Source organism: Lactuca sativa, chromosome 3 (genome assembly GCF_002870075.4).
Source record: "Lactuca sativa cultivar Salinas chromosome 3, Lsat_Salinas_v11, whole genome shotgun sequence".
Lineage (NCBI taxonomy): Eukaryota > Viridiplantae > Streptophyta > Magnoliopsida > Asterales > Asteraceae > Lactuca > Lactuca sativa.
In genome coordinates, this window is record NC_056625.2 from 323,612,278 (window position 1) to 323,684,366 (window position 72,089).

At 37.3% G+C, this 72,089-nt stretch overlaps 2 protein-coding genes and 1 pseudogene across 8 annotated transcripts; all 3 read left to right on the forward strand.

Annotated features, from left to right (window-relative positions):
* Positions 1-26,442: 26,442 nt before the first annotated feature.
* On the forward strand, positions 26,443-35,462 carry LOC111902037 (uncharacterized). Of its 2 annotated transcripts, XM_023897915.2 has the most exons (19): positions 26,446-28,062; positions 28,137-28,448; positions 28,522-28,671; positions 28,765-28,879; positions 28,961-29,118; positions 29,195-29,798; positions 30,194-30,258; positions 30,377-30,478; positions 30,668-30,810; positions 30,893-30,948; positions 31,035-31,600; positions 31,701-31,891; positions 32,272-32,557; positions 32,818-33,069; positions 33,152-33,261; positions 33,554-33,830; positions 34,346-34,759; positions 34,839-35,088; positions 35,190-35,462. In XM_023897915.2, exons 1-19 carry the CDS (start codon positions 26,602-26,604, stop codon positions 35,213-35,215), a joined length of 5,538 nt encoding a protein of 1,845 aa, XP_023753683.1. In that variant the 5' UTR covers positions 26,446-26,601; the 3' UTR covers positions 35,216-35,462. The 2 variants fall into 2 exon arrangements, with proteins under 2 accessions (XP_052625577.1, XP_023753683.1); XM_052769617.1 differs by lacking the exons at positions 34,839-35,088; positions 35,190-35,462 and having other exon boundaries at positions 26,443-28,062; positions 33,554-33,615; positions 34,346-34,515.
* Positions 35,463-35,522: 60 nt separating this feature from the next.
* On the forward strand, positions 35,523-37,232 carry LOC111902038 (probable protein phosphatase 2C 23; annotated as a pseudogene).
* A 27,612-nt stretch (positions 37,233-64,844) lies between these two features.
* Positions 64,845-69,429, forward strand: LOC111902035 (protein LHY). Of its 6 annotated transcripts, none has more exons than XM_052769619.1 (8): positions 64,845-65,143; positions 65,271-65,296; positions 65,517-65,782; positions 65,870-65,981; positions 66,224-66,285; positions 67,088-67,339; positions 67,424-68,716; positions 68,804-69,429. In XM_052769619.1, the coding sequence occupies exons 3-8, from the start codon at positions 65,741-65,743 to the stop codon at positions 69,155-69,157; spliced, it is 2,115 nt and encodes a 704-aa protein (XP_052625579.1). In that variant the 5' UTR covers positions 64,845-65,143; positions 65,271-65,296; positions 65,517-65,740; the 3' UTR covers positions 69,158-69,429. The 6 variants fall into 6 exon arrangements, with proteins under 6 accessions (XP_052625579.1, XP_052625578.1, XP_052625582.1 ...); XM_052769618.1 differs by having other exon boundaries at positions 65,609-65,782; XM_052769622.1 differs by having other exon boundaries at positions 65,271-65,782; positions 65,853-65,981.
* The last annotated feature ends 2,660 nt before the right edge of the window (positions 69,430-72,089 follow it).

The following is a 72,089-nucleotide window of genomic DNA, read 5'->3' on the forward strand; positions in this document are numbered from 1 at the left end:
ATGAAATGAATTAAAAGCTTTGATCCATGATTAACATAAACTAGCCCAACAAAGTGTGAAAATCATATTATATTTTCTTTTAGATTAAAACTCACCCAACTTAACTTACATATGGGCTTGTGGGCATTAAAGCCCAATACCTTTCTTCTTCCTTCCACATTTTCGGCCCAAAACAAGCCCAAGAGGAAGGGGTTGACCTTGTGAGTGACACCTCACTATTAACCAAAGGACTTCCATGCAAGAGACTCATACTTCCATGCACCATCCTTTCATGCATCTCTCTTCTTCTTCCTCTCTCTTGCTCTCGGCCATTTTCAAACTCACACACACAAATCACTCATTCTTCTCTCAAAGAAACTCTTTCATTTCTCCTCCACAATTTCGAGATCTAAGGAGCTTTCAAGAAGATATCTCCACAAAATCATCATCTAAGGTAAGTTGATGACTAATCCATGATCTAGCTACTTCATTCCATCAAAAATCTCTTCTAAATCTATTCCAACTTGTGATCATGCACCTTAGAAGTCACCAAACTCGAGATCTACCAAGGAAAGGTGCTAGGGCCGAAAACCACTTCATTTTTCTTCCATCTTCTCTCCAAAACCGAAACCACACCCAAGGTGAGCTTCATACCCCCTATTTTCTGTTTTTATGAGTTTTGTGGGGGGAATACAAGTGAAAGTGTAGATCTATATGTGTTTTGTATGCCTTGTATGATTCTATGCTTATATGTGTGTTTTTGTGTGTTATAATGTTGGATCTAGCCATAAAACCCCTCAAAACCGAGATATACCTTATGTTAAACGATACTAGCATCAAGTATATTTCTACATACAAAGTGTTCCAAGAAAAATAGCTAAATGGATTAGTAACATTTTCCTTGGGCTAAAAACTCAATTTTTGGACATAAAATGCTAAAAATATAAAGTTAAAGGGCCCAAAGTGAAATATTTCGAAATCTGATGGGGGAGATGAGTCAAAACAGTTTCCATAATGTATTTTCTGAAAATATACTTGTTGGAGGATTAAAAACATAAATTTCAAGCTTATTGGGCTAAAAATGACATTTTCGGCCCAATAAGGCCCATTATGCGAAATTTTCTGTTTTGGAGGGCCAAAACTATGTTTTTCTGTAAAACAGTGGACTATTAGTGTTCCAAGTCCTTTTCAAAGGTTTAAAATGCTTTTTAAATTTAAAAAGGACCAAAGTTGCAAAAATTTTCCAATTTGGGCCAAAATTGTCAAAATTGCGAAAAAGAGGGGTTATAACCGAGAAAACTGTATTTTCAGGGACTTAAACTGTTTTCAATGAAAAATATGCTGAAAAATATTAATTTCAATAATTTTTGGTGTTAAAATGTCAAGAAAAATGATTTAAGGACCAAACCGGAAAGTTATTTAATTAAAGGGTTGAAAAAGTAAATTTTACAAACAATGAGGGGCTGAAAACAGAAAACTTTCAAGGCTAATTCAATACACGCAATTTGATCGAATAATGGCACCGCGACTATCGACGAAATACAATACACAACAATACCAAAAGTCGTTGTTAAACGAATTGGTTCGGTCTCGAACCAATAAAAACCCGAAACTACTAACGCAACGATACCTCGATTCATACAAGTAACATTTGGGAATTCAATATACACGCGAGTGTGCACAGACGTCTACGCACCATCTTTGGGCCCCAAAAGTGTAAAATCTTGTTTGTTGGGCCTAGCTAGCCCAATGACCTGATCTTAAGGCCCGAAGACTTCTACCTTACGAGGTGTTGGGTCTTACCGATCTAACACAACGTAAAAGGACTTTCAATGGCTTGTATACTATCGGTCCCCAAGGGTCCTTTGGTATTGCTAGTAAAGTCGACATTTCATGCGAGGCGGGTCAGGGACCCCTCGTACCTTTTTTTTATCCCCAACCGGTCAATGGAGTCATCGGGGTCTTCGTGTCCTCTTTCTCTTCGGATGTGGGGAAGTCAGGGCGGTTGGATAACGTGATTAGTACGAACGACGCCTACGGGATCGTTAGTATAGCTATAAACTGGTCGTTTGTGTAACGCGTGTTTGTAGCAATTAATCATGCTCAAAAATAATCCAACGTCGCCTGGGATTGATAACTACACGCGTTGCAATGGTTTCAATGTAACTTCATGGAATTCAAAGAATTAGGAAAACATCGGGTTTTCCTAGGGTTTTTCAATACATACGGATTCGAAATGTATACAAGTTTAATGAACAATTTTTTTACAAGTATAGAAACAAACAAGCATACCTATGGATCTTCACAAACGTTTTTAGAAGCTTTTCTTTTCAGAAAATATCGGATTTTCTGGTGATTTTCAAACGATACAAAACATTGTTTTTCAAATACCGCTTATGAACTCACCAACATTTCGCATGTTGATGTTTTTCAAAATACTTGTATTCTCAGGGAACCAGTGAATCAAAGGAAAATGTACTCAGTGATGGCTTGCAGTTTACTTATTAACGAATCGAACAATTTATTTTTGGGAATGTAATGTCTAAACAATGTATTTCATGTAAACTTTATTGGTTGTACTATATTAATGCATGGTGACGAATGTTGTTACGTTTCACATATATTCAATGTTATGGTATTCGATTGAGTCACGACAGCTCCCGAACGTTTCCGCCGTCTGGTTCGGGGGTGTGACAACAATTGTTTTCAAAAGTAAAGTTGTACAGTTGTGTTACATAATATATATATATATATATATATATATATATATATATATATATATAAACAAAATGAAACGGGTCTTCTGAGTACTCTGACTTCGAGCAAAAAGGATCTTCAGTACCTGTTCTAACGTTGACCTGAGAACACAAGCGGTTTGAAAATCAGCATAACGCTGGTGAGTTCATAAGTAGTTTTTGTTTTGGAAAATGTTCATGCTTCCTTTCTGTTTCTGAAAATGTAACACACGCCAAGAAAATCCCACATTTTCTTAAAAGTAGATTGTTGTTTCACAATTACAAAGTATAGTAGGTTTGTACACTGAAAACACATTTACTCATGTGAAAAATGTATGGTTTGATTATTCGGTTTGTTAAATTGTTCTGTTTGAGTTCTAATGTATCCCCAGGAAAGTCCCATACTTTCCTGATTGTGAGTTATCAATTGTAAAAGATGTAATGTTATCTGTTTTGTTACACTTTTCTAGTTATGTATATGTTCCCCAGGAAGGCCTCATGCTTTCCTGAATGTTGGTTTTTATTGTAAAGATGTATTCTGTTAGACCTGGTTATGTACAAGGTTTCCCAGGAAAGTCCCATACTTTCCTGAATGTTGGTTATCAATGTAAAAGATGTATTCCAAAACCTGGTTATCTTGTGAAGTGTATAAAGTTGTTCATTATTACTATAAGTAAATCTCTGTTATCCTAATTATATGGAACATTACACTCCAACGAGGTTAAACACCTCAAAACGAGCGTTTGGAGTGACCCGGGTGACATCTTCGGACGGGTAATGACACTAGGGACTTGGGATTTGAGTTTACTTCCCAAGAGTAAACATATTAGGGAGTTTACAGCCACAAAACACACACATACATGAGTTTACGGCCGTAAACTCATGTTGGTGTGATTTTGAGGGTTTAATGGCTTGTTTGGACTTGGGGATTGTTGGAATGACTTACTAAAATGCCTTAGAATAATTTGAATGAATTAATACCACTTAAAAGGGAGTTTACGGCTGTAAACTTGGAGTTTACGGCCGTAAACTCTCCTAGAGTCAAGAAAATTTGATTTGAGGCACAAGGAGCAATCACATGTGATTCTAATTAATTTTCCAAGGCTTTGTATCACTTTTGGACATCAAATAACATCAAATTAGGAGTTTACGGCCCAGACATATGTTCTATGGCCGTAAACTCTCCTATGTTCATGAATAATTAATTTTTGACACTTAAAACAATCACATGTGATTTCTAGAAATTTTTCCAAGCCTTTGGGTGAATTAGGGACATCATTTGGCATGGTTTCATGAGTTTACGGCCAAAGGGTATGTGCCTAGGCCGTAAACTCCTATATGTGGTATTTGATGTGTTATAAACCCCCAAACTATTTTTAGATGGATCTAGGATTTACCACAAGGCTATTGGTTGAGTTACAAGGCATTTAGACATGATTTAAGGTGTTTAATCCCCATTTTTGAGGAGTTTACGGCCCAAGAACAAGCCTTGGCCATAAACTCTCCTATGTTCTTCAAAACTCATGTTTTAAGTGTTTCAAGTCCCAATTTGTAAGCCTCAAATTCGTATCTAAGTCCCAACAATGATTTGGAAGGGTTAATTGGCTTAAAAACCCCATTTTTAAGTGTTTACGGTCCAAGCTTGATCCTTGGCCGTAAACACATGTTCTAGGTCCTAAAACTCAATTTAAACATCAATTTGAAGGCTAAAGAGGTTAGACAATAAGTTAGGGATGTTACCTCTTTGATTTGGAGCCTTAAATATTTGTTTTTGGAACTTTGATTATGGATGAGGAGAGAGGTTGGAAGTGTTTATGGAAGAATGGCCAAAAGCTTCAAATGAAAGCTTTGAATCACTTATATAGTGCTCGGGAATTGGACACGGCGGAATTCTACCCGATACCGGCGTTAGGCGGGGCTTTTGGTCGCACCCGACCAAGTTGCCGTAACCCGATATGGTCGATTCTAGAATTATTCTGATGACTATTATGGGGTGTTAGAATGATTTCAAATGGCATTAAGACACCCATTAAGTCATTTTAGGTTAATACAAGTTAATGACTTAATTAATTGACGAAATCGGAAATGGATTTGGAAACGGTGTTTGGTTGATCGAATTGGATTACAATTTGAGTTACAAGAAGTGATATCAAATTTCGGTTTGTTACACCAACCCTTGAGAGTTTACGGCCGTAAGCTCTATGGCTTGGCCGTGAACTATCATACACCCACCAATCTTTGAGTTTAAGCCCTTAAATCCTTCCTAGCATTTTATAGAAATAGTCTAAGGTCATTTGGGGGGCAAAAACCACACTTTGGGCATGATTTGGGGCGTTTACGGCCTTGGTATAAACCTGGGCCGTAAACTCATTTTTCCCCTTCATTTTGATGTGTTTAATTGATCCAAACCCCAAATACTAAGTCCCTAAATTATGTATGAAGTCTAAGGGTGTTTTAGGAGTGTGTTTGGGGCTTTTTGACATGGTTTAGAGGTGTTTACGGCCTAAGCAAGTGCTTGGGCCGTAAACTCTCTTTTATGCCCCAAAATGATTGTTTAAAATGTGCAAACACTCCTAGGCTAATTCCTCTATTTATTTCCAAGCCATTAGGGACAAGTTTGGGTCATTTTGGCCTCATTTTAGGTGTTTACGGCCTAAGGAAGAGCTTAGGCCGTAAACTCCTTTTCCATTGCTTCTAAGTCCGATTTTTGGGCTATAAAGATGAATCAATATGTTTAGAATAAGCTAGGGTAAGCGGACTTACAATCTGGAAGCGTTTGGTTGCGGATTCGGGGCGAAAACGAGTCTAGAGAGAGAGTATAGAGAGAGAGTGTTTATGGAGTGTAAAAAGTCTCCAATGGACTCCGCTCACCTTTATATAGGGTTCCGAGTCGGGGCTCAGTGGAATCTTACCCGATACTGCCGTTAAACGGGGCTTTTGGTCGCACCCGATTTAGTGGTCGTAATAATAAAAACTAACTTTTTCCAATTAAATGGAAATGTGTGTTATGTGTTTTTATTTCCTTTTATCACGACTTAACGGCATATTAATGTAAACCAATGGAATGTTTATTAAATTGATGCCCTCTAATTAACGGAACTTTTATACAGTGGAATATTCCGTTAACGGTAACGGAGAAATGTAACGGAACAACTTGGGTTGTCACATCATCCCCCCGTTAGAGGGAATTTCGTCCCGAAATTCAGGTCTAGGCAAGGAAGTAGGTATGAATGGCCAAGTAGAGGTAAGAGACTACTTCCTACACGGTTGTCCTTGCATTCCCGAGTGAACTCTAGTCTGTGTTTGTCATTCCGACAGACCTTCACGTACGGAATGCGGATTCCGTCTCGTGTAGCTAGTGGGTTTCCAACTGGTGTATCTACAAGGTTAGGGTTCTCCATGGGTTCTATCAAGATGAGTGAGGCACGAAGAGTGAAGTCGGAAATCACAAATCAAGTCTAAGAAGTGGATCGATCAGGTGTGAATCTTGCGGTATATCCGAAGGCAGTAGCGGTCTTACGAAGGTTGGACCAAATCTCCTTGAGAATTCTCAGATGGTCCTAAGCTCTCGGAATGGTAGAGCTTTTCGGTACTTAGAACATAGTGTACTTCTATGGCAAGATCATCACTGGCGTGATCGCCATTCCGAAGTTCCTAACGTTCTCTCCCGTACTGGATATGTGTCCTTCAGGTTGGTTCATAGGAATCTCGAGTGGTCTTTGGTTTCGCGTTTCCTGTCAACTGGCTGATAGAGACTTTCTAGATCGTCGAGTGGGTTGCGTGACTATGGTTATCAGTTTTCTATAGAGTGTCTATCTCAAGCTTGTGCAAACTGGACCTGCACTAACGAATCTTGAGATGCGGAAACCCTGGAGGTAGGGAATATAAGGTTTCACCAGCCAAGTGTTGGACTATCTCGGGAGGTGGTTCTGCTATCTCTGCGTGAGATAGTATTCGTGGAACACCTCATAGTCCAATGAATCTCTAAGACTGTGGTTTATTCTAGTGTGGAAAGTGTATGCTCCTGCATAACCCTTCGACTAACACTAGGACTGGTGTCAAGTCTATAACCTCTTCGGGATTTGGGTCATGAGGCTTAACACAACTACTTTCGCTCTTTGATCAAGTATTCTTGGCTGCGAAGGTTATTTTGTGGTTCTCGGTATCCTAGTGTTCACTTCGGAGAATGAAGTCTATCGTCTACAGGGTGACGGCGATTTCCTCCATACGAGAGGGTGGAGGATGATAGGCACTGCTCGTCTATAACTGGGCGGACGAAGTGCCTGAGTAGTGCGAGCATATTCTGCAACTACTCTTCCGAAGGTTCTGAATTTCCTCGGTCTAGGTCAATTCTAGTGAGTATAGGGTCTCATCACTCGGAACTTTACTAGTTTAACCCGCAGTGATTCTCTTGACTCCGGCTCCTATGTTATGGAATAGGGTGAAGGGCTTTTCTAAGAAGTTCGTGGTAAAGCTCATGTCTAGTCTAACCTCAATACTGGGTGTATGCAGGCAGTATACAATTGAGGTCAGCAGGATGTTCAGCTGTGCGACTCCACCCCAAACCCACAACCCAACGAGGAACAGGGAATAGGGAGGAAACACACACCTTAAATCTTTTTGATCTCAATTATATGCCACCTTTATGCATATACCTGGTTATAGTGGTCAGTCTCATGAGTTCTGTTCTCTGGGTTCACGAACCTGATGTGCGAGGTGCGAAGGGTCTTTCTAGGGATTCTTCTGTGTATGCTCCGGATGGTTGTCGTCTTCTGGAGTATCTGCAGTGTCGTTCACTTCGATGCTCATCTGACTACGAGGGGTCGGTCAACGGCGCGTGGTACCCTCTCTTGGTTACTTCGGAAGGTTTGAGATAAGAGGGACGATTGACGGATCGCATTAGGTTAGATTATTTGTGTTAGGTTTTAGGTTCGGGAGAACCTTTATTTGTCGACATGGCTATGGAGAAAGTTCTTTTTACACAGCACTAAGGATGAACACATGGTTGCACGAAGTCAAACCATGATCAATAGAGTCGTCGAAGTTGGCACACTCCGACATGATATAAAGTGAAGATCGATAGAGTCATGTGCCGAACAGGCACACCAGTTCTAGGCGTCTCGGGTTTCGTCCTATGTATCAATACCGCATATACTTGGACCGATAGAGTCGACGAGGAACTATAGAGAGTTCTAAGTGTTTCCGAATAGAGTACCTTTTCATGAATGGATTCTCACAAGGCATTTCTATAGTCTCCTCAAATATACTAGTCATGTATATTTAAGGTGGGGAGGACTGTTGACTGAGCGACCCCGCCCTAAATCCACAACCAAACGAGGAACAGGAAATGAGGCGGCATTCACTCACTCTAGCTCTGTCCATCTTAAATATACATGGTCGTAACGTATATGTTTAGCCATTATCGCCTTACCTAATGAATTTTAAATTTTATAACAGTGTTGCGACTTTCGCCTTACTGGGAAGAATCTTACATTTGAATTAGTCTTTTATTGTTCTTAGTTTAGTTATCCGAGATCGAGAGACGTACCAAAATCTAACGAGTTCCTTGCCGCTTCTCCCTAAGCAGTAGTGTCAGGCTCCTTCTGTGTCTTTGTCTTTCCCTTCAGTTAGGCAGTCCTTCTTGAAGTGTCCCATTTTACCACATAGGTGGCAAACTGTACGGGTCGCCACATTGGTGGTTGACGTAATGAACTCAACCGGGGTTCTGCAGACGCGAGCAGTATGCCCCAACATGTGGCACCTAGCACAATAGAGCTCTCGGCAAACACCATGATGATGGTAGTTGCACTTGCTGCAGTGGGGAAGGTCTCCTAGGTATGGTCTTCTTGGAGTCGGGAGGGAAGGATTGACAGGGGTATTGATTGTCTCAGCTCGTTGCCCTTCGGGAGGTCCTTGAGCCGAGGTACTTCCCTCCTCTATCTTGAGTTTTCTCTTTAGTGGGTTCAGTGGAGGTTCTTGGGTGGCTGAGTATGGAAGTGTTGGTTACTGCTGTCCATCGCCAGGATTGGAAATCCCGACAGGCCCCTTGCTAACTTTGGCGGTGTTAGCATTCAGGTGAGCCATGACAGCTGCTACGGCTGCTGAGACTGCAGCTTGGAACGTAGCTTCATCGAATAAGAGAGTAGGTTTCTTGCTTGTGGATTGGTTACGCTTCTTCGGTGGCATGGTTTTCCTACACGGAAAAGGAAATACAAGGTAATGAGAGACGATGGTTAACCCTGGACATTTCTGTCCTGAACGTATTAGGCATAAATTTTCCCGTGCCTCGAGTACTGGTCGTCTGAGTGTCGACTTACATCCCTATGATGTAGTCCTGGTAATCAAGGTAGGAGTATGAGTATCGGAAAAGTCCATAAGATGCGAGTCGTTCCTACTAAGTTACCTTTTATACTGGGAAAGGTTTCACTCTCCGGCCTGGAGAGATTTGAGAATGGTTCGGAACGAACCTGCGGAAAGAGAGGCTCATGAAAGCTCATGGCTAAGCACTCTCAATAAAGGTGCGGGGATCCGCCCCAATCGTGTATCTGGCAACGGGAATCGACGATTTACCTAACACATAGCGTGAGTAGTGTAACCACTAACTCACTAAATTGTATTATTTTAAGGGTTTATTAGTGTGACGAACACGAGGAAAAGACAATTCCCGGGTTCCATGTACTGGCTCCCTCGGTCTGCCTCGTATCTTTAACTGGAATCGGCGTTGGTTTCCTTCGGGTAGTTTCCTAGGGTTCTTTTCTTGTGAAGACATATTGAATTTCTACCCCGCCTTCCTTCTGATTCCAACTCTGGGTGTCACCGCTTCATGATGGATGACTGGAATCTCGGAAGTTTTAGGCGAATCTCTCACCACTGTCCCTAAAAGAATATAGGCACCTGGTGAATTCAATAGTCTCGACCCAGTTCATTTATTTCCGAATAGGAACTCTTCTCAATGAACCTTCTCTGGGTCTGAATCAACTCATCTGCCGAGCACTGAAGTGGATAGGGTTGTCTACAGGGTTCGCGCGAGAATGGAAATGTCTAAAGAATCCTAAGAGATTATTAACATTTCACTGGATGATCCATATCGAGTCCTGCTACGATTACACAGGGTATACAAATCATATATAGCTTAGATCCGATAGGCCTTCGAATGTGTGATACTACTTGGGATCCACATCCAAACAAGGAAAAGGAAGTAGAGCGAAACCACATATTCTTAGCCTATGGGATCCTTATTATATATAACCTTGGGAGTACACCCTCTATAGTTGTAGGTATATCAATAAGGATCTTTTTAGTTATTCACACAAGGTTGTTAATGGATTCTAAAATACCCCTATGGTATTTTAATTCTTGTTTGATTCTTATCTTCTGAGTTTCATTCTGGGATTAGTGTGGATCTTTTAGTGTTCTAAAATACTCCTATAGTATTTTAACTTTATGTTTGGCTCTAGCAATCCTAGTTGGTAAGTTTCAGACCTGTTGTACACCACTATCACTCTCAAGCACACGTTCATCGCATCTCGGATAAATGTAGTTGATCAGGTTACATTTATTCCAGCTTAAGACTACATAACTGCCCAGGTTTGACTGTAGTGCTCAACATCCGAAGACTTTTATTATTTTTCTTCTTGTGATACTTTTGTTCAAGTGTTTAGATTCTGGATGTTATTATACTTTGGTAGAATATGGTTATATTTTAAAGTATAATTCTTGGTCAGAGTGTTTTATCCCTTTGTGTTTATAGGTTGTATATCTTTTATGAATTGATATACTTAGCTCACTATAAACAATGCTCTGATACCAATCTGTCACACCCCAAAACCGGAACGGCGGAAACGTTCTGGGGTGGATGACATCATGTCAAGTATCACAACACATGCATTATAGTAATCAAAGTACAACAAAACATTGCATTAATAGTAATAGTTTTACATGGTTACATTAATACATCAAAGTAATACAAGTAATAGAATAAATACAGCGCGGTACTAAGCTATCTTCATCAACAGCTCCGGGGATGTACCTGTCTAATGCTAACCTAAGAATACAAGTTATTTGAAAAGCGAGTATCAGCATTTTTTTACAAATGTTAGTGAGTTCATAAGTATTTAGTGACATTTCATTCAAATAACTTTATAAAGTAATAGTTTAAGTGTTTACAGTTTATTAGAGTTCTTTCCAGAAAATCCTATATTTTCTTTAATCAAAGCAGCCTTCTACCAAGACTGGTCAGTGTTATGTGGTAAAAAGTGGTTTTCCCTTAATTACTATCAGTATCAAAATACTGAATTTGATCATTAAAGAAAGCAAGAGACAACAGGGAAATAACATATGCCTCAGCAGTGAGGACTGCTGACTAAGGCAAAGGAATCATAGACTCCAGGAGAGTATCGAACGAACGACACGCCTGGTTCAGTCTAAAAAATAAAGACACAGACCTCAGAAGGTACCAAATGAAAGGTACAGTTGGTAAGGTCCAAAACAGTGAATAGAGAATGCAGGCAATATCAAAAGAAAGATACGTCTAGCCAGGTCTAAAATAGTGAACACAGTGAATACAGTGGATACAGTGGATACTGTGAATATAATGGATACAGACCCCAGACAGCATCAAAAGAGAGATACGTCTTGTAAGGTCAAAACAGAGGAGACAGACCCCAGACATTATCAAATGAAAGATACGTCTTGTAAGGTCAAAACAGTGTGACTCTGAAATTGAATTACCAGCATACAGTGTAAATTGCAGGCGAAATACCGTTACCTTAAAGCCAATGAATTATAAGGTAACCCGGGATACTTGTAACCATGCTGACTAGAGTACCAGACGCCCTACAAGCGTCTATAAGATGTGACATTTGTCACCCGTTGGCTTGGTAGGCCGGGACTGTAGCTAGCAGTCTGGGTGCGGGGTTGTCAATCCCGTATAGATCTATACACACGATGTCCGCTCTCCCTACAGGAGACTCTGGTTACCAACTAGACTACGGAGAAGGCCGTGTCCTGAAGATGCATCCCAAATAGTGGGTAGAGACTTCCAACTAGTGGGTTTCTAATGTAAGTGTTGAACTAGAGGTAGAGACTCTTAACTGAATTGACTAAAGTAAACCTATATGTCTATGCTTGTGTACATAATATATAAGTAATGAATCAAACGACCTTCGGATGGACATCCGATCCCACCAGACCACATCTCAACGAAGAAAAGGAAATAGGGCGGACATGCCTTCCTGAGTCCTTCAATCATTATTTATATGCATCTATACAAGCACATACATACATCTAACTACGCTTGAGTGTGTATCAAGTGGAATCATATCGTGAAGTATAAGTGTACAGTGTGGAATAACCGACCGGTGAAGTATAAGCGTACAGTGAAATATCCGAGTCGTGAAGTATCAGCGTACAGTGGAACATACGAGTCGTGAAGTATAAGCGTACAGTGGAACATCCGAGTCGTGAAGTATAAGCGTACAGAGTGGGATAATCGAATCGTGAAGTATAAGTGTACCGAGTATAAGTGTATCACGAAGTGGAAACGACGATAAGTGAAGTAAGAGCGTCTAACAAGTATAAGCGACTACAAGTATAAGCGAAATAGAGACAATACCAAGTATAAACGCATCACAACGTGAAAGCGTTATCGAGTAGGAGTTTACAAATAAGTATAAGTGAAGCAGCAGTAACTAACAAGTAAAAGTTTACATGAAAACCTTGGAAAAACCTTTTTACTCAGGAAAAATCGCATTTGTATTCTTTGGTAAAATAAGTGTGAAAACCTTTAGAAATCTTTGGGAATCTTTCATAAATCAGTTCGAAAATGGAACTTTGATAAAGCAATAAAAGTAAGAACTTGAACAAGTGAAAACCCTTTTTGAAAGCCATTTATAGTGTCCTACTCGGTAAAACAATGTACAGTGGTAAAATCTTATGCATGCGGGTTATCAATCACATGTGATTGATATGATAACTGGCATGTTTAACTTGTATTCCCCCCTATAAAACATGTTAAAACATTTAAAAGGTTCATTCAGGGGTATGAACTCACCTGGTGTAAGTAGGTCCGACGAAGGTGCCGTTTGGGCGTTCGGTGTCACGCAAGGACTTGAACACACACAATGATCTATTTAACATATGATAACATATGTTCACATACAATTAGTGTATTTAATACTAATTAAACAAATATACGCGCTCGCAGGAGCGGAAAACACTTTGGTTAAGTGTTTGGGTGTCCCGGGTAGCGTTTAAGGGTGTGTATGACCTAGGAATGGAGTTTACTCTTCGAGAGTAAACCCTTAATACTTAGTTTACGGCCCAGGGACTACTCACCATGAGTTTACGGCTGTAAACTCATGGTGAGGGTATCTAGTGTGTTTTAAGGCTTCTAGCTTGTTCATGGGGTTTTTCTAAGTACTTTTCCAAAAAGGCATGAGCGGGTTTAAGGCTCCTAAGGGCATTATATTGGAGTTTACGGCCTATGGACAACTCCTAAGGGAGTTTACGGCCGTAAACTCTCATCCCTTGAGTTTGGTGAAGTTTCAAGCCCTTATATCACTTCTAGTAATTTATTCAAGGCTATAGGGGTGTTTGGGGTTCCAAAAGGGGTCTCCTTTAGAGTTTATGGTCCAAATGACCAACCCTTGAGAGTTTACGGCCGTAAGCTCTATGGCTTGGCCGTGAACTCTCATACACCCACCAATCTTTGAGTTTAAGCCCATAAATCCTTCCTAGCATTTTATAGAAATAGTCTAAGGTCATTTGGGGGGAAAAAACCACACTTTGGGCATGATTTGGGGCGTTTACGGCCTTAGTATAAACCTGGGCCGTAAACTCCTTTTTCCCCTTCATTTTGAGGTGTTTAATTGATCCAAACCCCAAATACTAAGTCCCTAAATTATGTATGAAGTCTAAGGGTGTTTTAGGAGTGTGTTTGGGGCTTTTTGACATGGTTTAGAGGTGTTTACGGCCTAAGCAAGTGCTTGGGCCGTAAACTCTCTTTTATGCCCCAAAATGATTGTTTAAAATGTGCAAACACTCCTAGGCTAATTCCTCTATTTATTTCCAAGCCATTAGGGACAAGTTTGGGTCATTTTGGCCTCACTTTAGGTGTTTACGGCCTAAGGAAGAGCTTAGACCGTAAACTCCTTTTCCATTGCTTCTAAGTCCGATTTTTGGGCTATAAACATGAATCAATATGTTTAGAATAAGCTAGGGTAAGCGGACTTACAATCTGGAAGCGTTTGGTTGTGGATTCGGGGCGAAAATGAGTCTAGAGAGAGAGTATAGAGAGAGAGTGTTTAGGGAGTGTAAAAAGTCTCCAATGGACTCCGCTCACCTTTATATAGGGTTCCGAGTCGGGGCTCAGTGGAATCTTACCCGATACTGCCGTTAAACGGGGCTTTTGGTCGCACCCGATTTAGTGGTCGTAATAATAAAAACTAACTTTTTCCAATTAAATGGAAATGTGTGTTATGTGTTTTTATTTCCTTTTATCACGACTTAATGGCATATTAATGTAAACCAATGGAATGTTTATTAAATTGACGCCCTCTAATTAACGGAACTTTTATACAGTGGAATATTCCGTTAACGGTAACGGAGAAATGTAACGGAACAACTTGGGTTGTCACAATAGGGTTGAATTTTAAACTTGTAAAATTCTAGGGTTTGAAATTTAAATTGTCTAAATTAAACTTTTAATCACAAAACATAAATTTCAAAACTTGAGGACAAGTTTTAAACCTTTCAAAACATAAGGGATCAAATAACAAATAATCCAAATTAACATTTAATCATATAATTATCCATATTTGATTTATTTAATTATTTATTGCAAAACAATTTACCAATTTAATTAAAATAATCAATCAATTATCACATAAGGAAATTATTATTCAATTTATTGGTAAATATCTTTAATTAGGTCAAGGATATACTCAAATATATGTTAAATCGGATTTATATTGACCCATAAAGATAAAGGCAAGTTTCCATAAGATAAACAACAAGAAATCCCGAACTTAGCTCCTTCTGACGCTCGAATTCGCCGAGTGCCATAATGGACTCGCCGAGTTGAGGCCTACTCGCCGAGTACCACAATGGGACTCGCCGAGTTCATCAGGCAGAAGACAAAAATCGAACTTTGCAATCAACAATCAAGCAACCAATGCATCAATTCAATAGAAACCAATCAATGCTCTGATACCACTGATGGGTTTTAGGCATATGAACATTCCTATGTGCACATACAAACCCTAATGCTTGGATCTAGGTTTCTCTAATTGAACATGCAATGTATCCAAGACTTTGATGATAGATCTAGTATAATAACACAAGGAAAAACAGATCTAAAAGATTACCTTAAGTTTCTTGCTTGAATCTTCTTGTCCTTGGAGCTTAGAGTCACAAATGTCACTCCTCTAATGGCTTACAAACACCAACTTAGCAAGAGGATGATTAGAGAGAGAGGGGAGAGGGCAAGAAGTTGGCCAGGGTTTCTTCAAAGGCAAGAGTGCCGATTTCCTTGACCCCATGGGTCTATTTATACTTGTGAGGCTCCTAGGGTTTCACCCTTAAACCCTAATTGGATAAATTAGGCCCTAAGCAATCCAATCTCCTTATGATAAGCCTTGGACGATTTCTAGGCCTATCCAAACCTCAAAACCGTCCACCCCTTATCCATGAGGGATTATAGCCCAAAGTACAACTATCATACAATTGACAGTTTATGCCCTTTTATTTAATTAATCTCTTTAAGTCACCAAATTAATTCATAATTAATTTATGACTTATATTAATCAAATAACAATATTATTATCCCTTATATTATTCTCATAATATATTAATAATATTTCTTCTCTCATTATAAATCATCATGTCAAGTTGCTATGGTGAAGGCAACCCAAACGGACCATGCACAACCGGGTCAAATACTTGCCAAATATAGTTGTAGCCTTAGACACCATTCCAACAGTTACAAGATTCATGACACCTTTCACGTTTCACAGCTGAGGAAGTGTATTGCCGACGAGTCGGCAGTGGTACCATTAGAGGATATTCAGGTGGATGCGAGCATGAACTATGTTGAGAGACCGGTGGCGATTATGGATCAGAAGATCAAGGTTCTGAGGAACAAGGAAGTGCCCCTGGTGCAGGTCCAGTGGCAGCATCAAAAAGGGTCTGAGCTGACTTGGGAGCCGGAGCAAGAGATGCGTGAGCAGTATCCATAGCTATTTTCAGAGTAAGACTTCGAGGATGAAGTCTGATTCTAGTGGGGGGAAATTGTAACATCCGGATTCCCAGGTACATTTTTTATTCTTTATTTTGGAGATTTTGGAGGGACTCGGCGAGTTGATGCTTAGACTCGCTGAGTAGAGTCGCGAATTCCATCTGGGTTAATGACCGGACTCGGCAAGTTGAGTACTGGACTCGGCGAGTCCGCGTTGTTTAATGAAGCCCTAATTCCCGGGGATTGAGACCTATTTAAAGGGTCTTATAGCCACCAATTGTGGCTACCAGACCCCTAAGTAAAACCCTAAGTGATCTAGAGTGTTTATGAGGAAGAAGAGACCATTTTTGGACCTTGTGTGGGTATTTTTGCAAGAAGAAGGTGACCAAGGCAAGAGGGAGCTGAAGAGGGTGCTATTCTGTGGATTTCAGAGCCTAAGGACTTCATATTGAGGTATATTTTTTATCCTTCTTCAGTTTTGGGTGTTAATCCTTGAGAGTTAGGGTTTCTAGCCCATTTAGAGTGTGAATGATGGTGCAATTGGTCCCTTCTTGTGTTGAGGCTTCGGATCTGGATCCAAAGAGGTCCGGAGACCTTAACTCCTTGATCTTTATGGGGTGACATTGGGTAATATGAGCTTAGGGTTACATATTGAGGCCATTTCTTCAAATAGAGCCATTGGGTGTTTGCATGGGCATCAAGATCCAGACTTTACATGTTTATATTGCTTAAGGAGGCTAGATCTATGGGTTAAAGGAACGGATCTGACCTCAGGAGGTCATTTGAGCTTGAGCATGGCATGAATTCGCCGAGTCCCAAGAGCAGACTCGACGAGTAGGGCTAGGATTTCCCATAGTTCACTCAGTGAGTAACTTGCCGAGTTGGTGGAATGACTCAGTGATTCAGAGGGAAATAGAGGACTGGAGTTCAAGGCGGTACTCGCCGAGTTCATAATGGGACTCGGCGAGTTGAGTCGGGGTGGCCCCGCGATTCATGTCGGGTGTAACCTGTCGAGCAGGGGAAAGACTCGATGTGTCATGCGAGACTAGAGGGATAGTGGACACGTGTAGACTCGCCGAGTCGCCCAAATGTACTCAGCGAGTCGGGTCAAAGTTTGACCGTTGACTTATGTTGACTTTGAGGGTTTGGTCAACATTGGGGTCTTTGTGTCAAGAGAGGGGTAAAATGGTCTTTTACCCTTCTGAGGGTGCCAAGAGAGGGTTGAGTCTAGTCTCGAGAGTTATATTTATGAGAGTATTTACTTTATGTGATTAGGCGGAGGCTAGGCCATATTCCTACCGAGTCAGAGATTTACTGAGACATCCGAGGTGAGTCTTCTCACTATACTTGCCTAGAGTGGTAACAGAGTTATGTGCGAGTGTACTGTTGAGTTATGTGCCAGTGTAATTATATGCTATTTATGTGTTATTGTGATATGTGATATGCATGATTCAGAGTTTTCCGAGATAGGACCAGTGGGTCCATAGAGTTAGGGCTAGAGGGCCCACAAAGAGTTGGGACTAGAGGGTCCTACTGAGACACACTGAACAGAGGGTCAGCAGAGTTATAGCCTTGAGTGGCTAATATGTGTTAGAGTGGTATTTTGGGGAACTCACTAAGCTTTTATGCTTACAGTGTTATGTGTGATGTGTTTCAGGTACCAGTGATGATCGCGGGAAGGCGTCGTCATGATCTGTACACACACCCGCGGAGTTTATTATGATTTGATCTTGGGATTTATAATGAGATAATGTTGATACATTGTTTTCTTGAAAGTAATTATGAATGAATTTATATGGTTTTAAAAAGTGAAAATTTGTTTTAAATTATACGGTGATACATTTGGTGTGTTAAAACCCATTTAAATCGGTTGTATAGTGTTGGTCAAGGATGAACTCGTCGAGTTGTTCTTGGGACTCGGCGAGTCGCGGCGTACTGACCACCAAATCCTTTCTGTGGATGGACTAGTTGTTAGGGAGGAAATTCCCGTAATCATTTGGGCACAAAAAGGGACCTGGGAATCATGGGAATCATAGGACTCGATGAGTCATAGACCGGACACATTCTTATGACGGAGATGAACTCGCCGAGTTGAAGGAAGAACTCAGCGAGTCGGATGAAGATGGTCCCAATGGTTTGAATGAAGGAGAACCCGTCGAGTTCTTGCTAGACTTGACGAGTGGAGTCGGGGTTGGATCAGGTTAGTGGAGTATGGACTCGACAAGTTGGTAGACCAACTCGGCGAGTCAGGCCAACTGGGTGTTGACTTTGACCAAGTTGACTTTGCCTAATTTTGGTATTGACCTTGGTTAGGGTTGTATGTTCTGTTTGATGACTTGAGGGTTGTCGTGTAGGGATTGAGGAGTCGAGGAGAGCCAACCTTCATGCTGAGGACAGTCCAGACACTACACGACATCGAGGTGAGTTACCTTCCAGTAGAAGTGGGTCTAAGGCACCAAGGCCGACCCACTAGTAATTGTTAGATGGGATGATTATTTTTGTGATAACTGTCTGGTCTGTTATTGTTGGATATGTGAGTATGCTAGATTGCTAGATATGTGAGTATGCTAGTTTGCTAGTTGCCATGTTGTATGAGGTAGTATCAGTAGAAGGGGACTAGTCCCCGATTCGGTCGTTAGGAACAATGGGTAGGTCGGACACCCCATATATGTCTGACAGCATGATTATGATATGATCTTATGTGTTAGTAGTAGGGTTGAAATAGTCCCTGTGTTCGGTTGAGATAGACCGGAGGGTAGGTCAGCACCCCAGAATGGCTTGACATAGGTAGGTCAACACCACCCCAAAATGGCTTGACATGGGTAGGTCAGCACCCCATAATGGCTTGACATGGGTAGGTTAGCACCCCATAATGGCATGACATGGGTAGGACGGGCGCCCCATAATTGCCCGACAGTATGTATGCTATGTGAGTGTATGGTATGTGGTATGATGGGGGAACTCACTAAGCTTCGTGCTTACAGTTTTAGTTTTTGGTTTCATGTACCTTTTTGTCTAAGGGGAAGGAGTCGGCGGTGTAGCAGCGCATCACACACACACATGATTTCCGTTTAGAGTTTTTTGGGATTATACTCTTATATTTTGTTACTTCAAGATGATTTGGTTTTGAGACATGATATTGCAGTTTTAAGTATTGAGATGATCTTGGCAATGTTTTGGTAAAATGTTTCATAAAATATTAACTTGGAAATGAAATTTTTGGCCTCAAATTTTGGGATGTTACAGACCTAGTCAATATTACTTGCAAGATAATTCAACAATTAATTTAAATAATCAAGTACTATCAAATAAGGAATTTATTATTCAAACCATTGGTAATTATCTTTTGTTTTGATGAGGATATTGACAAAAAGTTAATAAAATTCGGATTTTATTAAAGTAAAATGATTTAGGTAAGTATCCTTAAGCAAAACAACAAGAAATCCCAAAATTCCCTCTATCTGACGCTCCAACTCGCCAAGTCCCCTTATGGACTCATCGAGTCCACAATGGGACTCGCCGAGTTCATCAGGCAGAGAGCAAAAAAAAACGATTTTTTCAAGCAAGAATCAAAACACAAAGCATCAAATTCAAGAGAAGCCAATCAAGGCTCTGATACCACTGATGGGTTTGAGCCATAAGAACATTCCTATGTGCACATGCAAACCTTAATGCTTGGATCTAGGTTTCTTTATTGAACATGCTTTTCATCCAAGACTTGCAAACCCTAGATCTAGAGTAAACAATTCGAAATGACATAATAAAATAGATCTAGATGATTACCTCTTCTTGAAAACTTGAATCTTGTTATCCTTGGAGGTTAGGGTCACAAATGTCACTCCTCTAATGGCTTACAAACACCAAGAAGCAAGAGGATGATTTGGATAGAGGTTGTGGGCACAAAATCGGCTCTAGGAACTCCTTAGGGTTTTTGGTAGCCGATTTCTGTAGCCCTAGGTGTCTTTAAATACTTGAGCTGCTAGGGTTATAGCCTGAAACCCTAATCGGATAACTTAGGCCTCAAGCAGTCCAAGGACCCTTCTAGAATAAGGCTTGGACGGATTCAAGGAGTCCATAAACCTTCATTTCGTCCACCCTATGATCCATAAGGATCCACAGCCCAAAACCAATTATCACACAATTGACAGTTCCGGTCCCCTTTATTTAATTAATCTCTTTTAGCCACATAATTAATTCTTGTCTATTATTAATTAAACTATATGATTTCTCCTTTAATATATTAATCATATAATATATTAATAAATCATAATAACCTCTTTATTTATAAATCATCTTATCATGTTGCTTTGATGAAGGCAACCCAAAAGGACAATGCACAACCGGGTCAAGTACTTACCAAACATAGTTACGGGCTTAGACACTAATCCAACACACTCTGCCTCCTTGGGATTTGAGTTGGGTTTAGCAGAACCAACTTTGGTTCCACTAGAAGAGGTACCATCTTGGGACTTTCCCTTGTGGTGACTCTTTGAGGGAGCCTTCCTCTTCTTACCATTCCCTTGCCCAATAGCCAAAACAGGGGCAGCAGTCGGAGCGAGAATTTATGCAACAGACTTATCTTTGAGATTTCTCTCAACAATCCTTAGCAAGCCTTGAAGCTTGCTCAAAGTGACCTCTTCCTTATTCATGTGGTAGGTCATGCGGAACTAGTTGTAGCAGGGAGGCAAGGAGTGAAGGATGATGTCGATCGCCAACTCTTCATCAAAGTTAACATTCAACTTTAGCAGGCGATCAACATATCTCTGCATCTTTTGCAGATGGGCGGTAAGGGACTGTCCATTACCCATTCGGGTAGTGATCATCGAAGTGATGATCTCGTACCTTTTTTGCCTCGCATTTTGGTAGTACCGGTCCAGCAAGTCTTGATGCATCTCATAGGGATAAATGTCCTCATAGGACTTTTGGAGTTCGAAAGTCATTGTCGCTAGAATGATGCAATGGAATTTCGTGGCATCACGCTCGTGGGCCTCAAAGGCAACGATCTCTTCAGGAGTGGCAGTGTTCATGTCGATTTCCTTCAGCTCCTTGTCAAGGATATACTCTTTCTTCTTGTAACGGGTGACCATTCTTATATTACAGATCCAATCATTGAAATTGTTTCCGTCAAATATCACCCTCCCACACAAGTTCATGAGTGAGAATGAGCCAGAGGAACTCGAACCGGAAGCGTTGATGTTGTTCATGTTCGACATCTGAAAAGGAAAAGAACAAAGTTGATTAGAAATGAATCCCTAATTAAACACCCAAATGAGAAATTAGGGCTATGATCCAACAACATTATTTACATATTAGAAGAGGGGTGCCTTAATACAATATGCAAATAATTTGAAGGTAAGTGAATGACGATTCACTAATTCTCCACCATGAAAAACGAAAAAGAGATTAAGTTTTAAATGTATTGAAAATTCCTAGATCTTTTGAGATTCATTGAACTTTTCAATGACATGTTTAAATCTCGATATGCCCTTCTAGTTTGTGACTGGGATGTTGAGGATCACAAAGCGAGTGTGAATAACCATGCAAATGTACATGGTGCCCTCATTGTTACAGTCACCTATTCGATGTGCCGGTTAACCACACACACTCCATCGAACTATGACAAACAATGAGTCACCCTTTGCCACCTTTGCTTAGAGCCCAATTAGTGTGCCAGTTAACCACACACGCTCCACTAACGTCTTAGCAAGGGTACAAAGTGTAATTTCATGGAATTGCATCAATTCACTTTTGCCTAAAGTAACTAAGATTAAGAATTTTGTAAAAACATTTAGTTACTTTTATAATTCATTGTACTTATTAATGAGAAAGGGTTGCCCTATCCTACCCGTTCGGCTAATGACCCTCCATCCATCAAGGAAACGATGGGTGAGAGTGGACACCCATTAAATGACCATTTTATAAGCCATAACCTCATACTCCCTTAGAGATTAGCTTCGTGAATGAGGCCTACTAACAGTAAGACTAGCATTTTAAGTTATATATATATATATATATATATATATATATATATATATATATATATATATATATATATATATCTTATAATATTATAAAGTATAAGGTCGAATTTTAAACTTCTAAAATTCTAGGGTTTGAAATTTAAATAGTTCAAATTAAACATTTTAATCATAAAATTTAAATTTCAAAACTTGAGGACAAGTTTGAACTTTTCAAAACACAAAGGATCAAATAGAAAATAATTTTAAATTAAACAATTAATTTAATGATTATCTAAATTTGACCTAATCAAGATTATTTACAAGATAATTCACCAAATAAATTCAAATAATGAAATATTATCAAATAAGGAATTTATTATTCAAATAATTGGTAATTATCTCTTGTTTTGTTAAGGATATTGACAAAAAAAAGTAATAAAATTCGGATTTTATTAATCTAAAACGATTTAGGTAAGTATCCTTAAGCAAAACAGCAAGAAATCATATATTGCTGTCTGACAGCTAAACTCGTCGAGTCCACATTGGAACTCGTTGATTTCATCAGACAATGAGCCAAAAAATCGATTTTAAAGCATGATGAACATTCAAGGCATCAAGTACAATAGAAACCAAACAAAGCTCTGATACCATTGATGGGTTTGGGCCAAAAGAGCATCCTATGTGCTCATGCAAACCCTAATACTTGGATCTAGGTTTCTCTAATTATACATGCCTTCATCCAAGACTTTCAAACCCTAGATCTAATGAGTGTAATTCGTAATTAGTGAGACAAATCAGATCTAGATGATTACCTCTTGTTGCTTGCTTGAATCTTCTTGTCTTTGAAGCTTAGAGTCACAAGTGTCACTCCTCTAATGGCTTAGAAACACCAATAGAAAAAGAATGATCTTGGAGAGAGGTTGGAGGCTCTTGAATTTGGCTCTTGCACTCTTAGGAATAGGGGTAGCCAAATTTTGGAGCCTAAGGGTCCTATTTATACTAGAGCTGCTAGGGTTTCCGTCAAAAACCCTAATGGACAACTTAGGCCTTAAGCTATCCAAGGAAGCTTCTAGAATAGGGCCTTAGGGCCGAAATTATGGATGGAAACATCCTAATTTCTTCCATGCCTAGTCCAAGAGGCTCCTCGGCCCAATACTCAACTATCACACATTTGACAGTTTAAGTCCCTGATACTAAATTAATGTCTATTAGCCACATAATTAATATCTTAACTAATCCTTGTCTAATATTAATTTAATTATATGATTTCTCCATTAATATATTATTCATATACCATATTAATAAATCATAATAACCTCTTTCTTAATAAATCATCCTATCATGTTGTTTCGGTGAAGGCAACCCAAAAGGACCATGCACAACCAGGTCAAGTACTTACCAAAAATAGTTACGGGCTTAGACACTAATCCAACGGTGATGACTTAAGGGTGTAAGGGTATAGTGATGCTAGTTTTCAGACCGACCGAGACAACTACCGTTCTCAGTCGGGCTAGGTCTTTACCCTGAACGGAGGAGCAGTGACTTGGAAAAGTTCCAAGCAGGAGACCGTAGTTGATTCAACATGCAAATCAAAGTACATAGCGGCGAGCGAAGCGTCAAAGGAGGCGATATGGTTGAAGAACTTCATTGGAGACCTTGGAGTTGTGCCAACCATAAAGGAGCCTATGGAAATTTTCTATGATAATGAAAGTGCGGTTGCCTTGACCAAGGAACCGAGGGATCATGGCAGATCTCAACATATCGACAGAAAGTATCACTTTATTCGACATCAGGTGGAAGAGGGTATCGTCAGAGGATAACCCGGCAGATCCCCTTACGAAGGGACTAAGTAGGGTTAAGCACTTACAACACGCTAGGAGCATTGGGCTGAAGGACGATATTAGTTTAGATTAGATACCTTAGAAATGTGTAATAGATAAATTGTAATTAACATTTGATGATTAAATAAAGGAGTATTATTTATAAGTAATGTTATTGTCTTATGTTAATTGTTTACTTATTGTTTCACTTTGCATGTGTTTGACTTCCTGAATAATAAGATTATTCGAACGTTCCACAGTCGCTCATACTTTGGAAGTAGGTATGAAAAAAGATTGTCATGAATTGGTTTGTAGATTGTCTAAAGTGTATTAGACATAGCAAAAGTTTTCTACAACGTTCATCAGTGCTTATGAATAAGATTTGAGCGTTGGATTAAACCCACGCTTGTTGGTATCACTTCATGAAATTTATCATGAGTGATCGCAAGAAGATAATATCGTATAGTCTTTAAACCTAGATATATGGTTTATTGTTTGCAAGTTGGTTGTGCATTGATAATGTGTAAGTGCATCAGTAACTTGATGTCATAAAACGCATTGTTGTGCATGATTTGATGAGTGAATGGTAAATGCATATAAGTCGAAGTTTATCTGTTCCTTTTATCCTAAGAGGGTAAAAGCGATATCTGGGCCCCTCGATAATTTGGTTTGACTTATGTGTCGGGCCCGATCAAGACTGAATTGATGTGTTCAATTAAGTTCTATGTCATACAAATCAGAGATCGAGAAACGAACTGTTAGACAATAAGTATGACTATGTTCCATGTAATTGTCTGCATGATATCTAGAATGGAGGACTATACGATCTCTTATTTAAAGGACATGTTATTGATAAGATCAAGAGTTATGAGAACTGCGATTGTTAATCGGGTCCTGAAGTCGTACTTACATCTATAGTTATTAGACTTATCCAAGTGGGAGACTGTTGGATTAGTGTCTAAGTCCATAACTATATTTGGTATGTACTTGACCCGGTTATACATAGTCCTTTTGGGTTGCCTTCACCAAAGCAACTTGACTGGATGAATAATAGAGAAAGAGATTATTATGGTTTATTAATATATTATAAGAATAATATATTAAAAGAGAAATCATATTTATTTAATTAACATTGGTCAAGATTTAATTAAGAGTTAATTTTGTGGTCAAAAGAGGTTAATTAAATTAAGGGGACTGAACTTGTAATTATGTGATAGTTGCAGAGTTGGGTAAGGAAACCCTAGAGTATAGGGTGGACGAATTATAAGGATAAGGCCTTAGGAATTCGTCTAAGGGGGCTTCTAGAATTATCCTTGGGCTGCTTGGTGGCTAAGTAACCAGATAAGGATAATCACTGAAACCCTAATTTCCACACCTATATAAAGACCCATAGGGCTAGGGATTTCGACAACACTTGAACCCTAGAAGTCTTGGAGCCGATTTTTCCGTCTTCCTTCTCTCTCTGGCTTCATCCAATTGCTTTTGGTGTTTGTGATTCATTAAAGGCACAACATTTGGGGTGCTAAGGTTCTCAAAGCTTCAAGATCTATAATCAATAATCAAGGTATTCATCTAACTTGTTTATTTGATATTCAACAAGCTTTGTTGTATGCTAGATTAGGGTTTATAAGCTTAGGATAAATTTGCATGTATAATAGAGAAACCTAGATCCAAAGCTTTAGGGTTTTGCATGTGCACAGAGGATGTTCTTTTGCTCAAAACCCATAAAAAAAAACATGAAAAAAAACCATGGAAAACCTAGATCTAATTACTTGGAATCATAAAACAATGAACTTTGAACACTCACAAGGGTCTAGAAGGTGAGAAAGGATGGCGGTGACGCTTACAAGCTAAAATGGTGTACCAAATGCTCTTTTTTTTCTTTCTTTTTTTTTTTTGCTAGAAATCACCACAAATGAGCTTAAAATCAACTATGGAGGATTATGGTTTCAAGGGGGAGTGTTAGGAGGTGATAGAGGCTGAGGGTGGGTTAGCCCTAACCCTCAATCCCCCAAAATTAGGGTTTGCCTCGTAGCCATGTCTCACATCATGACCCATAAGGGCTTACGTCATGAGTCTCAAAGGTGATGCACGTTTTGAGATGCCATCATATGACCTAGGTTTGAGCCCCAAAAATTAATTTAATAACTTAACAAGATGATGCCTGAACTGGATTAGAAAGGAAGAAGGTGAGTTGGGTTTTGGGCTCAGAGAGAGAGAGAGAGAGAAAGAGAGATAGAGAGTCATCATATGACCTAGGTTTGAGCCCAAAAATTAATTTAATAACTTAACAAGATGATACCTGAACTGGATTAGAAAGGAAGAAGGTGAGTTGGGTTTTGGGCGGAGAGAGAGAGAGAGAGAGAGAGAGAGAGAGAGAGAGAGAGAGAGAGAGAGAGAGAGAGAGAGAGAGAGAGAGAGAGAGAGAGAGAGAGAGAGAGAGAGAGAGAGAGAGTTTATTTTTATTTTAAATAAGAAAATAAATAAATAAATGGAAAAAATAAATCATAGATGTAAATCAATCTTTTTAGATTGAAGATGATCAAATCCACAATGAAGGTTGTCACGACCACATCTACAAGTTGATAACTTATTGGACAAAATTCAAAGAAAATAAAAAACCAAGCACCAATTTACAATATTTTTTAAATAACAAAGAAAAAAAAAGATGTAGTTGCATTATTTTTCCAAAACAGAAGGACCAACAGTATCGATCGTAGCAATTTCAAGGGTTCACATGTTAAGTTCATTTCTCGTCCAAGCCAAATTCTGGTAAACCCCTGATTTCTCACGACGGAGATTGTATAGTTGACACTTGATAGAACTAAACATGGCGATTGCTGCTCTCTTTCAGTGTTTTATGCATCAGTAAGATGACTAGAAAGCACACCAGACCTCCAATGGAGCTCGATCTAGACGCCTTCTTGCAATCACACGACACCACGGGCAGTGACGACGATGATCAGCACCACGGCAGCACCGTCGATGAACTTCTCCTCATCGACTCTGATGACTCTTCTCCTTCGTCGTCTCCCCGATCGTACCCTATCTCGCATGACGTAAGTAGCCCCCAAAGCAACACTAATCCAGTTGATGCCAATGACTCTGATTCCTCACGATTAACACCTCCCCAATTAGTAAACGATAGAGATAGACAATCAAAGTTTCGTTCAATTAGTCAAATAAATTCAGGCGACACTTTCAGCGTTTCGCGACAATTGCCTCCGTTATTCGGTGCCGTTAGGTCGAATGCTAAGCCTGGGGCTGCCCTTGCAGCCGCTGCAGCAGCTTCGCGGTCGATTCCGACCCCACATGCGGCTGCTATTAAATTGAGAAGGGAGAAGTCTAGTATGGAAAGCTTGGATCCGAAGGCCAGTATTGGTTCTGAATTATGCTATGAAAGTGGCACAGGTTCAGAAATTAGTCATTCAGACGCGAAATTATTTGAGGAAGATCTTAAACTGGAGAATTTAGAAACCGCGCCAGTAGAATCCACTGGAAGTTTTGAAGCCAGTGGGGAAGTAAATGCTGGAGATGGAAGTAGGAATGGGTGGAGAATTACTGATGAAGATTTCCCATGTGAGGAGATGAATACAGATGTGGCTAAAGCCTCCGAAGCGGATAGTTTTGCACTTGAGTTTGGTGATGATACTCGTAGTTCTGCTGCTAAACCACAGATTAGCTCTCCTTTGAATAATGAGGATGGGTTTAACAGCACCACGTCAGTTTTAGATAGCAGTAGCAATGAGCTCATTGAAGGCAACCATACGGAATCTGCACATATTTCTACCTTATCTATGGGGGAAATGTTCCCTTTCTCCCATGAGCATGTGAATACTAAAGAGGTTGAGGACTCGATAAGTGTATCATCAGAAGATACGAACCTCCATGAAAATAATGTGGAATTTGGCCTCCAAGCAGAAGGGGACGACATGCCAGCACAAAGTGATGTTTCTGCTGGCATGGACAGTATTCTCCATGAAGAAAATGAAAAGAATGATGGAAGGACACAAGCATTGAAGCCCCTTCAATTTGCTGAGGAGCTTGAAAAGAAGCATGCTTTTACTGGTTTGCATTGGGAAGAAGGTGCAGCTGCTCAACCAATGAAACTTGAGGGTGTTCACAGAGGATCAACTGTGTTGGGATACTTCAGTGTCAGTACTGATAACACCATCACCAGGACAATTTCTTCTCCAGCATTTAGGCGAGATCATGGAACCCCACAAGCACTAGCAGTTCATCTTAACTACATTGCAGTGGGAATGTCGAGAGGGGTGATTGTTGTTATTCCCAGCAAATACTCTCCACATTATGCTGATAACATGGATGCCAAGGTTCCATTTACATTTACATGACTCTTCTTCTGTGTATCGACCTTACCATCTAAAAACAACCTTTTATATTTCAGATGTTAATGCTTGGATTACAAGGTGATAGATCTTATGCCCCAGTCACATCCATGTCCTTCAACCAGCATGGAGACCTCCTTTTTGCAGGATATGCTGATGGGCATTACACTGTTTGGGATGTCCAGAGGGCCTCTGCTGCAAAAATTGTCACTGAACACAAAGCTCCAGTAGTACACATGCTATATCTGGGGGTGGATTCTCAAGTGGCTCGTCATTTCAACATAGTTAGTGGTGATAGTAAAGGTGTGGTTAAGTTGATTCGCTTTTCTTCATCTTCATTTTTCAATAGGTTCTCAACTTCTAAAACCTTGGTAAGTCCCTTACCTTTTGTCTTTATGTACTTGATTCATGTCTATCATGCCTAACTGTTATCAATCAAAACAGACACTTCTTGATGAAGCAACAAGCACGGTTGTTTGCGCTTCACCTCTACTATCAGAAGAAAGTTCCGGAGGTTCTTCCAGCATTCCAGGAGACTCGACTTTGGGTGAAGAAGGTGTGGTCATATTTGTCACTCATCAATCTGCTCTAGTGGTATGGGTTGACAAAAGACTACATGCATTGCATTGTGTTGCATACCATATCTTATTGGTCTTTTTGTAACAACAGTAGCTGTGTAATTTATAGGCAAAAGTCATTTCCAACACCCCAGAAGTTTATGCTCAACTTCCTAGGCCTGATGGGGTCCGCGAGGGTTCGATGCCTTATACTGCTTGGAAATACATAGCCCCTTCACGTGTTGGTATGTTAATAAGAAATGGACCATATTTGAATCTTTTTTGGCGATATCATATGATGATACTTTACTTTCTTTCGGTTTCAGATAACGTACAGTTAAAAGAATCCGAAACTGCTCCGCTCCTTGCAATTGCTTGGGATCACAACGTACAGGTTGCAAAATTGGTCAAGTCAGAACTAAAAATACATGCAAAATGGAGCCTCGAGAGTTCAGCAATTGGGGTGGCTTGGCTGGATGATCAGGTAGTTTTGCTTTTTTTTTCTTAAGACAAACATCAGTTTGTTTGCCCATACTCATGAACAAAGATGTTAATCATAGATGTTAATGGTGCTGACATCAGCTGGACGGCTGTGTCTGTATGCAAATGACGGGAGTTTAATTCATGACACAAGTTTTGGTGTTGATGGAGGGAAGAGAGGAGATGATGTGATTGGACATCACACCCATTTCAGCAATGTGGAAAAAGCTCATCACAATTGTATAGCTGTGAGGGGGGCTTCTTTATATCTTCTTGGGCCCACACATCTTGTGGTGTCCCGCCTTCTCCCATGGAAAGAACGCATAGAAGTTTTACGAAAAGGCGGTGACTGGATGGGTGCTTTCAACATGGCAATGATGCTGTATGATGGTCAAGCCCATGGTGTGTTTGACCTTCCTAGAGCATTGGAAGATGTGCAAAAGACGATAATGCCCTACATGGCTGAGTTGCTGTTAGCGTATGTAGATGTGGTTTTTTCTTACATATCAGTGGCATTAGGCAACCAAAAAGAAAAGATGGATTCGGAGGGTGATGGTGTCTCGGTGATAAAAGACCAGTACACACGTGTTGGTGGTGTTGCAGTTGAATTCTGTGTCCACATCAACAGAACTGACATCCTCTTTGACCAAATTTTATCCCGGTTTGAGTCTGTTCAGCAAAAAGGTACATCATTCATTATGCATAAAGTCTTTTTCCATTTTTTTTATTTGATCTTTATTCTTTAAATTTTGAGTAGTTGGGGTTCACGTTTTTGACTATCAAGTTTCTGGCTCTGGCTTAATAGATATCATGCAGTTTTTAACTTTTTATATTAGAGCAAACTGCAATTTTGCTCCCTGAGTATAGATTTTCTTTTTGCAATTTTGGTCCTTATTTGAGGTTTTTTGTAATGGTATTGGTCCCTGCTCCAAGAAAATCTGCTATGTTCAGGGACCATAAATAAATAGTCATTTTACTTGGAATAGAAGAACCTCAAATGAGGACAACATTTGCAAGAGAAAACTTTTTGGGATCAAAATTGCCTCTCATATGTATGTATATTACTCTTCTGTTCTCAGAGACATTTTTGGAGCTTTTGGAGCCATATATTTTGAAGGACATGCTTGGATCTTTACCACCCGAGGTATTTCTTGTTTATATCATTTGTATGCTTTCATGTAAGTTCAGGCATCATGAAAATTTTTATTTCTGTGAGATATTTTTTTAACATAAACAGCTACTTTTTTTTTCTATTATTGAAGATTATGCAAGCACTAGTGGAACATTATAGCACAAAGGGCTGGCTGCAGCGTGTGGAACAATGTGTTCTCCACATGGACATATCTTCCTTAGACTTCAATCAGGTATACATTCATGATCACTCTTATAAATTTTCACAGCTTTATTTTATTTTATTTTATTCTCTAACCCTAATATACTCATCCATAAAAATACTCACTTTGACTTGGTCAAGTATGTATTTGCTAGGTAGATTTTAATATATAAAGTTGATGGATTTTCTCATTACTGTCAGTTTTGAACTTGTATGTCAGGTGGTGAGGTTATGCCAGGAACACAATTTATACGGGGCCCTCATATATTTGTTCAATAAAGGTTTAGATGATTTCAAGACACCTTTAGAGGAGCTTCTGCGGGTATTTAGAAACAATGATAGTGAGAATGCTCCATCTCTTGGGTATGTCAGTTTTACATTCATGAAATAATCATAACTTCTAAATTCAAATTTTCATTCATGCCTTAGCGCTTTTGTAAAACAGGTACAGGATGCTAGTTTACTTGAAATACTGCTTTTCAGGCCTTGCTTTTCCTCCAGGTATGCTTTCTTACCTAACATATAACATATTAGAAGGCTTTACTACTTTTTTCTTTGTTTTTTCTTATTTAAAAATGTATTGTCAGGACATGGGTCTCTTTCCCCTGCACGTTTGCCTTCTCTTAGAATGGAGCTTATAGACTTCTTACTAGAACATTCTAATGCTCCAAGCACATGGGGGTTGACAAACTTATCATCAACAGAAGTGTATAAGAATCTCTATCATCTCCTAGAATTGGACACTGAAGCAACATTGGATGTTTTGAGATGTGCGTTTATCAATTCAACACCAAAGGATTCTAGATCTCAAAGTCAAGATCTGATCCAAAGGACTGTAGATGTTCTTGCTCTTGTTATCAAAACAGGCAAAGCTATTAGCACATGGCCTTCAAAGGATGATACAGGTCGTATACTTGAGTTTATTTCTCATTTTGTGGCCTGTGGAGAGGCTAAAATCTCAAAGGAATTACTAGGTCAGATATTCGAGTATTTGACATTAGATGCTAGCATTCCGCTGAATCTCGAAAGCAAAAATAACGATATTTGTAAAAAAAGAGAAAAAGAGGTCCTAGCACTTTTGGAAGTTGTCCCAGAGACAGATTGGGATGATAGATACTTGTTAGACATGTGTGAAAAAGCTCGCTTTTACCAGGTTCTAACCATTCTCTCTCTCTCTCTCTCACACACACACACACATACACACAAAGAGGAATGCAATATGTGCCTAACAGTTGAGTTCATGTATTGATTAGGTGTGTGGCTTCATTCATAACAGCAAGCACCAATATATAGCTGCTATTGATAGCTTTATGAAAGATGTGGATGAGCCAATTCATGCTTTCTCCTATATCAGTAATTTATTGCAACAAAACAACGACAAGAGGCCTGATTCTTTGGAGGCTGCAGTCATTTCACGAATCCCACATTTAGTACAATTAAGCAGGTTTGTTGTTTTTCTAGTTATCCCAGCTTTACTCTTAGGGCCTTTTTTTTTTTGGTTTCTAGATCAAGTCCTGTTAACCTTAAGTGGCTGAGTGGGTAATGATGTTTGTCTGGAAAAAATGCTGTATACTTAAGGCTGTTAACCTTATAGACTGAATAAACCTATGGAATGAGAGAAAATGATCATTTTATCCTTACATTTGAAAAACAATTTTTATCATTATTCATCGATCTGATGTGAGAGGAATTGGGAGGAAAAAATGACAAATAAGTAAAGGCCTAAAGGGTGCCAAATTTTTTGGCTTAACCCATTGAGCCCTAAGCAAAAAAAATAAATGCTAGAAAAGTTTCCTAATTATATGTTATGACAAACTTTTGCAGAGAGGGGACAGTTTTTCTAGTTGTCCAACATCTTTTTCAAGAATTCCAACAAATCTTACTGGAGCTTAAGTCTCACCCGAAAAGTCTCTTCCTCTACCTTAAAACAGTTATTGAAGTTCATTCAAAGGGCACCCTCAACTTCAATTCTCTAACAAAAGCTGAACCAAGGGTAGACAATCAGACTGACAGACTACATGATTTCTTAGAAAAAATCTCCGACTTCCCAAAGTTTGTACGTGAAAATCCACTTCACATAACTGATGAAATCACTGAGATGTATCTTGAGGTAGTTGACCTTTTTTTTTTTTTTTTAAAATTACATTTTTGGTCCTCGAGTATAGTTGATTTTTGCAATTTACGTCCTTATTTGAGGTTCTTGTAACTTTTTTTATTTTATTCGTGTTTTAAATAAAACAACAATTTTGGTCCCTGAGTAAGTGAGTAAAGCTGATTTTTGGTCACAAATATTTGGATCAGAAATGTAATTTACTCTTTTTATAATTTTACAATGTTGGATCTGAAGTAGGGTGCCTTTTTCATGTGCAGTTGCTATGTGAGTATGAACCCAAATCTGTCCTGAATTTCCTTGAGACATGTGAAAGCTATAGGGTAGACCATTGTCTAAGGTTGTGTCAAGAATACAAGATCATAGATGCTGCTGCTTTTTTATTAGAAAGAGTTGGAGATGTTGGAACTGCTCTTTCATTCACACTCTCTGATCTCATGGACAAATTTCACATGCTTGATGCTGTTGTTCAAAGTGTATATGATCTCAATGCAATCATGAAGAAGAAGGAGGTCCATTGCTTTTTACATTTTTTTTTATTACAAATATATATATTCGGCAATAATATAATATTCGTTTGTTTATTAATTGTAGGTGAATGACATACTATATGTTGTGTATACTTGTGTCGGACTGTGCCAAAGAAACAGCTCCCGCTTGGATCCCAATGAGTCCGAGGCCCTCTGGTTTCAATTGCTTGACACGTAAGCCCACACACACACACACAGTTTTAGATATCTTCCCACACCACATGGTGATATAATAATGATTAACTTAGTGTAGCTGATTTTTGCAATTTTGGTCTGTATTTGAGGTTCTTGTATAGTTTTGATCCTTGTTCCAAGTAAAAATGACTAAGCTGATTTTGGTAGCAAAATATAGTCATCTATCTTACTTGGAGCAGGGACTAAAAACCTCAAATAATTGCAAGAGAAAACTTTTGGGGAGCAAAATTGAAAAAAAAATGTAATTTGTGGTGTGTTAATTGAATTGCAGGTTTTGTGAACCGTTAACAAATCCAAATCCAGGCGTAGGTGGAGATAAGAAGGATTGTGGAAGTAAGTCTAAGTGGAAAATCAAAGGGTGTGATGAAATATTGAGAAAATTGTTTTCTATTTTTATTAAAGAGATTGTTGAGGGAATGATAGGATATGTCCGGTTACCAACCGTCATGATGAAACTTCTCTCTGATAACGGTCACCAAGAATTTGGTGATTTTAAGGCTACTATACTTGGAATGCTTGGAACATATGATTTCGAAAGAAGAATTTTGGTAACCTTGTATTCAATTTACATTTTTGGCCCCTGAGTATAGCTGATTTTTGGTCCCAAAATGTTCTCTTCCGGTTTTGGTCCTTGAGCTTTTTGTAACATTTCCCAAGTAAAATGGCTATAGACTAGATTACATGTTTGGTCACTGAGCAAATCTGTTTTCAATTTTGGTCCTAAAAAAGTCTCTTGCAATGTTGGTCCTTATTTGAACGTTTTGTTCCTACTTTTGGTCCTGATTTTTGCAACATTGCTCCCAAATAGTCATTTGACTTGGAACAGGGAGGTACCCAAAACTTTACAAATAAGGACCTAAATTGCTAGAAAAAACCTTTTGGGATAAAAATTGACAAAAAAGAGACCAAAAATGTAATGTACTCTCGTGACTATATTTTTTGGGACCAAAGTTGCTAAAGTCAGGTATAGTGAGGAGAGGACCAAAAAGAAGCTCAAATGCTTTTTGGGACCAAAATGGGAAAAATGTAATAATATGTACTCATAAATCCATGATTACACCAGGACACTGCAAAATCTTTGATTGAAGACGATACGTATTATACGATGCGGTTACTTAAAAGGGGAGCTTCTCATGGGCATGGCCCACAAAGCCTTCTTTGTTGCATATGTAATTGTTTACTTACTAAAGACACTTCTGCCTCTGGAATTCGAGTGTACAACTGTGGCCATGCAAGCCATTTGCATTGTGCACCACCAGGGACAGGGTCACGTACAGGTAGAGGTGGAGGTGGAGGTGGTTGTCCCATTTGTATGCCAAAAAATAAGGGGATAAGGTCGTCTACAAGTAACGATTATGAAGTTGGCTTAGTGAGTAGGCCTTCATCTAAAAACAAGTCTTCGCAGGGGATTGGTGGGGTCCATCTACACCCACACCTACACGAGACCGATCCACTTGATCATCGTCAAATATCAAGGGTGAGTGCAGTGGATACAGATACTCGTACTGATACTGATACTGATACTGAAACTCACATACTTTGTTTTGTTGTAACAGTATGAGATATTGAGTAATCTTCATAAACAGAAAGAGAAGAGGACGATGGTCCAAGTGGATAACATTCCACAGTTGAGACTTGCACCACCGGCTGTTTACCATGAAAAGGTGAAGAAAGGAGTTGGTATGTTGAGAGTCGGAGAAAGCAGCGATGGAATTGGAATTGGAAGTCAGAAAAATACGCAAATTAAAGATCTCAAAAAAACTAAGGGATCGGGTGTGCGCTTTCCCCTAAAATCAAACATATTTGGTATGTTTCTTTTCTAGTCTGTCTGTTTTATTTTACGTAGACATCTTTTTTTTTTTTTTTTTTTTTTTTAACCATTCATTGTTTTGCTAATGCTTTTTTAGGTAAGGAAAAGACCAGCAGAAGGTGACATGCTTTACTGCTGTTGCATAAGTTATATCTAACATAAACATAAAGTCGAGCAAGCAGGCAATCTTACACATATGTTTCACCCCGGGATATTAATTTTGTTGTATATCTTTTTTGTAGTCTTCATTTGTAAAAGTGTGTCTAGTCTAATGTATACTGTATAGAGCGTAGGCATGTTTAGTTTCTTTATTGTGGTGTGAATTGTGATTGACATGTATAATAATATTACAACGACAAAATTGCAAAAATGGTCCCTGTGGTATGCAAAATTTTGGGGTTTTAGTCCAAACCCCGAGTGTTTTGGATCCATGGTCCTTTTGGAGTGGTTTGTATGTGCTTTTGGTCCCTGGACTTAACTCCCGTTAAATAGGATCTGTTAAGTCCTCTCATGTGCCTCATACGTGAGGGTAAATTCGTTATTTCATATGTAAGGGACCATTTTTGCATAAACCGTTTTTTGGCCCCACTACCTGTGCTCTTCTTCCCCAATGTTCCCCAACGTTTCTTTTTTCTACCCTTCTTCTTCTTGAGCTCTGCTACAACAACAATGGTTCTATAATCCAAAAATAGGCTTCCTTTAAAGGCTGATTGAGTGTGGCTTCTTATCGGGTCCTCTTTTTTCGGGTCCTCTCGAAAAGGGTAGTCACGAGCAGTTCCAAAGAAGCTATTCTCAGGGAGGGTTTGCCTATAAACATAGATCAAGAAAAAGGTCGTTGATTCGTGTCGTCCAGAGAGCGATTTCAAAGACGTTTGTAACTCGTGGGCAAAACTCAATTGTTGCCCCGATTAATAAAACGTGGGTTCTTTAAAGGTTCCAGATTGGATTGTTGGGCTTCGGAGAAAAACAATGAATTGACTATTAGCAATGTTAATTTGACCAGTAAAGGTAGTTTATTAACGATTACGAGCTCATAAATCAGAGCCAGAATCTTCAATGGGCGCAAGGGAAATCTGGGGAAGATCGAGTACACGTCGTCGTTTCGGAGGAATACGGGTGGGTTTTTGTTGGGATTTTTGATGGATTTAATGGTCCTGATGCACCTGATTATCTGTTATCAAACTTGTACCTAGTTGTTCATAAGGAATTGAAAGGTTTGTTGTGGGACAATGAACTTGATTCCACGAATGTAACTCCTTCGGGGCAACAACCAATAGATGATACCAAATCCAAGGTCGAAAATCAAACTCAACAAAATAACCATCAAAGATATGTCAATCAGCAAGAGAGTTACCCCAGTGCAACCGAGGATTTTTAGAAAAGAAGAAACAAAAGTTCAAGAGTTATGAGCCGATTCAAAGAAATGGGAAGATAACAATTGGAGATGGAAGTGTGAATTTGACAGGGAGAGATTAGAATTGGATCGATGATTAAAAGAGAAACTGAATTCCAATGGGTCAAATTCAATTAACCATTAAGATGTTTTGAAAGCTCTATCTCAAGGATTAAAGAACACAGAAGACGCATATTCTCATATTGCAGACCAAATGCTCGCTAAAAATCCTGAACCAGCTCTAATGGGTTCATGTCTTCTGGTTATGTTAATGAAAGAAGAAGATGTTTACATGATTAATGTAGGAGATAGTAGAGCAGTTTTAGCTCAAAAACCAGAGCCAGATCTCTGGAGACAGATCTAAAGAGAATTAAAGAGGAAACATTGTATGATCTTGAGGTCAATGCCGATTTAGCCACTACAAATCCAACCCTAAACACCTGCCAGCTCACAATGGATCACAGTACCTCCATTGAAGAGGTAAAAACTAAAACCATATTTTCAAATCAATGGTTCTATAAAGTATAAACCATTGTTGCTGTAGCAGAGCTCAAGAAGAAGGGTAAAAAAAGAGACGGCGGGGAACGTTGGGGAAGAAGAGCGCAGACATTGGGGACAAAAAACAGTTTATGCAAAAATGGTCCCTTGAATATGAAATGACGAATTTACCCTCACGTGTGAGGCACATGAGGGGCTTACCAGATCCTATTTAACGGGAGTTAAGTCCAAGGACCAAAAGCACATACAAACCACTCCAAAAGGACCATGGATCCAAAAAACTCGGGGTTTGGACTAAAACCCCAAAATTTTGCATACCACAGAGACCATTTTTGCAATTTTGTCTATTACAACTTAATTCCGATGGGACACCATTAAATAATTTTGCATATCCACTTTGTCTTTGTAATATATTTAAAATATCTTCTCTATATCTTAGAACCAAGCTGAAGTTATCATACAAGGATTTTGGGTATCATCATTTGTGATCATTGGCTGAGATATAAGTTAAGGTGAAAAAGACTGTTGAAAATGTCTGCAGAATATGAGTTTGAAACAAATTAAAGGTCTAATCGGAACACCAAATCTATAGATGACGGTCCCCACTGGATAATAATTCGTTTGGCCCTTCTTGCATGGGGACTAAGCAGGGAAGTCACCACACCTTTAGAACCAAACCCGATGAAAATCCCTCTCCGTAACAACCGTGGCTAAACATTCTCTTCTCTTTGTATCCTAAACGGTTTGGACGGAGGGTGTTGAATTTGAACAATTTCCTGCTGAAAACTATTCATACCTTGCGGGAAACCATTGTTTTAAGGAAAAAAAAAGGAGGAGCTCGAGAGTAAGAGCAAAGGTGATTTTGTAGTTGATATCAAATTTCAAGAAGTTTAGTTTCTAAACCCTCTCATTCATCAAGAAGATACAATTGTAACAGTTGAAAACTTAAAGTTTTCAACTCTGATAATTGTGAGAACCAATAAATTCGTGAGAACCTGCGAACTAAATAACAACCATTAGATTGAAAAACGGACGGCTGTTGATATTAGGGAGTACACAAAAAACGTGAACTTGTACTTGTATATCTGATTACAAAACATGGAGGGGCAATAAAGTCAAAAACACAAATAAGAATATTCTACAACCTTATTCTCTGCAAAAGACAAGCAGAAATCTTTCGTGGCCTTATTCTCTGCATATTTAAGAAAAATCTCTCTCGTCTTATTTTCGAAGGAAAAACCCTAACGAATCCCTCATTTACGACCAATTTTGTTCAAAATCTTCAAAAAACAACATTTGGAATATGTCGATTTGCAAAAAAAAAAAAGTACGAAAACTATACTATAATCACATTTATAAGATAATTTTGTTTTGAATTGTAACATCCGGGTTCCCAGGTATTATATTTGTTCTTTTATTTTTGGATGTTGAGGGGAGACTCGGCGAGTTGGCGTCTAAACTCGCCGAGTATGGTCGCGGATTAGTATGCGAGTTCACAGCTGGACTCAGCGAGTTCACGAGTGGACTCGATGAGTCCACGCTGTTTAATGAAACCTTAATTTTCAGGGTTTGAGACCTATTTAAAGGCCCTTAGGGCTGTCATTTCCGGCCACCAACCCCCAAAGAGAAACCCTAAGAGATCTAGAGTGTTTGTGAGGAAGGAGAGGCCATTCTTGATCATTTTGTGGGTGTTTTTGCAAGAAGGAAGTGATCAAGGCAAGAGGAGGCTGAAGGAGGTGCAATTTCGGTGGTTTTTGAGTTCATAGAGACTGTATTGAGGTATTATTCTCGGACCTTCTTCAGTTTTGATGTTGATTCTTAGTGTTAGCGTTTTCTAACCCTTTTGGAGGTTGATTAAGTGGAGCATTTGACCCCTTCTCGAGTTCGAGTTCTGGATCCAGACCCAAAGAGGTCCAGAGGCCTTAACCCTTGGAGCTTTATGAGTCATTTTGGGAGCCATGAGCTTGGGATGTCATTTTTGGGGCTAAATCACCATTTTGGGCCATTTAGATGTTATATGAGTGTCAAGGTCCGAACTTTACGTGATTATCATGCTTAGGGAGGCCAGATCTATGATTGTATGGAACAGATCTGACCTCAGGAGTTGTATAGAGTTTGTGCATGGCATGAACTCGACTAGTCCGAAGAACAGACTCGGCGAGTAATATGAAGGTTGCCCATTAATCACTCAGTGAGTGGACTTGCCGAGTTGGGGAATAACTCGGTGAGTCAGCGAGAGTCAGGGGGGGTCTGAGTTCAAGTTGGAACTCGCCGAGTTGTTCTTGAGACTCGGCGAGTTGAGTCGGGGTGGCCCCGCGATTCATGCCAAGTGGAACTCGTCAAGTCAGGGGAAGTACTCGACGTGCCAAGAGAGGGACTAAGAGAGTCAGTGGACACGTGTAGACTCGCCGATTCGCCCTAGTGCACTCAACGAGTCGGGTCAAAGTTTGACCGTTGACCTTGTTGACTTTTAGGGTTGAGTACAGTTGTATTTATGAGAGTATTTACTTTATGTGATTAGGCGGAGGCTAGATCACATTTCTACCGAGTCAGATACTTACCGAGACATTGAGGTGAGTCTTCTCACTATACGTTACCTAGAGTGGTATATTGTGTAGACCAGAGGGTCTTATGTGTTATGAATGAGATTATGTGCTATGTGTTATATGTATATTATATGATGTTATAGACCGGACCGAAGGGTCCAACGATACACACCGGGCCGGAGGGCCCAACGAGCTATGACCGGACCAGAGGGTCCAATGAGCTACGGGACTGGAGGGTCCCGCTGAGACACATCGACCGGAAGGTCATATTATGGCCTCGAGTGGCGTATATGTTGTATGCGGTATTTTGGGGAACTCACTAAGCATTTATGCTTACAGTTGTTGTATTATGTGTTTCAGGTACTAGTGATGAGTGCGGGAAGGCACCGGCATGATTCGTACACACACGCATTGGAGTTTATGTTTGAGATTCTAGGGAGATGTTTTGTGATGATAACATTTGATACAATGTGTTTTGACATTATTTTACGAGTGAATGAATGTTTTAAAAATTAAAAATTGTTTTGAAAATTTATGTTGTTACAAGTTGGTATAAGAGCCTTGGTTTGAGGGATTCGGATGCACCTTCGGGCATATCTGAACTCAAACTGAGGATTTGAGGAAAATCTTGATAATGAAATAAAATTTTTGAAAAGAGTAAAAAGAGTTTTGAGACAAACAGAGCAGAGTCGTGTGTACGATCAGCCAACGCCCGAACGGTGAATCCCCAAAAGTACCATTACATTATGTGTTATGAGACATGTTATGTTACATTATTCTAGTTTTGGGTTGTTACATTCGAACTCAGGTAAACATGAACAACGAGACTAGAGTGTTTGCTTTGCTCACAAATGCTCAATATGAAATTTCAGTTTTTTAGACATATTAGTTGGGGTTACAATTTATGGTTGTGATTCGATTGAGATTTTCCACAACGGAAAGTAGGATACAATTTCATATCTTATTGTAATTATAATGATACTATATTTTAACCAAAATATGCATTATAACTGATATTGCCATATTTATACATATTTTTAGGCAATATTTTAATACATTTTGATTAATATTTTAGTTATTTGCAAGGATAAGTGGTACTAATAAGATTAAAATTGTATTTTGCAGCTAAAAGGAACATTCTTGAAGAACAAGGACTAAAAGTGACAAAAGATTTAACTTTGGAGGCTTGGAGAATTAAAGAAAAGAAAATCCACAAAAAAAGTTGAAGCCACATTGTGGACTTCATTTACACGACGTGGAATGGATGATTCTGGAAGATGAGTACACGGAAAGTCGAAATCCTTGCCTGATAAGGATTCATTCAAAACCACGACGTGGAGTGTAAATTCACGACAAATATATATATATATATATATATATATATATATATATATATATATATATATATATATATATATATATATATATATATATATATATCCTTGGTACTTACGGTTTTTAGGATGTTGGTTGGAGATTAGAAGTTCCAGAAGTCATTTTTCAGAGGAATAAAAGCTGGAACTTGGTAATAACACCAAGGAAGAAGAAGAGAAGATAAAAACTTTATTCTAGTTTGGTACAATTTACTATGTCTTTATTAGTTGAGATTGATTGTTTATTTGTTGTTATGAGTAGCTAAATCTAGTTGCTTCTGTTAGCTAGATAAAGCTGGAACTCATGGTTTGGTTATATTAATATACGCTTTACTTGTTGGTTAATGGCTTGTGTTTGATTGTTATACCTAAGATGCTTAATTTTATATTAGATTGCTTTAAATTCATATTATGTGTAGTTTAGCGACCATTAATCTGCATGAATTTGATAACCTAATAATTTAGTGAACATTAGATTATTAGAGCTAAGATCGAACCAATCTTAGATAAGTAATTAAAGTATTGAATTTGGCTGTGCTGGAGAACTCATATTATGACCATAATTATGTTTGTTAATTCAATCTTACATAACTCCAATCATATCTAATATTGATTATGTGTTAAATTATGTATGACCATGCATAGCTCTACATGAATTAATTAAATATTAGTAAATTTGGACTTGAATTGCTAATAATAAAATAATTGGTAACCAACGGAAATTGTCATAATTAATAGCTAAACCATTGAGGGGAAGTGGATTCGAACTAACAGAAGTGTTTTTAATAATTGACTGAATAATTGTTGAGAATTTAAGTTTGTCTAAACTTGCAAAATTAGATAAAAAACCCTTTTACTTTTGTTAGAATTTTAGGTTAACTTAATAGTAAGTATGTTAAATAATTAATCTCGTTCCATGTGTTAAATACCCGACTTTTGTGATATACTATCTGCGAAAGGGTACACCGCCCTGGATCAAATAGCTAGTAGAATAGTAGGTAAAATTAGGTGTAGCTATTTGCACGCATCAATAACTAAATATGTCAAGTTACAAAGGGTTTCGCGATGAACTGCCTGTTTACCAAATGATTCATCGAATAACAACTTTCCTACACCATAAATTACATTTATAATAAAATTATTATGTATATTACTTATGTTCATTAAGGAATCAATTCTAATAAGAACATAATTTTAGTGTACCTTTTGGAGTTTTAGGATTGCCACAACCACTTAAAACATCTTCATTACGGTTATTGTTTTCATTAGATTGAGAATCTGAACGGTAAATGTGACTCGCATTCACCATCACCATCAACATTACAGTTATTGTTTTCATTAGAATGGTTACAACCGTCTTCAAAAAACAATATTCGAGGTTGAATGGTATTAATTCTTGTATGACTGCTAACATATGGCTGCAATTATGCAATACAAAATGAAATTAACATCATATCAACTTATATTTAATATATTTTTAGACAAAACATATAAAAATTTGTTGAAAATAGTATACATGCATAAAAACTTAAACAAATTGAAAATGTAACATCCGGAATTTCAGGTATTATATTTATTCATTTTATTTCAAGTTTTGTGGAAGAACTCGGCGAGTTGGTGCGTAGACTCGTCGAGTAGAGACGCGATTTCTCACCCGGATTAATGACCGGACTCGACGAGTCACATTGGTGGACTCGGCGAGTCCGCTCTGTTTAATGAAACCCTAATTTCTTGGGTTTGGGACCTATTTATAGGGCCTTATGGCCGTCATTTGTGCTCACCAGCCCCCAGAGCGAAACCCTAGTGAGCTTGAGCGATTGGAGTGAGAGAATGAGCCATTGTCGACCTTGGAGGTGTTGTCTAGCAAGGAAAAGGAAGCTATAGCCAAGAGGAAGCAAGAGGGTCAACTTCCTGAAGATCTGAGGTCCAGAACATCACGTTTGAGGTACTATTTTTGAACCATTTGCTGTTATGGTGATGTTCATGTTGATTTAGGGCTTATTGAGCCCTTTTTGTGACTAGATCTAGTGCTCCCATGGTCCCTTAGCGAGTTAGGTTCTGGATCTGGACCCATGGAGGTCCAGAGTGCCTCTTTGTCCAAGCTTTATATGAGTCTATGGAGGTTTTGGTTTGGGATCATTGTATTTGAGATTAAAACTGATGGGTTTTAGCCATAAGAACTTTCCTATGTGCGCATGCAAAACCCTAATGCTTGGATCTAGGTTTTCTAATTAAACATGCTTTGAATCCAAGACTTCTAACAACTAATTAGGTATAAAAAAAACAATACAAAATCAGATCTAGAATCATACCTTTGAATGTCTTGTTTGATCTTGTTGTCTTGGAGCTCTAGAGTCACAATTGTCACTCCTCTAATGGCTTACAAACACCAAATAGCAAGGAGGATGATTTGAGAGAGAGGAGAGGGGAGGAAATTCGGCCAGGGATTTTCTACTTGAGATGAGATGCCGATTTCCCTTTTCCATAGGGTCTATTTATACTTGTAGACTCCTTAAGGGTTACAACTTAAACCCTAGTTGGATAATCTTCTCTTAAAGCAATCCAAATCCATTCCTTAGATAACCTTGGACGATTTTAAGCTATCCCTAGCTTTTAGAATTCGTCCATTCTCTATCCAATAAGGATTTACAGTCTAAAGTTTAACTATCAAACAATTGACAGTTTATACCCTCTTATTTAATTAATCTCTTTAAGTCACCAAATTAATACCAATTAATTTATGACTTATATTAATCAAATAAAAATATTATTATTCTTTATATTATTCTCATAATATATTAATAATATTTATTCTCTCTTAATAAATCATCCTATCAAGTTGCTATGGTGAAGGCAACCCAAAAGGACCATGCACAATCGGGTCAAATACTTGCCTAATATAGTAGCAGCCTTAGACACTATTCCAACAAAAACACCATTTATGAGTCAATAAGTGTGATATGAGCGCCAAGACATAAACTTTACGTGATAAATAAGCTTGGAAAGACTGGATCTATGAGTTAGAGGACCAGACCTGACCTCAGAAGGTCGTTTGGGGTTGTGCGTGGAATGCACTCGTCGAGTCCATAGGCAGACTCGACGAGTTGGAGCGAGTTGTTCCGTGTTTTCGATCCAGGGGTTGAGTAACCGAGTTGGGTGAGTGACTCGGTGAGTCGAAAGGGATTCAGTGGAATCGGGTCCCCGTAGGGACTCGACGAGTCCACGCCAGACTCGGCGAGTTGGGTTGACCGTTGACCAGTGACCAAAGTTGACCGGTTTTGACTTGGTAGAATTAGTCAACCATAGTTGGGATAGTGTTAATTAGAGATATACTTGTGTTATAGGAGGACGATAGCTCGGGAGATCGAGCACTAGTGATTTCCAGGATTTACCAGTTACCGAGATACGCGAGGTGAGTCTTCTCACTATACTTTACCTTGAGTAGGTAATTAGAGTTATGTGATACAGTGTTGTATGCTATATATGTGTTATGTGTTGCACTGCATTATTCTATGTGATTTATGATGTGCATGCTACAAAGTTAGAACCGGAAGGTTCACAGAGATAGAGCCTGAGGGTTCATAGAGTTGGGTGCACGGACCCACAGAGTTATAGCCTCGAGTGGCTAATATGTGTTATATATATGGTATTTTGGGGAACTCACTAAGCTTCGTGCTTACAGTGTTTGGTGTCATTTGTTTCAGGTACTAGTGAGGATCGCGGGAAGGCGCCGACCTGATCAGTACACACACGAGATTTTTATGCTATGAGATATTGGGATTGTTATATGCTATGAATTTGAGTTTCAAACAATGATGTTTTTATGAATAATAAATGAATTATGTTTTTATAAAATGCGAAAAATTGTTTGAAATTTACGGTGTTACAAGGTGGTATCAGAGCCTTGGTTTGAGGGATTCGAGTACACCTTCGGGCGTATTTGAACTCAAACTGAGGATTTGAGAAATATTTTCAAAAGAGAACCAAGTTTTTTTTAAAGAGAGTAGAAGATTTTTGGAAAACGCAAAGCAGAGTCGTGTGTACGATCAGTCAGCGCCCGAACGGTGAGTTCCCAAGATACCTTTATGTTATATGCTTATGATATTGACATGATGTATTCTCGTGCTAGAGTGGGCTAGGTACTCCTATTAGGACTAGAGTGGCCTGATTTGTGATGCCTTAGCCTAGGGGGAGGTGAGCTGCTATGAGATGCTTGAGAGTGAGTAAGTAGCAGCGAGGAGCTTATGAGAGATCTATTAGAGAAAGGATTTTGCATAATAGAGTACTTGGGACTTGGGATCCTAGGAGGAGGACTTGGGGTGTATACTGACGCGGTGTGGAAGGTAGTATTGGGCCCGTACTACTGAAAACATCGGGACGGTGTACAGTTCAAGTAAGAATCTTCGGGATGCTGGGGATCAAGGAGGGACGAGTTATCGAGTGCGAGTATGCTCGAGTGAGTTTCTAATATATTGTATGTTGTTTTTTAGAGGTAGATCATGGTGAGGACACGTTATGCGCCAGAGAGCAGCGAGACCAGTGATGAGGAGATCCGCCGGATCATCCATGAGGAGGTGGTTGCGGCCATCAGGACAGAGATACCAGAGATGTTCGGGTCTATCAAGACCACGCTAATTGAGACTTTTGACGAGCGTTATGCCGCTCTTTCTGAGGCTGCTGTTGCAGCGGCCACCGCAGCCATTGTTGCTGCTAGGTCGCAAGGGGGTGACTCGTTGTTGTTCAGGGAGTTCAGCAACACGAAGCCACCAGAGTTTGATGGGACGCAGGATCCGATTGTCGCGATGAGATGGGTATCTGATATTGAGGGGTGTTTCTATACATGCTCGTGCCCGGAGCACTTGAGGGTTCGGTTTGCGCTGAACCAGCTTCGCCTGGGGGCGAAGGATTGGTGGAAGTTCACGACAGCACACTATTCTCCAGTAGAGCTTGCTGCGGTGACCTGGGAGAGGTTCACCACCATGTTTCGTGATGAGTACGTTCCCCCCGTGGAACGGGATCGGTTGGCACAAGAGTTTTTGACCCTCAAGCAGGGTACGGAGTCTGTTACGGTTATTACCAGGATGTTTCATGAGAGGGCGATGTTCTGCCCTGAGCACGTGTCTACTGAGCAGGCACGTATGAGCCGTTATTTGAGTATTTTGAAGAGAGATATTCGGGAGTTCGTGGCGAACTCCTCGTACCGGACATTTTCCGAGCTTCAGGCAAATGCCCGGAAGAGGGAGATCGAGCTAGAGACTCAGGCTAGGGAGGAGGCGGAGTCTCAGGGGAGGGATCGGCGACCGGCACAGTCCCAGCCGGCAGCCAAGCGGGCCAAGCCTGCTGATCCCAGAGTAGGGAGCCAGAAGGGCCGCACTTGTGGAAAGTGCGGCAAGGGTCATGATGGAGTTTATAGAGTTGGATCTTGCTACAAGTGTGGCAAGGAGGGGCATATGGCCAAGGACTGCCCCAAGGGGTTTGCAGTGTGTTTCCACTGCAACCAGACCGGACACCGGAAGTGTGTTTCCACTGCAACCAGACCGGACACCGGAAGGCCGAGTGTCCGCTGCTGCGAGGGTCAGCACATGGAGCTTCTCAGGGGACTGCCCCTGCTGTGATTAGAGCTTCGGATAGTCGGTCGGTGAAGACCGAGACGCCGAAGGCTCGAGGGAGAGCCTTCCAGTTGACTGCTGAAGAGGTCCGCGCAGCGCCCGATGTCGTGGCTGGTATGTATTCTTTCATGTATTTATTTTAATGTTTGAGATTTTGTGCTTATATTATGATATGCGTAGGTACTTTTCTTATGAGTTTTGTACCTACTTTGGTGTTATTTGACTCGGGTGCGAGTCGATCTTTTATATCATTGGCTTTTAGTCAGCACATCAGTATTAGTCGGGAGGTGTTGAGTCGACCTCTGAGAGTCTCCATCGCCGACGAAAGAGCAGTGTATGCCACAGAGGTGATTCGAGGGTGTGTACTCGAGATCTTTGGTGTAGAGTTTCCTATTGATTTGGTCCCGATTGCGATGGGGGACGTCTGTGTCATCGTAGGCATGGATTGGTTGAGCAGATTTGGAGCCGTTATCGATTGCGAGCGACAGCTGGTGACTATACGAGACCCAAGTGGGGGAGTTCTTACGGTATACGGTGAAGGTACCCGTCCCGATTCAGCATTTTGTTCGGCTGCTAGAGCGAGACAGAGTCTATAGCAGGGCTGTAGTGGTTTTGTAGCATATGTGATGGATATACGAGTTGGTGCAGAGAGACCGAGTGCGGTTGAGGAGGTTCCGATAGTGCTGGAATTTCCGGATGTCTTTCCCGAGGAGTTACCGGGTGTGCCTCCCGAGAGGCAGGTTGAGTTTTGCATTGATTTGATTCCGGGGGCAGCACCTATTGCCAAGGCGCCCTATCGCCTTGCACCTCCAGAGATGCTGGAGTTATCCTCGCAGCTTCAGGAGCTGCTGGGGAAGGGGTTTATTCGGCCGAGCAGCTCGTCGTAGGGAGCACCGATCCTTTTTGTGAAGAAAAAGGATGGTTCGCACCGAATGTGCATAGATTATCGAGAGCTGAACAAGCTAACGGTCAAGAACCGTTATCCTTTGACAAGGATCGATGGTTTGTTCGATCAGCTGCAGGGAGCATCTTGGTTTTCCAAGATTGATCTGAGATCTGGATATCATCAGATGAGGGTGCGTGAGGAGGATATCCAGAAGACCACGTTCAGGACTCGTTATGGTCATTACGAGTTCATGGTGATGCCATTCGGGCTCACCAATGCGCCTGCAGCGTTCATGGATCTCATGAACAGGGTATGTAGACCGATGTTGGATCGATCAGTGATTGTGTTCATTGACGACATTTTGGTGTACTCGAGATCCAGGGAGCAGCATGAGGAGCATTTGCGAGAAATCCTCAGTGTGTTGAGATCGGAGAGGCATTATGCCAAATTCTCCAAGTGCGATTTTTGGTTGCGAGAGGTGCAATTCCTTGGTCACCTCGTTAACCAAAAGGGGATATTGGTCGATCCGGCCAAGATCGAGGCGGTGTTGAGCTGGGAGGTGCCAAAATCTCCTTCCGAGATCAGGAGTTTTCTAGGGTTGGTCGGCTATTATCGGAGGTTCATCAAGGATTTCTCCAAGATTGTTGTTCCTCTCACCAGGTTGACCCGGAAGGGTGTGGTGTTCAGCTGGGGCCCAGAGCAGCAGGCCTCATTTGAGACTCTTCGCCAAAGATTGTGCGAAGCCCCGGTGTTGGCTCTTCCAGAGGGAATGGAGGACTTCATGGTGTATTGTGACGCATCGATATCTGGTTTGGGCGCGGTGTTGATGTAGAGAGGGCATGTGATCGCGTACGCATCAAGGCAGCTGAAGCCTCACGAGGCAAGGTATCCCATCCACGATCTAGAGTTGGGGGCTATGGTGTTCGCCCTCAAGATTTGGCGCCATTACCTGTATGGGGTTCGGTGTACGATATACACGGACCACAAGAGTTTGAAGTATTTGATAGATCAGCCAAACCTGAACATGCATCAGAGAAGATGGTTGGATGTAGTAAACGATTATGATTGTGAGATCCTATACCACCCGGGCAAGGCTAATGTGGTAGCCGACGCCCTGAGTCGTAGGGCAGAGAACGCCCAGATTCGGGATATTTGTATGAGATTGACGGTGATGACTCCGGTGTTGGACACCATCAGAGGGGCTCAGGCTGAGGCAGTAAGACCGGAGAACCGTAAGAGAGAGTGAGTTATCGGTCAGGTATCAGATTTCGTAACCGATAGTAGAGGGCTTATGACCTTCCAGGGTCGGATTTGGGTATCGTTTGTTGGAGGAACGTGTACCATCTTGATGAAGGAGGCGCATAGATCGAGATTCTCGATCCATCCCGTGGCCACTAAGATGTTTCTGGATCTTAAGAGAGAGTATTGGTGGCCCTGTATAAAGAGAGATGTGGCGTGGTTTGTTGAGAGGTGCCTAACCTGTCGTAGGGTTAAGGCCGAACATCAGAGACCGCATGGTAAGTTGCAAACACTGGAAATCCCAGAGTGGAAATGGGAGCATATATCCATGGATTTTATCACCAAATTGCCGAAAACGGCGAGGGGCGTCGATGCGATTTGGGTGATAGTAGACCGTTTGACAAAGAGCGCTCACTTTCTCGCCATTAGTGAGAGCTCTTCTGCGGAGAAGTTAGCAGAGGTATATGTGAGAGAGGTGGTATCGCGGAATGGGGTGCCAACCTCGATTGTGTCAGATCGAGATGTGCGTTTCACTTCCAGATTTTGGAAGAAATTCCATGAGGATTTGGGTACGAGGCTACATTTTAGTACCGCATACCACCCACAGACTGACGGTCAGAGCGAGCGGAAGATTCAGACGCTCGAGACATGCTTCGAGCATGCGTGTTGGATTTTGGTGGAAGTTGGGACACGTATTTTCCCTTAGCAGAGTTCTCCTACAATAACTGCCATCATTCGAGCATTGGTATGCCGCCTTTTGAGCTGTTGTATGGGAGGACGTGTCGGACTCCCATTTGTTGGGGAGAGGTAGGGCAACGAATGATGGGTAGCATGAAGATTGTGCTTCAGACGACAGAGCAGATACAGCGGGTCAGGCAGAGATTGTTGACCGCTCAGAGCCGCCAGAAGAGTTATGCGGATAGGCGACGATCCGAGCTTGAGTTTCAGGTCAGTGATTATGTTCTCCTGAAGGTATCTCCTTGGAAAGGAGTGATTCAATTTAGGAAGAGGGGCAAGCTAGGGCCCCGGTATATTGGGCCGTTCAGAGTAATCGCGAGGGTGGGCAGGGTAGCGTATCGCCTGGAGCTACCTGCGGAGTTGGAGCGGATTCATAATACCTTCCACGTGTCTCAGTTGAGGAAGTGTATAGCCGACGAGTCGGCGGTAGTGCCGTTAGAGGACATTCAGGCGGATGCAAGCCTGAACTACGCGGAGAGACCAATTACGATTGTGGATCGGAAGATCAAGGTTCTGAGAAACAAGGAGGTGCCTCTGGTACAGGTTCAGTGGCAACATTGGAAATGATCCGAGTTGACTTGGGAGCCAGAGCGAGAGATGCGTGAGCAGCATCCGGAGCTATTTCAGGGATGAGACTTCGAGGGCGAAGTCTGATTCAAGTACGGGAGAATTGTAACATCCGGAATTTCAGGTATTATATTTATTCATTTTATTTCAAGTTTTGTGGAAGAACTCGGCGAGTTGGTGCATAGAATCGCCGAGTAGAGATGCGATTTCTCACCCGGATTAATGACTGGACTCGACGAGTCGCATTGGTGGACTCGGCGAGGCCGTGCTGTTTAATGAAACCCTAATTTCTCGGGTTTGGGACCTATTTATAGGGCCTTATGGCCGTCATTTGTGCTCACCAGCCCCTAGAGCGAAACCCTAGTGAGCTTGAGGATTGGAGTGAGAGAAGGAGCCATTGTCGACCTTGGAGGTGTTGTCTAGCAAGGAAAAGGAAGCTATAGCCAAGAGGAAGCAAGAGGGTTAACTTCCTGAAGATCTGAGGTCCAGAACATCACGTTTGAGGTACTATTTTCGAACCATTTTCTATTGTGGTGATGTTCATGTTGATTTAGGGCTTATTGAGCCCTTTTTGTGACTAGATCTAGTGCTCCCATGGTCCCTTAGCGAGTTAGGTTCTGGATCTGGACCCATGGAGGTCCAGAGTGCCTCTTTGTCCAAGCTTTATATGATTATATGGAGGTTTTGGTTTGGGATCATTGTATTTGAGGTTAAAACACCATTTATGAGTCAATAGGTGTGATATGAGCGCCAAGACATAAACTTTACGTGATAAATAAGCTTGGAAAGACTAGATCTATGAGTTAGAGGAACAGATCTGACCTCAGAAGGTCGTTTAGGGTTGTGCATGGAATGCACTCGTCGAGTCCATTGGCAGACTCGACGAGTTGGAGCGAGTTGTTCCGTGTTTTCGAACCAGGGGTTGAGTAACTGAGTTTGGTGAGTGACTTGGTGAGTCGGAAGGGATTCAGTGGAATCGAGTCCCCGTAGGGACTCGGCGAGTCCACGCCAGACTCGGCGAGTTGGGTTGACCGTTGACCATTGACCAGAGTTGACCGGTGTTGACTTGATAGAATTAGTCAACCATAGTTGGGATAATGTTAATTAGAGACATACTTGTGTTATAGGAGGACGATAGCTCGGGAGATCGAGCACTAGTGATTTCTGGGATTTACGAGTTACCGAGATACGCGAGGTGAGTCTTCTCACTATACTTTACCTTGAGTAGGTAATTAGAGTTATGTGATACAGTGTTGTATGCTATATATGTTGTAACGCCCGCAAATCCAGGCTAGTCAAATTAGAGGCAATAAGTGTCGAATACGACTTTTCGACAGAAGCTTATAAATAATTTGAACCAAGTTGTAGTATATGTCACTAGGTTTCCGTACATATAAAGAACGCCAAAATCCGAGTTATAACGAAGAAGTTATGACCCGTCGAAGTTTCGCGACGGAACCGGCTCGATATCGGGAGGCGTAAATAGTGAATTTACGATAGAGCGAGATTTAGCCTTGGCGCTCTAAACGAAAGTCATAGAATATGTTAAACTAAGAACTTCGATAAAAAGAACGCCCAAATCTGACTTCGTATGAAGAAGTTATGATTTTTCGAAGTTTCGAATTAGCAGTGTACAACCCGAAATTCGAATATTAGATCAAGCGATTTTTAGCCGACACGACCTGAACAAGAATCGAAGATCTTGTTAAGAGTAGCATAACGAGAAAAAGATGGGCGAAAACAGACGTCGGATGAAGAAGTTATGAGGAATTAACGGACCAATCTTGTCCCGGTCTGCTAAAAATATAACTTTAAAAATAAAATTAAAATTAGCCGACAGAGTCTAAACGAAAGTTGTAGAGTACGTCTCCACCTACGCATGGATATAAAGAACGTCAAAAACGGAGTTCGTATGAACGAGTTACAAATTATAATAGCATATTTACGTATTAAAATAAAGTATAAATCATATATACGTACACATATATATACATATGTATATATCATTAGAAAGGTATCGACGATGCGGTCATTATAAGACTAATGTTGAGTTCTTTCGACATTAGTTTAGTGCAAATATTGTTAAATCTATTTAAAATAGTATTATAAATGGGTGTTTAGTTGTTTATATAACTATAAGGTCATTAAGTAATTATGGAGGGTAGTTTTTGTAAATTCAATTACTATAAATAAGAGGCTTGGGCTCTCATATTTCTTGCACCATTCTCTTGATTCAAGAGTCTTTCTCTCCTTATCCCCCGAGCATTTCGGTCCCTCGTGATTCGACTTCTCTTTCTGTAGTTTTAGTATAGTAAGGTGAGTGCTGAAGCGCTGCAAGAATCTTTCTTAGAAAGATTCAGCGATGAAGTTCTGCCCCTACAGAGCCCGACTCCTAGCTAAAATCCCCTTGTAAGTAAGTTATGCTTACCCTATTTTAAATATAGTTTATATTTAAAATTAGTATTGTTATTATAAATTTATAATAAATATTTGAGCTATTATTATGACTTATATAAGTGTCGTTATAATATCTTTTTAACTACTCGCGGTACGGGGAATCTGGTTTAAAGGGCCGCATAGGGTTGTTGGATTTCAGAAGTGTTATATGCCAAAATGGTCCTGCCCTTCGGTGTTTTATGTCTGGCCCCTGTCTGTACATAGTGGTTGGAAAATATTGTTTAAACGCTTATATAATAATAATAATAAGACTAATAATTAGTCACGGTAAATATTAGACTAAAATCTAGTGGTAATAATACTAGGTTCCGTCGAAGGAAATTATTTTAAAGTAAACGAGGTGTTGTCCGAGTACCGAGTCACCACCTTCTCAGGTGAGTGCATAGTCTCTTTCATCTTACACATAGATATGAAGTATTTTAATATAAATTACGTGTTGTGTGTGCATATTGTCTGAATACTTGCTGTCTATGCTGGGTGAAAGATTTTTCTACATGTTTTAAATGATTTAAACTATATATGTATTTTATATCTACAAAATGTGTTGGGTAAAACATGGGTAGATGAAATAGTTGTTTTGTGATAACACGATGGGAGACATCAACGTTGTCAGTGATCCAGTCATCTAGTGGAGTATAGATGATGACCATGGGCGATACTAGACGGTCCGGTGGAACGCTAGTAAGCTCGTAACCTGTAGGTGTTTTTGAACTAGGTGCTCATTAGGTATTTTGAACTGAGTGTGTTCACTACGTATCTTTGAACTGAGTGTGTTCACTAGGTATTTTGAACTAAGTGTGTTCACTAGTTACTTTTGAACTAAGTGTTTACCAGATGTTTTTGACTACGTGTTAACTAGTTGTAATCTATAAGCTTTGGTAACGATGGACTTCGTGCCGATTCCTTAGGATAATCCTTAGGAATGAATGAACGAGAAATAGTTGATTCTTAGGGTAGATCCTTAAGAGTAAAGAAGATAACGCGGATGGGTAATTGGGTTTAATTGCTTGATTGTTTAAACATAATAATTATATTATTGTGGGTTGAAAACCCTATGTACTCACTAGGTTTCCCAACCTGACCCACTCAGTTTATTTATATTACAGGTGTTGAGATGAAGTTACATTACACTGAGAGATTAAAGAGATGTAGATCACTAGTGTAAATAAACGTAAGTTTTGGTTATGCTTTTGTTTCTGTATTGACGATGACATCCCAAATGTTTTAAAACGAATTAAAAATACTTTTCTTCGGAAATGCTTTGATAACGTATTTATCATGTTTTACTGGGAACAAATTCCGCAACATTTTTATTAAAAGAGGTACTTTGATTTTTATAAAGCATAAACAAAATCGGTCTTTTCTGGCCGTGAAAATGGGGATGTCACATATGTGTTATGTGTTGCACTGCATTATTCTATGTGATTTATGTTGTGCATGCTACAGAGTTAGAACCGGAAGGTTCACAGAGATAGAGCCTGAGGGTTCATAGAGTTGGGTGCACGGACCCACAGAGTTATAGCCTCGAGTGGCTAATATGTGTTATATATATGGTATTTTGGGGAACTCACTAAGCTTCGTGCTTACAGTGTTTGGTGTTATTTGTTTCAGGTACTAGTGAGGATCGCGGGAAGGCGCCGGCCTGATCAGTACACACACGGGATTTTTATGCTATGAGATCTTGGGATTGTTATATGCTATGAATTTGAGTTTCAAACAATGATGTTTTTATGAATAATAAATGAATTATGTTTTTATAAAATGCGAAGAATTGTTTGAAATTTACGGTGTTACAGAAAACAATCATCGTACTCCGCTTAGATGTATGAATGGTTCCATCTTCATTCCTCTTCTTTAATGGACAATTACGAGAATCATGATACCCTTATCACAGACAGAGCAACACCTAAGAGGCCTAGTATTAGACATCTTCTATTGTTGATGATTACTACTCGGAAAAAATAATTATAGATGCAGAAGATGAAGAGTAACAAAGAAGATGAAGACGATAATAATAGGGGTGGGAATTGGTTCAGTTTTTCGGTTTTCTAGTTTTCTCGAATCAGTTTCCTCGGTTTGAAATTTTTTTTAGTCCAATTCGAAAACCGAATCAAATCGAATTCAAATTGTCGAGACCAAACCGAAAATCGAATTCTAACTCGGTTTGGTTTGGTTTGAAACTGAGGAAACCAAATATTAACTTAAAAAAATTCAAACATAAATTAAAATGTTTTTAACATAGGAAACTAAAGTTGCAAACAAAAAGATCTAAAGTTTCATACAAAATGATCCAAAGAGTAAATGAGTTAAAATGATTTTTATTTTATAATTAATACTTTTATTTAATATAAAATATAAAATATATTATTAATTAATTGACTTATGATATTCGTTTTTTAAGTTCGATTTGGTTTAAACTTCATGAGACCAAAATTCGAACCAAAAACCAAATTTACAATTCGGTTTGGTCTCAAACAAAAGCAAAAACCGAATTTGAATATGGTTCAGCTTGAAATCGATTTCAGCTCGATTTGGTTTTCGGGTTTTTTGGTTCCGGACAAAATAATTTTCATCCCTAGATAATATAATAAATTACAAGTAATACATGATTATATCATTTGCATGAATTAAATGATTCAATTTAATCTTATCATTATTAATATTGTTAATTGACTAATCTATCATTTGACCATGAGAAATTAAATATCCTCTTATAATTTGTTTCTACATATCTTTCTATCCATCTTTTTTATCGCATTTCACCATTTAAAATAGGTAGAAATATATATATATAGAAAGAAATATAAGAGAATATTTAATTTCTCTTTGACCATAATGAGTCGATCTAAATGAACGGATATATATTTATTGATCTAATTGATGAAACTAATCCTTATGTTTGGACACTAAAACTAATTTTTAGATGAACTTTATATAATCAATCAATCTAAATGAACGGATAGGAAAAAAGAAAAACCACAACTTAACTTATGAACAAAAGTTAAATTAAAAAAGGAAAAGAAAGAAAAGCGACAGTGAGGATTATTTTTATAAGAATATCTTAATGCAAAACTTTTTTTTATAGCTAATTAGTATTAAGTTGATCACTTATGACCACTTGATTTATTTGTATTATAGATTATAGATGATAACTCGTTTTGGTTTTTATATTGATAAGTTTATATATATATATATATATATATATATATATATATATATATATATATATATATATATATATATATATATATATATATATATATATATATATATACTAGATTATGACCCGCGTTAAACGCGGAGAATATATATTGAATACATATCACATTAATAGATGGTATTATTTTAGGTGAATTTTTAATAAAAAATGTTAGTTAGATTCATTTTGAGTTTTTGAACCAAACTTATTAAATTAAAATATTTAATATTTATATTAGAGGGTGTTTTAATACAATAGTTTTTAACATAAATGATCCACGTGATATTTGTTTTATCACAACATGATGCGACTCGTTGATTAAAACATGTTGTGTAGTAACTTTATGAATTGACTTTGTTCGGTATACAAACCCCCGTGGAGGCTTATATGGCACTTTTCATATTGGTCATGTAAAACCAAAAGCAATAATAAGTTGTTATATGTACCAGCAACGTTAAATTCTGTAAAGAAATTTGATAAACATTACAATGAAAGTGCATTGCCATAGCCATAAACATCAAACTCAGACATTGTAATTTGGTCAATTTCTAAAGTATTTTTTCCTTATAAGAATTAAAATATGATTTTTCAGGCTAAACCTAATTAGATATACATATCTTCCGATCAAAGAAATTATTACAAAAAAAGCCTTGTTATGAACAAAAATATAATATTAGTTTTATAATTTGCCAAAGGTTAACACTAATAAATAATAATGAACTTCCACAAATCTTTCATTTTGGTCACTGCATCTAACTAACAAATGAATTTCAGTTTAGAGGATTGATTCAAGAAGTGCATCCATGACTTATTGTACCTGAATTTGGAGAAATGCTAAGACCTATTAAGATATGTGGGAATGGTCTATGAGACTACAATTGGTTTCTGGAGGGCAATACAAATTCAAAATGTTAGCACATATCTTTCCTTTATTAGATTGATTAATTTCTTTATGACATATCAACAGGAATATAATAATAATAGTTAATAAAAACAGAGTAAATTCATGAAATTAGAGAAGAAGAAGGAGACAGAGTAAAGAAAGAACCTGGAAAAAAAATGGAGAAGAAGACCATTAAAAAAAGGAAAATTGCATATTTTAAGGGATAATAGATTCTATTAATTTTAAAAATCTGATTGTAGTGATGATAATTCTCGGATATTCTGACATAATATATTTATCAAAAATAAAAATATTCTTGAACCATAAAATAATAAAAATATTGTTGAACCTATTTCTTGATCGTAACATTAAAAACTTCTTGGGGAATAACAAATTCTTGAACCATCAATTGAAGAATAAAACAAAAATTACATTAATTCTTATAGAATACGGGTAACAATTCCTAAGAATTATATTTATTGTTAAAGAATAAAACAAAAAAACTTTCAAATCGGGAAAAAACATCAAAATCTAACATAGACACTAATACATTCTAAAAGAATAATGTTGCTAAAAATCACTTTCAATTTCATGGTCCATTCTTCAAGTATCAGCTGCTTCTGTGGTAACAAATCCAATGCATAAATCAGTAAGAAAATATCCATATTCCATTCCAACAGAATTGGAATTCGTGATTCCATTCTAATAGAATTGGAATTCAATATTCAGTTACGGTATGCATTCTGTTGGACAAATATCCAAAGTAAAAAACAATTTAATGAGAATGATACTGTTAGACATTCCAATATAGAAACTCGTTCATTTTCATCAGCAACATCTAACTCTCCAAGTTCAGAAAGTAGTTGATTTCGGCTCTCAACCACCTGTAGAAGTAAAATCCAATTTAAATGTAAGAACACAGAAATAAAGCTACTATTGCATTACAGAGAATACCACAACAAAAACAACGAAAACCTAAATCCCATAGGAATGGTGTAAAAGGCGATCACTCATCGTTTTCACATTCGCAGATTTTGCTATCTTTCCAAACACAACATTGATTCTGATTTTGACATTATCTGTTGACCAAATCGTAAATTAATTTTGATGTGATTTGGAACAACATAGATTATCCATCGGTATATGCCACACAAATCATTCCTAACACCAAATCAACGATTCACTGAACAATTTCAGATCAAACTCACAAAATCAATCAATTCTTTCATGTTCATCGCTTGTTCTTCGTCCAAAAACCTTAGGATTAAAGTATATCTCATTCTAACAGTTTTCTTTGTGAATAATCGGCCCAATTCTTTTAAATGTTCTTCTAAAGTTCATATCTAACAACAATCAGAACCAAATCTTGAACTTTGCCAATTCAAGATCAAATTGAGATGTCGAATAACATATAACAGATTCATCGATGATCATAAACAAGAAATCTCATCAAAATCTCCAATCATTCATTCAATTGGAGAGGATTTTCAATAAACGTGAATGACGAGAAAGTGAAATTGAAGTCAAATAATAAAATTTAGAAACTAATCGATTGTGATCAGAACTTAATGAAATTAATTTTAACAATGATAAACAACGTCTGAGATAGATGATGCAACTGAACAAAGAGATTTTAGAATCGATACTATAAAGAACTTTTAAGTAATCTGATCAAAGAAATTTGTCTTTAGCAATGGTTTCTCAGATCTGATCCATTGGAAAAATACGATGAACATCATATGAACAGTAGAAAATACCATAAATCTTCATGAACAGTTGCTTGAACAAGAATCTTGATTCCAAAACCCCCAAAACACCAAAAAATGATAGCGGGTCGTGTATTTGATCTTGTTCACTTTCGGTGGTTTTAAAAAGCCGACCATGGATGAGAAAACCTAGGTAGCTGAAGTCAATGTTAACATAATTATAGGATATTATTTGTGGAAACTAATTATCAAATTACCTATTTACCCTTATTTATTTATTTATTTATTTATTTTTATTTTAAATTTTGATTGACCAACATTTATGCATACAATAACACAATACTTAGTTTAAACAAATGAACATATATATATATATATATATATATATATATATATATATATATATATATATATATATATATATATATAGTATATTTGAATAAGAAAATCATTATCTTCCAAAAAATTAGGATCCTAAGATATCAACTTGGAGATTTTTAACTATACATCTGGAAAAAAAAGATATCAATTATATTGATTCAAAATTTCAAATTAATTAACTTGCTTATTTAATGAGTTTTAAAATTCAAACCGTTATCTCAAATTGATTCATCTTACGTGGGATATACTGCAAAATAAATTATGAATAATATTAACTTTAATTTTGACTCACAAATATTTTGCTAATTTAATGGGATTAGATTAGATTTTGTGGGTTAACAACCGAATTATTGATATGCATATTTAATGAGTTAAAAAAAACTAAACGGGTTTGAATTTTGAAGCCAAAAGCTATAAATAAGGGAGTTAAAGTAGAAACAATATTAATTATAAAATATGATATTTCGTATATAAATAGAATGATATGCTTCAATTGATAACATAATTGTTGAATTTAAAGATTCTATAATTAAATGTAATTGTGTTTGATTTTTATTTGGGGAAGATGATGTCAACAATTTGATCTAAGGGTGGAAACATATTATTGAAGTACAATCAAGGGTCCTGATTGCTTCATTGGTGAATTAAGGGTTCACTTGTAATAATATTTAGATATGAATGAAACTAATATGATTAAAGTAGATTGATTAATTTTTTTCATGACCTCTCAACATGAATACATTAATAACATGTAATAAGAAGAGAGAGTAAATGCAAGAAATTGGAGAATGAGAAGGAGAACAAAGTAAAGAAAGAACCTAGTAAAAAAAATTAAAGAAGAAAATTGCTAAAGAAGAACACTGTAAATTGTAGGACTCAATCCAAAATCGTAACAATAACAACTTCAATGTAATCGTGTATATATATATATATGGTGTTTTTGAATAATCAAATAATTATCTTCTAAAAAAATAGGATCCTAAAATATTATCTTGGAGATTTCCGGCTATTAATCAAGAAAAAAAGAAAGAAATCAATTATATTAATTCAAATTTACAAATTCATTGACTTGCTTATTTTATGAGTTTTAAAATTCAAATCATTATCTCAAATCGATTCATTTTATGTGGGATATTTTTTGAGATAAATTATTAATTATAGTGACTTTAATTTTGACTCTCAAATATTTTGCAGATTTAATTGGATTAGATTAGATTTTATAGGTTAATAACCAAATTAATGATATGCTTATTGAAAGAGTTATTTAAAAAAACGGATTTAAATTTTGAAGTCAAAAGCTATAAATAAGGAAGTTAAATTAGAAACAATATTAATTATAGAAATTGATGCCTTCTATATATTCAATTGATAATATAATTGTTGAATTTAAAGATTATATAATTAAATATAATTGTTTTTGAATTCTATTTGGGAAAGATGATGTCATCAATTTGATCTAATGGTGGAAAACATATGATTGAAATAAAATCAATGGCCCTGATTGCTTCATTGGTGAATTAAGGGTTCTCTTTTGATAATATATATATATATATATATATATATATATATATATATATATATATATATATATATATATACTAGTCGTTTACCCGCGCAAAGCGGCGGACAACAAATAGTTTGTTTCGACAATAAATTTCTTTTCGATGGAGAATGATTATTTTCAATTCAATCATTAGTTTGTTTTAGGAAACATGTCAAATTAAAAATAAAGAAAATTTATAAAATGACCAAATTATAGGGTGTTGAGTATTTATTTGGATGAAAAAAGATTTGGTCAAAACCTTGGAAGAGAAGATTTATAGGAGTTTGTTTAAATTTTAATATTATTTTATTAGTGATTAGTTGTACAATTAGCTTAATGATTTGGACGTCTTAAAAAAATATTATTATTTTATTCAATCTATTTTTAGAAATAGTGGGATTTGTTTTATAAGATAGTAAAGATATATATATATATATATATATATATATATATATATATATATATATATATATATATATATATATATATATATACTTATAAAGGAAGCATTTTTTTCTTTCACCACATTCATTTGAAACTCCCATGACTTTTCAATTTCTTTCTAATAATAATTATAATTTGGTTAATAAGGTTAAACAAATATCAAACCTAAAGTGTAATCATATATAAACTAAATTTCAATATTAAAATAATATCTTTACTAATACTTATAAAGTTATGATTTTTAGCTTTTAACATATTATACTTAATTTGTTAGTTTTAATATATTGTTGTTTGTAAACCATTCTCATTTTAAAGATACAATTTTGTAACAATTTGTATGAAATACTTAAATTATTAATTTAAATATAGCATTACATGGTCAATTTAAATATAAAATTTTGTTTAACTTAAACAACTCAAAGAATATTTTGTAAATAGTTAAAAGTGATAAATTGTAATGTCTTTGTAATAATGATTATAAGTTGATTAATAAGTTTAAATAAATATCAATTCTAAAATGTAATCATAATAAAACTAAATTTTAATGTTAAAATAATCTCTTTACTTGTACATATAAAGTTATGTTTTTAACTTTTAACATATTATACTTAATTTATTAGATTAATATATTATTATATGTAAACCATTATCAGTTTAAAGCTACAACTTTTGAACAGTTTGGACAAAATACTTAAATTGTTAACTTAAATATAACGTTATAATATCAACTTAAATATAAATTTATGTTCCACTTAAAAAACCAAAAAATATTTTGTAAATAGGTAAAAGTGATAAATGAAAAAACTAAATTGTAATTTCAGTTAAACTAAAATACTTTCTAAAGATATTTTATATTGGTTAAAAGTTTCAAATAAGTAACTTAACTAACTTACCATAACAATGGTTAAAAATAACTCTATATTAATGATTATATTGTTACCTTTAAAATCAAAAAACAGTGTTTGATGTTTTAAATAATTATAATGATAGAAATTAAAACATCAAACAAATAAATTTAAAAAAAAATTAATTAACAACAACAACAACTATAAATAATATTAAACCATATATTATATTTAATTTTATTAATATGTAACTGGCGGGTATAAATCATTTAATCGATTGAAATTATCCAGTTATAATAGATGTATATAGTATCATATAATTCAAAAAGATTATATTGTTACCTTTAAAATCAAAAAACAATGTTTGATGTTTTAAATAATTATAATTACAGAAATTAAAACATTAAGCAAATAAATTTTAAAAAATTAATTAACAACAACAACAACTATAAATAATATTAAACCATATATTATATTTAATTTTATTAATATGTAATTCACAGGTAGAAATTATTCAATCGATTGAAATTATCCAGTTATAATATATATATATATATATATATATATATATATATATATATATATATATATTATCATATAATTCAAAATAATCAATATATTATATCAATTTAGTATACGAATTATTATATCAAATTTAACAATAACATTATTATTATATATTTAAAAAAAATGCATATATTTGTTAAGACTTCAACTATATAGGTGTTTCTGCGCAACGCGCGGGTATTCGCCTAGTATATATATAAATGAAACATTTTTTCTTTCACCACATTCATTTGAAACTCCCATGCATTTTTCCTTTCACCACATTCATTTGAAACTCCCATGACTTTTCAGTTTCTTTCTAATAATAATTATAATTTGGATAATTAGGTTAAATAAATATCAAACCAAAAGTGTAATCATATATAAACTAAATTTCAATATTAAAATAATATCATTACTTCTACTTATAAAGTTATGTTTTTTTTTAACTTTTAACATATTATACTTTTATTAGTTTTAATGTATTCTTGGATGTAAACCATTATCATTTTAAAGATAAAATTTTGGAAGATAATTTGTATAAAATACTTAAATTATTGATTTTAATATAACATTACATGGTCAACTTAAATATAAGTTTTAGTTTAACTTAAACAACCCAAATAATATTTTGTAAATAGTTAAAAATGATAGATTTTAGTGTCTTTCTAATAATGATTATAAAGTGGTTAATAAGGGTAAATACATATCAAACCATAACCGTGATCATAAATAAACTAAATTTCAATTTTACAATTATATCTTTACTACTACTTATAAGGTTATGTCTTTAACTTTTAATATAATATACATAATTTATTGGATTTAATATGTTCTTATATGCAAACAATTGTCAATTTAAAACTACAACTTTTGAAAAGTTTGGACAAAATACTTAAATTGCTAACTTAAATATAACATTACAATATCAACATAAATATAAATTTCAGTTTCATCCAAAAAAACAAAGAATATTCTATAAATAGTTAAAAATGATAAATTGTAGTGATAAATACAAAAACTAAATTGTAATCTCAATTTAACTAAAATATTTCTAAAAAATATTTTTATAATCGTTAAAAAATAAGTAGATTAAAATGACTTATAATAACAATAGTTAAAAATAACTCAATATAAATGATTATATTGTTACCTTTAAAATCAAAAAGTAATGTTTGATGTTTTAAATAATTTTAATGATAGAATTAAAACATTATGAAAATAAATTAAAAAAAAAAACTTAATTAACAATAACAACTATAAATAACATTAAACCATATATGATATTTAATTTTATTCATATGTAACTCGCGGGTGGAATTCATTTAAACGATTAAGATTATGAAGTTATAATATATGTATATATTATCATATAATTCATAATATTTAATATATTATATCAATTTAGTATACGAATTATTATATCACATGTAACAACAAAGTTATTGTTATATTTAAAAAAAACATATATTTGTAAAGTCTTCAATTATATAAGTGTTTCTGCGCATCACAATGTCAACTTAAATACAAATTTATGTTTCATTAAAAAACCAAATAATATTTTGTAAATAGTTAAAAGCGATAAATCCAAAAACTAAATAGTAATCTCAATTTAACTAAAATATTTCATAAATATATTTTTATAATCGTCAAAAGTTTTGAAATAAGTAGCTTAAAATAACTTAAAATAAGAATAGTTAAAAATAACTCTATATAAATGATTAGATTGTTACCTTTAAAATCAAAAAATAATGTTTGATGTTTAAAACATTAAGCAAATAAATTTTAAAAAATTAATTAACAATAACAACAACTAGAAATAACATTAAACCATATATTATACTAAATTTTATTCATATGTAACTTGCGGGTAGAAGTTATTAAAACGATTGAGATTATGAAGTTATAATAGATGTATATATTATCATAAAATTCATAATAATTAATATATTATATCAATTTAGTATACAAATTATTATATCAAATTTAACAGTTTTATTGTTATATTTAAAAAAAACATAGATTTGTAAAGACTTCAACTATATAGTTGTTTCTGCGCAACGCGCGAACATTCGCCTAATATATATATATATATATATATATATATATATATATATATATATATATATATATATATATGGGTTAGGTTATTTTGTTTTCACTATTTATTGTGTGCATGTATGATTGATTCTGGACCAATCATTTTAGTTATTTTAATAAAGTAATTAATGCATATTACATGTTGAAGATATAATGGATATTAATTATATCTTCAGCATTTAATATGCATTAATTACTTTTTTAAAATAACTAAAATGATTGGTTCATAATTAATTATACATGCACACAATAAATAGTGAAAACATATATATATATATATATATATATATATATATATATATATATATATATATATATATATATATATATATATATATATATATATATACACACACGAAGTAATGAATATAATTGTATTTATTCTATTTCAATCTATCTTATTAATTAATTGTTAGTTTTATTTTGTTATGTAATTTAAAAACTAATATACATTAAACTCGTAGGAATTAACATTAACCGGGTGATGTAATAAAACAGTAATTATAACAAGAGTCGGGATTTGGTGGTGGGAATTGTAGAGTGGAGGAACTTGTGGTGGAGATTTATGAGTTTGTATTGAAATGCAGTCGATGCCACACAAGCCTTTCAACACTGTTGCTGCCCTGTCTCATTTCGCAACACAAATAAAAAAAGTGCAAGGGTGTGGGCCTCCACAGTAGCCTGTCCACCATTCGTCTCCGGACACGTGTACTCCCTCTGTGAAGCTTGGATGGATTCCAGCCTCAAATTAAACCCTTTAGTTTTCTATTTTCCTCCGCAAATAATCCACCCCCAAAATTGTTGTGGCTGAGATTTCTCCTCACTTCTTCGCCCCAAACTCTCGTCTCTCGTCGGCTCAACTCACTTCGCTTTTATTCTTTTACTCTCTTCTTCCTTCTTCCTTCTTACTTCTTCATATCCCCCTTTCCTTTTTCTTCCTCGGGTTTCGATCCTTCAGATTTGGGTTTAACAATTGCCAGAGTATATACGTAGTGGTCGTGTCGTCATGGAAGATATCCGGTGAATCCTGTTCATGCTGATCAGATTCCAGATCGGAACTTCAGCCTTTGTCTTCAGCCATGGCGAGTATCTTCCAAGGTATCCCTTTTTTTCTTCTTCTAGGGCTTTATTGCCCTTTCTGATAGGGGATCCTGTTTTCTTTTCCCTCCTTTTATACAAGTGATTAAATTTTCTTTTTCTCTCTTATTCTTCATGGTTCATAAAGGTTTTGGCATCATCCGGCTCAATTTGGTGAGGATTCTGATAGGGAAATCTCTCTCTCTCTCTCTCTCTCTCTCTCTCTCTCTCTATACTGTTACTTCTACTACTACTACTACCTGTTTCAGGTTCATAGAGAGTATGTATGTGTGTCTTTAATGCCTCCTCGCCTTGATTGATTTTTAATCGAATCCAGAAAATAAGAAAAATAAGTCGTATAATCGCTCATATGTTGGAATTGTCATACTTGCAGTCAATCGATGATCTCAGAAATAGTAATTAGTTTCTGGATCTTGCTTTCTCTTCATGGACTTCTGCTGTTGTTACATCTCTGGTCTTTTGCAGTAGTGTTACGTTATCAGGTTTTGTTGATTACAACGGCTAAGCTATTTTCCTGGTTGGATGGTGCGAGGGATGAAAGAAGGCTTTTCTATCCCTTACTTGTTCCAGAGGATCTGAAGCAGCGCTGGTCCATCGATGGACACCTACTCATCATCTGGAGAAAAATTGAACATTAAGGTTTTTCTTTTTTAACCAAAACCATCTATCTTATGCATCATTTTATCTGTAAATTAAAATCAATTTATAGTTATCCTTGTATGACAGACAAGAAAACCGTATACAATAACTAAACAAAGAGAACGATGGACAGAAGAAGAGCATAATAGTTTTTTAGAAGCCCTGAAACTATATGGGCGAGCTTGGCAACGGATAGAAGGTATCTAGGTTGTTATATCAAATGTATAACAGCTTATTCAGCATCTTGGCTTTCCTTTCCAAGGGATTTTCATACTTGTTCAATAACTTTACAATCCTTGCCTTAATTTCCAAAACCTAAAACCCTTATCCTTATGGTCCTTGATTCCTGTATCCGCAAATTACATATATAAGTTTCCTGGTGGAAAAATTTGTTGCGATTCTCTTATCCTTTTTGGTCCTCCAATTTTGGTGTTATTACAGAACACATAGGAACCAAGACTGCAGTGCAAATCAGAAGTCATGCCCAGAAATTCTTTACAAAGGTCGATACTTTTTTGCATATGTTTTTCTTATTATCATAATTTCATTTTTATCATGAGATCTATCTCAAATACACCATGAGAATTCACTGTTGTTCATATATATGTTGTTTGCTGATAATGTTCTCTACATACCTTGTTCTGCTTCCGCATTTGATATATGTATGCTGTAATTGAGAGAATATATATATATATATATATATATATATATATATATATATATATATATATACTTTATTTGAATTTATATCCCTTATCAGTTTTGAAATATAGTTATTGTGTTCTAGTTAGCTTTCTTTTTGAACTTCCAAGTAGATTTTGTTATTAATGTAAGTTGGCAAGGGTAGAAATTGAGTCATTTTAGGCTTTGCTCTCATGGAAACAATTGCCTTTATGATGGAGACTTTTGATCTTATTTGTCAACCAAGATCCATCATTGGTTATTTGATTAGTCACTCAGAATTTGTATTTTGATCCTTTAACGTCAACAACAATAATACCCTAGGGTAAGTGGAAGGGTGGGGAGACTAATTCCATAGATGGCCCCCAACATAAAGGAAAAAATATATCTAAATTTGTAAAGATCCTTATCAAGTAAAATTCCGTTCCATTATTTATCCTCTTAATAGGTACTAACATGCACACATGTCCTTTTTGTAATAAATGTATCAGCTGATCAATTTTTGTTCTTGATTGAAGTGCATATAGTATTAATTAGATTGTGATTTTAGGGTAAAATATGGTTGTATTATTATTATTATTATATATATGTAAAGGGTTGTTTTTCCTTTTATGTGTATAATAGTTGGAGAAGGAGGCAGTTGCTAAAGGAGTTCCAACAAGACAGGCTCTTGACATGGAAATTCCTCCCCCACGCCCTAAAAGGAAACCAAATTATCCTTATCCCAGAAAGACTGGCTCTGGCACTTGCCCCAAAACTCATCATCCAAATCCAAATCCAAAGGAGGAGGAGGACAATGCCACTCATCATCATCATCATCAACCAACTTTAGTTTCTTCTTTGCCATCTGGCATAGACCACCCCCACCTCCCAGAGGTATTTTTATTTTATTTTATCTATTCAGATCAGTAAGTACAGTAGTAGTAGTATACTCATTTTTCTTTAAAATTTAAATACCAGTACCATGAACAGAAACAAGAAGAAATTGCAAACACGAGTGAGCAAGTGGATGTGGATGTGGAGAAGGAAGAACCTCCATGTGCATCATTGTCATCAGAAAATGATAATTCCATAATACCAAGAGGCGTTTTTAGAGACTTCATTAACCTTGATGAAACAAACGAATCTTACATCACCACCATTGAAACCAGAAAGTATCAGAAGAAATCAGATCAAGATGGCATGCACACATCTTCATTGTTTGACTTTCCGGAAGGTCAAAATCATGATGACAATTCAATTACAAATACAAATGGTGTGCACAGCTACCCAAGGCATGTTCCTGTACAAGTTGTAGATGGAAATCAAGGAAGTATTATTGGTATTCCAACAGGCACAGAAGAGATGTCGACACTTGAAGAAAAGTTGGAACACCACAACCCCAACCTATCTGTTAACAACAACAACAACATAGCTTCAAGATGTTGTTCAAGCTATCAGACAATTCCAACCTTCCATCCTCCTGTTTTCACCCACCCGTTTTCTGATAATCATAATAATAATAATGAAGAAGAGAGTTACAGATCATTTCTCCATGTTTCATCCACAATCTCTAGCCTCATTGTTTCATCCCTGCTACAAAACCCTGCAGCCCATGCTGCAGCAAGCTTCGCTGCTAAGTTCTGGCATCCTCCTGGAAACACAGAAGCTTCTTCTGGAGATGATTCGGAAACTCAAACTCCTTCTACTCCTAGCATGACGTCCATTGCTGCGGCTACTGTAGCAGCAGCAACCGCATGGTGGGCGGCTCATGGTCTTCTCCCTGTTTGTCCTCCTTTCTACCCAACTCCAACTCCAACTCCTTTTTCATTTGGCGCGCCACCACCACCACCACCAGTAACAGTCGAGGATGGAAATCAAGCAAGAGAAAAAGCTCCTCCGGAAAAGATCACAGGCTCCTCCTCATCGGAGGAGGAGGAGGAGGAGGATTCAGAAGGGAAATTAAACACAGGATCGAATCCAGATGATGATATTGATACCACCAAGGGAACGGGAACGGGAACGGTGGTGGAGGAGACCAATGTTAATGTTCGCAAACAGGTTGACCGGTCTTCTTGTGGTTCTAACACGACTTCCAGCAGTGAAATTGAGACGGATGCTTTAGAGAAGAAGAATATAAAAGAACAGGAAGAAACTGCTGCTGCTGCTGCTTCAGATGTACCCGATCTTGATTCTATTTCACGTGCTAGTATTATTAGGGGGGGTAGAAGCACTATTAACCCTAACGAATCATGGAAGGAGGTCTCCGAAGAGGCAAGTCATCAAATCTAATTACAGTATTTTTTTATTTAGGGTTTTTTTTTTTTTTATAAATATTAATTAAATTGACTTGACTTACAGGGACGACTTGCTTTCCAAGCGCTGTTCTCGAGACAAGTACTGCCACAAAGCTTTTCAGATAGACATAATAATAATAATAATAATAATAATAATAATAATAATAATAATAATAATAGTGGTGGTGGTGAGTTGGACCTGAACAGGATGATGTTGAGAGGTGAGAAAAACATGGAGGAAGGGCTACTGACGATAGGATTGGGGAACGTGAAGCTGAATGTTAACAACACTCACACAGGATTCAAACCTTACAAGAGGTGTTCCATGGAGGCCAAAGAGAAGCCCGGATCGTCATCTAACCAGAATGATGACAAGGCTGCAAAGAGAATGAGGTTTCAAGCAGAGGGCTCAACTTGATGATATTCATACATACATGATTCGAAAGAGGAAGAGGAAACTTGTGTTGTATATTATGTTATTAGTCTTAAGTTTAGTCCTAAACCTCATCAAACTTCTTGTTGTGCTATGTTTTTTTTTTTTTTTTTTTTTTTTTTTTTACCTTTTATCTTTGCTGCTGAATAGAATGGACACAGCAGTTATATGCCGAATGTATTGGATTTAATCGTTATATTCCTCCTGATAACTGTGGAGAATGAAAACTCAACTTGGGGAAATCAATATTTTCAGCATTGATTTTTTTTTTTGTCTATAAGTGTATTGTTTTAATAAGACTGATATATTTTAGGGTTATTGTCACTGTTATTTTAGTAGGTTTCCACTGCTACGTACTTTGCCATGTAGGAAGAAAGCCGTTGACATGTTGCTTATTATGCCACCAGATGCGTTGTGGAGCTTATTCAGCAAACCTTGGAGCCTAAGTAGGGGTGTTCAAAACCGGATATCCAAAAATTCGGATAGTTGATTATTGATATCCGAATCCGTATCCAAAATTTCGGATACGGATTCGGATATTAAACCGGATATCCGAATTTCATTAGTTTTAAATAACGAAAATAAACCCTCCAAGAACAAGAACGTTTCCGTGCATTTGTTAGGTATAATAAGACTTCATTTGGTCCGGTTAAATGCAAGTTACCTCATGATACCTGAAGATCTTGAGAAATCAAACTCAAATTACTAAAATCAACATAAAAAATAAAAAATGTAACATTTATACCATTCTCACTTTGCGTACCAAGTAAAAATGTTAATAATTTGTCTTTTTGAATTTCAAATGAAAAAACCCAATGCATTAAAACTATTTTTTATATTATATATTTCGGATTTAAGATATCCGAAATATCCGAAATTTTCACATTTTAATATCCGTATCCGAATCCGAAAAACCGAATATCTGAATTTCGGGTATCCGAATTTTCGGATATCCGATTTTTCGGGTATTTTCGGATCAGATTTTCGGATTTTTCGGATTGGATGTTCGGATGTGGATATTTTTGACCACCCCTAAACCTAAGGCTTCAAGTGGTGCCAATGTATATAAAGGCAATCATGTGAGGATTAAACAAATAAAACCCTAAAAGTATCATCTCTTTTTCAGCCAAAATTCACCAATCGAAACCCTTGCTACCACTATCCGACAATGGCGATTCCACCACTCTCACCGATATCTATAAATTTACGTGGTTGCCTAACCGTGAACGATCTACATTCGATTTTTTTGTGACTGTGAAGAGAAGATCATCGAGACACAGGTAGAAATCCAAAATATGAAAAAGGCGATTAGGTGTTAATATTATCGGTGACTCTTATCGGGCAACTTAAACCGTTAAAAGCATATTATTGAGAATATCATGTAATAACACTCTATTCGAGTGTATACCGAGTTCATTGAAAAGCACTATAGAGATTATATTGATTTATGGATTGTTGATATATATATATATATATATATATATATATATATAGTTGTGTAACTAATTAATATTTTGTGTCGTGGTTACTCACCAAGCTTAATGTAAATTATCCTTTATTGATGTATGTCTTTCATGTTCAGGTAGACTTGATAGAGAAGTATGAGGTTTGTAGCGCTTGACTCAAATCATCTCATCACATATGTTCATGTATGATCATTGATGATAAATATTTGTATCTAGTTGGTTAGCATAAATGTAAACCGGGTGACTTTATAAATTTAAAAAGGCGAAAATTTTAGGTGTACTTTATGTTAAAAAGTCAGGTGTTTTATAAAGTAGCATTAGTTAAAAAAATATTGGTTGGTTCACTGGTAAGACAGATGTATTCCACTTAAAAGGTCTTGGCTTTGAGAATCATTCTCTCAATTCTTTCCATTTCTTATAGAAGACACGGACGTGTCACATACCGGGTACAAAACATCTTCATGAACTGATCACAAGATACCGCAATCCTCTGCTCAGCAGAGTATGATCCCGCAACAAGCCTCCACCAATCCTTTGCTCCGGACCTCAGGAGGTTCAGAGCGCACCTGACCTTTTGGTCAGCTAGGCAAGAGCAAGTGAAAAAGCATCCCTCGACATCATATAGCCACCTCATGGCTACAATCGGGTACTGAACTCCATCAAAATTCGGGGGCTTCGTATTGTCGAAGTCCCGATACTGAAAAACCCGACTCGGTCCAACACCTACAGCTGCAACAGCTGTTGAGGCTGCAGCAGCGGCAGTCTCAGCGACAGCTGTGTATCTATCATCAAAGAACTCCATCATCGTTGTATTAATGGTATTAATAGACCCAAATAACTCTGATATCTGACCCCTAACAATAGCCACAACCTCCTTATGAAGAATCTCCCTAATCATGTCATCGAACGTAGCTGCCCACCCTGACCGCCAGCTCTTGATCCTGTTCCAGACCCAGTCTCAACTCGCCTCGTCGTCACCATACTGAAAATAAACCAGGGAACATCAGATAACACACATATCAAAATAGGGAACCAACTCCCAATAAAGCCCTAGGGGTGGTGACTTCCCTGTTATGCGTACGGGTCATGTGCTTCCATAGTACGGGCTCATACACATACCCGCATTTGTTCTAGAGGATCATCACAACAACCCTAACGATTCATACTAGCATAAACATACACTGTGACATCCCCATTTTCACTATCAGAAAAGACCGATTTTTGTTTATGCTTTATAAAAATCAGAGTACCTCTTTTAATAAAAATGTTGCGGAATTTGTTCTCAGTAAAACATGATAAATACGTTATCAAAGCATTTCCGAAGAAAAGTATTTTTATTCATTTTAAAACATTTGGGATGTCATCGTCAATAAAGAAACATAAACATATACAGAACTTACATTCATTATCACTAGTGATTTATATATCCTTAATCTCTCAGTGTAATGTGA

Bases quoted from the DNA above. Each gene is read 5' to 3' on its own strand.
- LOC111902037 (XM_023897915.2), top strand. From the start codon at position 26,602: ATGACTAGAAAGCACACCAGACCTCCAATGGAGCTCGATCTAGACGCC. The intron at 30,949-31,034 runs GTATGCTTTCTT...ATGTATTGTCAG, and splicing joins AGGCCTTGCTTTTCCTCCAG to GACATGGGTCTCTTTCCCCT. The intron at 32,558-32,817 runs GTAGTTGACCTT...TTTCATGTGCAG, and splicing joins TCACTGAGATGTATCTTGAG to TTGCTATGTGAGTATGAACC.
- LOC111902035 (XM_052769619.1), top strand. From the start codon at position 65,741: ATGGACACCTACTCATCATCTGGAGAAAAATTGAACATTAAG. The intron at 66,286-67,087 runs GTCGATACTTTT...TGTGTATAATAG, and splicing joins CCCAGAAATTCTTTACAAAG to TTGGAGAAGGAGGCAGTTGC. The intron at 68,717-68,803 runs GCAAGTCATCAA...CTTGACTTACAG, and splicing joins GGAAGGAGGTCTCCGAAGAG to GGACGACTTGCTTTCCAAGC.